This window comes from Lolium perenne, chromosome 2 (assembly GCF_019359855.2).
Source record: "Lolium perenne isolate Kyuss_39 chromosome 2, Kyuss_2.0, whole genome shotgun sequence".
Taxonomy (NCBI): Eukaryota; Viridiplantae; Streptophyta; class Magnoliopsida; order Poales; family Poaceae; genus Lolium; species Lolium perenne.
In genome coordinates this window covers 91,970,266-92,042,354 of record NC_067245.2, presented here as the reverse complement: position 1 = coordinate 92,042,354, position 72,089 = coordinate 91,970,266, and the positions used below count along the sequence as shown (strand labels likewise).

Genomic DNA, 72,089 nt, shown 5'->3' with positions numbered 1-72,089 from the left:
TGATTGGATCATGGTGGAAATGATTGAATTACGAGTTTTAGCAAACATCTAAGAGAGTCATGAAATTGTTCTACAACTCACATTTCTTGGAGTATCATAATGATGATATAGTATCCGAGAGATGTATCCAAACCTTGTTGGATTAATGATGAGATAAAATATTATGATGCCATTATATTTTTGTGGATTATGCTTTAGTGACTACCGCTTTTACACTAAATAGAGCATCATCATGATCCATAGAAATGACACCATACGAGTTATGGCATGGGTATAAACCCTAATAGTCCTTTCTTTAAATTTTGGTCTAAAAGATTACAACCAAAATCGGATGAATGTCTTTGTTGGTTATCCCAGAGATTTAATTGGGAATTTTTCCCACGAGACAAAGACAAAAGTGTTTGTCAATGTTTCTTATTTCCAAGAAATTATTTCTAGTGAAGTATTTGAGTGGGAGGACAATATAATTTGATAAGGTTTATGAACCTGAGCATAATGATCAGAATAGCGCAGCATCGGAATTGGTTTTGGAAGCAGCCACGACGATCATGGCTCCCATGACTACAAAGTGTTTTAGCCATGGAGATCAAAACACATATTGAACCTTGTAGGTATGGTTTACTTTGTGATCAAATAAATGATTTGTGGACAAAGCATTGATTTTGAACAATGATAAACCAACTACAAACAAAGAAGTTATGATGGGCCCTGACTCCGTTAAAATGGCTATACGCCATGAAATCCAAGATAGATGAATACTTTTTGAAAGTAAATAGATCTATAAAATTGATGGACTTGGATGAAATATCCTTGAAGAAGCTCGACTTGTTGAAAAGTTGTTTACAACAAAGTTCAAAGAGTTGACTACGATAAGATTATATCTTCCGTAGCGATGCTTATTGTCTATGTGGATTGTTCTAGAAATCGCTACATATTTCTTTATGAGATTTGCTAGTAGGATGGCAAAATACACTAGATAGGAATACGAACTTCAATTGGATGAAGTGAGTATCACGGAGTTGGAATCTTCACCAGATGAAATAGTCAAAGAGTTTTTGATTTCATCAGAGACGATGAAGAGGCTTGCATTTGCAAGAAATTAAGTGGGAGCGCTGAGACATATTTATAATACTTTATGTAGATGACATATAGTTGGTTATAAATGATGTAATTATATACTTGATTAAAAGATTTCATTGAGAATTAACTTCAATGAAAGGATATGGACTGAAAGAAATTTAGTGTCAAGATCTATGAAGATAGATTAAAACACATAAATAAGTTTAAGTCAAAGTACATAGGATGGATATTGAAGTAGTTCAATATAGAAATATTAAGAAAATGTTCTTGTCATGTGAAGGTTTAACAAGACTTGAGTGTATCTAACACTCAATGAGTAAAAACACATGAGTGATTATAGATCACGAATAATATGTACACAATCAGATGTCCTATGCTCTAAAAGTGTTATGAGCATGTACCAGAATGATTCATGTGATGATCATTGAAAAATAGTAAGAATATTCTTGAGTACTTAAGAAGAACCAAGTATATATATATATATATATAATTTTGTATGGAGAAATGACAAACAAATCGCTGTAAGGTGTTACACCGATATTGGTTTTGTCACATATAAAATATAATTTCAAATCTCAAATTTGACTAAGTGTTGTTTAAAAGGTTGCACAATGAGTTAGAAGTTGTCTATGTTAGATTTAGAAGAGTTCTAAATATTGTGACGGATTCTACAAACGAAAGGCAGAGTATGTCATTGTTTTGACAATGACTGAGGATGTTAAGTCAAGAAGTTCTTTGAGAACTTGGTGTAGTTCCGACAGAGTCAGAACTTTGAAGCTATATTGTGTGTGACAATATTAGTGACATATTTCAGACCGCGGAATTAAGGTTCCACCAGAAGACCAAACATAACTAATGCCGACTCATTTGGAAATGAGTGATGCGTTGAAACGCAAATGAATTACAAAATACATACTGTTCTGAGCATGTCAGATCTGTTGACTAAAACCTCTCCCGTGAGCAAAACATGATAAAGCACCGGAAGGCCAAGGTGTTATATCTTTACAAATGTAAACTAGATTATTGACTCTAGTGCAAGTGGGAGACTGTTGGAGATATGCCCAAGAGGCAATAATAAAATGGTTATTATAATATATCTTTGTGTTTATGATAATGTTTACATACCATGCTATAATTGTATTAAATGAAACATTGATACATGTGTGTTATGTGAACAACAAAGAGTCCCTAGTAAGCCTCTTGTATAACTAGCTTGTTGATTAATAGATGATCATGGTTTCGTGATCATGAACATTGGATGTTATTAATAACAAGGTTATGTCATTGTATGAATGATGTAATGGACACACCCAATTAAGCATAGCATAAGATCACGTCATTAAGTTATTTGCTATAAGCTTTCGATACATAGTTACCTAGTCCTTATGACCATGAGATCATGTAAATCACTTATACTGGAAAGGTACTTTGATTACATCAAACGCCACTGCGTAAATGGGTGGTTATAAAGGTGGGATTAAGTATCCGGAAAGTATGAGTTGAGGCATATGGATCAACAGTGGGATTTGTCCATCCCGATGACGGATAGATATACTCTAGGCCCTCTCGGTGGAATGTCGTCTAATGTCTTGCAAGCATATGAATAAGTTCATAAGAGACCACATACCACGGTACGAGTAAAGAGTACTTGTCAGGAGACGAGGTTGAACAAGGTATAGAGTGATACCGATGATCAAACCTCGGACAAGTAAAATATCGCGTGACAAAGGGAATTGGTATCGTATGTGAATGGTTCATTCGATCACTGAAGTCATCGTTGAATATGTGGGAGCCATTATGGATCTCCAGATGTCCGCATAGTTCGTGAACCGTAGGGTGACACACTTAAGGTTTGATGTTGAAATGGTAGAACTTGAATATGGAATGGAGTTCGAAGTTTTGTTCGAAGTCCCGGATGAGATCCTGGACATCACGAGGAGTTCCGGAATGGTCCGGAGAATAAGATTCATATATAGGAAGTCATATTCCAAGTTTGGAAATGATCCGGTGCATTTATGGCAGGTTCTAGAAGGTTCTAGAAAAGTCCGGAAGAAAGGCACTATGGAAGGTGGAGTCCCGGAGGGACTCCACAAGCTTGGCCGGCCAAACCCTAAGAGAGGAGTCCCAGGTGGGCTCCACCTGAGGTGGCCGGCCACCCCACCTAAGGAAAAGGTGGGAGTCCCACCTTGGGTAGGACTCCCTCCTTGAGTAGGTTTCCCACCTTTGGGAAGTTTTGGTGTTGGGGTCTTATTCGAAGACTTGGACTACAACTCTTGGGGCTTCCACCTATATAATAAGGGGCATAGGAGAGGGGGCTGACCACCACAAGCCCATAGCTTGGCCGCACCCCTAGGTGGCCGGCCACCCCCTCTCCCAAACCCTAGCCGCCCCTCTCTCCTCCTCTTCTCCCGCACGCTTAGCGAAGCTCCGCCGGAGATCTCCACCGCCACCACCACCACGCCGTCGTGCTGCCGGATTCAAGGTGGAGCTACTACTTCCGCTGCCCGCTGGAACGGGGAGAAGGACGTCGTCTTCATCAACACCAAACGTGTGATCGAGTACGGAGGTGCTGCCCGATCGTGGCACCGTGATCAAGATCTTCTACGCGCTTTTGCAAGCGGCAAGTGATCGTCTACCGCAGCTATAAGAGCCTACTCTTATAGGCTTTGGAAATCTTCAAGGGTTAGTCTTGATCATCCCCTCGTTGCTCCCGTCTTCTAGATTGCATCTTGGCTTGGATTGCGTTCTCGCGGTAGGAAAATTTTTGTTTTCTATGCAACGAATCCCTACAACATCTTAAGGAAATAAATACCCAATGACCCAGTTGAAGCAAGGCGAGTTATTAGATGATCCAAAGCTTTTACGGTGGTCAAAGGGGAGCTGTACAAGCGAAGTATTTCGGGAGTGTTACAAAGGTGCGTCACACCCGAAGAAGGACGAATAATCCTGAAGGACTTACACGAGGGAATATGTGGTCATCACGCAAGCAGTTGAGCTATTGCGGCCAAGGTTTTCAGGGCTGGATTTTATTGGTTGACAGCAATCGAGGATGCAAAAGAGATAGTACGAACTTGCGACGCGTGCCAGAGATTCGCCACGAAGCCTCATTCTCTGGCAGCGGAGTTGATGCCAATACCATTGTCTTGGCCCTTTGCTCAATGGGGCCTCGACATGGTGGGAAAGTTACACAAGGCCTCGCCAGGAGGATACGAGTATATGCTCGTTGCTGTCGACAAATTCACCAAGTGGATAGAAGCAAAGACGATAAGTTCACCAGACGCAGCATCAACAATAAAGTTCGTAAAGAGCATTGTCTTTCAGTTTGGAGTACCTCATAGCATCGTCACGGACAATGGCAGTAACTTTACATCCAAGGAATTCAAGGCATACTGCGCAGAAGTAGGCATCAAATTGCACTTCGCGTCAGTTGGGCACCCGCAAACCAATGGTCAAGTCGAGAAAGCCAATGGCATCATCTACAATGGTATCAAGAAGCGCTTGTTAGGACCACTGGAAAAAGCTCGACATACATGGCCAGAAGAGTTGCCAAGTGTATTATGGAGTATTCGAACAACACCAAATACAGTGACACAGGAGATTCCGTTTTTTCTGGTCCATGGAGCTGGGGCAGTACTGCCGATAGAAATAGAGCATGACTCTCCAAGAGTCACGGACTATGATGAAGAAGCTTCCAGAAGAGCATTAGAGGACGATGTCGACGCACTTGACGAAGCTCGAGATGAAGTACTATCACGGGTCACCAAGTACCAGCAGGACTTGAAAAACTACCATAGTCGACGTTTGCGGCCAAGATCCTTTCAGGTCGGAGATTTAGTCCTACGACTCAATCAAAACAGTACTGAAAAACTCGAGTCGCCATGGCTTGGCCCGTACATCGTCACAGAAGTAATCGAAAGGAGGAGCGTACAGGATAAAGGACAAGAAGATGGGGGCTCCCGAGAAAAACCCCTGGAACGTGGCGCAACTAAGGCGATTTTACGCCTAGTCTCGAAATATAGTCCTCCTTGTAAAAATACAATGTACTGAAACACCCGCGAGTTTTCAGACGCACTCTTTTCCTTTCAGGGCACCGAGTGGGGCTGAAAGGTTTTTAATGAGGCGGGCTCGCGGTGCTGCAATATAGTAAAAGATATTCGTGATATATATACATCTTTTTTCGTCGACAGGTTCGGGGGCTCATAACCCGTGGCAACCAATATAGATACTCTCGCAAAATAGTAAATTCGTCGAAACAAAAAAGATAGCTTGAGCTTCGGCCAAAGGCTCGGGGGCTTCACAATATAGAGTATACTTTACAATATAGACAACTTCATTCATCATCAATATAAATGCGACACAGGAGAAATATCTGAATTCCCGCAATATAGTACAACTCAGTTGATACCTAATATGTTATCTATGGATAAACCTTTGTTATTTGCAGTAGTTGTCGTATGTTCAACATAACTCCCTCTTACAAAGAACTCAGAGTCCATCCGAAGAAGCTCGTCCATCATTTCTTCGGCGACAGGAGTTACAACATCGTTGATCTTATCGATGTTCCTTTTCCGCTTCGACTACTTGGCCATACATTTGGTGACAATCTTCGTCAAGTCTAACTTCCGGTAGCAGATCTGTATCATAATCATGACGAATCTTGCTCCAGTAGACAGTTGAGCTTGCACAAAATTATGGATACGAGGGGCATCCCGAAATTTTTACATTAGAGCAGGAAGAGTATCCGGTATTTCGTTCCGAGGAAACATGGTACTATACACTAAGGACAAGGTTTTTGTACAGAAATCAAGGAACTCGCGAACTTGACAAGCGCGGTCGTGAAATCTGACAATTTGTCGGGTGCGTTCTGGAGTGGCCTAGAACAGAGAACCATGGTCAAGTGAAAGGTTAACCAGAAGATTGGTCCTTGTGTCTACAATTTGATATTCGGCAGCAGTGTCTAGAAAGGAACCTATTTGGCGACAGCACAAGAATTTCAAAAGAGGAAACAGCGAAAAAACAGAAGAAGCTTTGGTTTGCAAAGCATACCTGACATATCCAAACTTGCTTCGTTCATCAGCTCGAGCATAAAATTCTCGCGGGTGGTAGCCTTTGCAGCTTCAGAAATGGCGGCTTCCTTGGCAGCTATGGCCTCTTGAGCCTGCTGCAGGGCAACTTTCTTCTTTTCGGATGATCTTCGAGACTGCTCCATTACCATAAGTGTTTGCTTCTTCGCATACTGAAGCTGTTGACGAAGTTCCTCCAAGTCCTGCGCTGAACCCTTACTCGAAGAATCTTCACCAAATTCACTATCAACAGGCGTTTTCTTCGAGCGAGAGGAAGCAGGAAAAACATCGGAGGGACGAGGAGTTGAAGTGTAATTATCAAAATTTAACTGAAAACAAAAGGTTCGACATCAATCATCAAGCAAAATAGAACTCCATTGATTTTCAGAGTATTTACAAGGCATTACAAAAGAAGGATGTCCTATCGAGCTACTGGGATAAGTGTCGCCAAAGCTACTTTGGCGACAGCATCAAAAGGAGAAAAGAAAAAGAATGACAGGGTACTCTACTTGACCTCCGGCTTGGATGAGCTGGGATCAGGAGTTGGCTTGCAGCCAAGAAAGGCAAGGATCGGCTTGGAGCTAGGTTTGGCAGCCTTAATCAAAGACTGCCACTTCTTCGTCTCCATCTCCTTTATCTCGCCAACCTTAGCCCAGTCGACGTCCTGTTGGCTGTCGGCAACCAGAGCAATGGTGCCCTCGACGCCAATCTTCAGGCCTTCTTGGCGAAGTTTAAGCCCCAGATCTTCTTGAGAGTTGAAGCACTTGGCGAGCGTTGTGAAAATCTTCGGCTCTTGTGTCTTTTGGAAGAAATACGGAAAAAGACGCGACAGACCTGCTCTGTCTTCAGCAAGGCCTTCACGTGCTTCCTCTGCATGAAACTCAAGAAGGGAAAGCTCGTCAAGCAGCTGATCGCCTTCAGGACATTCCAAGTCAAAATCTTGATGCGTTTTCCCTACAAAGAAGCAAAAGAAAGATTGTCAAAAATTGCGCAAGGATAAATTTGACAACCCGAAGAAGTAGCAAAAGTTTGAGGGCTTACTAACAAAACGTCGACTTTGCGATTGCAAGCGACTAAGGATTTCAGCTTCACGAACAGATTGCTCGGATATGTTGTCGCTCAAGGCAGTTTCCGCGTTATGAAGTCTTTGTCGAAGATCTTCGACAGCGGCGGCATCTGCTTTAGCCTTCTTAGCATCTGTTTCAGCCTTCTTACGAGCCTTCTCACTTTGCTCTAGTTTACGAGCAAGTGCATCAGCACGCTTGTTGGCTTCCACAAGGTTTTCTGACAAAATAAGTCGACAACAATTAAAATCATGACAAGAAAGGAAGGAAGAGGTCATTTGCCAGAAGAAGTAGTAGAATATTACCTTCGGCTTTTTTAGCATAGTCGCGGTACCTGACAAGTTGGGTACCGAGACGGATGAATTCCTTCATCAAAGGCTGACAAAGGAAAAAGAGAAGCAAGCATCAATAGGGTGAAAAGCTCGACAGCAAAAAGTAAAAAAGAAGCGAAAAACAAAAAAGAGTCGATAGCATCAAAAAATATTTTGTGCAAACGAGGAGAAGTGAGCAACTTGCGTCATCCAGAGGAGGAGTCGTGGAACCACCAATTTGTAGGGCAGGCTCCTTGGTTGGCTCGACCCTTGCCCTCTTTGGCGAAGGGGCACGGGGGATTGCAGGAGGAGTTGGGTGCTCGGTGTTTTGCTGAGGAGGCGAAGTTTCATCTCCATCAGGCTGAGCTTCAGAAACAACTAAAGTACGTGACGTACTCGTTTGAGCAGTCGCGTCAATAGGTTGACCTTCACCCTCGTCGCCGCTGCAATAAAATGGCGACAACGTAAGAATCAACATAGACAAAAACATTGAGAGCAAAACAACAACGAGGAGTAAGAACTTACGAGCTGACAAGGGCATCCTCGTAAGGATTGAAAGCTGCCTTCCTTTCAGAAGGACCAGCTTCTTCGGCTTTGGAGGTGCCGGAATCTCCCACCGTCATCCCTTTTCCTCTTGTTCCTTGGAGAAACAGCGGAAGGAAGGGAGCGTGTTGAGGCAGTGGCCTTAGACTCGGCTTCTTTTTCAGAGGAAGCCGCGGATTTTTTAGAACCCGCGACTTCACTCTCAGGGCGAGAAGTACCCTGGTTGTCATCGTCGACAATGGTACGTTCTTCGACTTCTCCACCTTCAGGAAGAGGAGGAAGAGAAGCCAGAACAGGGTGGTTCTGTGAAAAAGAAAGAGTGTCAACAAAAAAGTTATGCAAAAGACGCTAGCTGGAATAGTAGTCGACAAATACTAAAAACTCGAGAAGACAATATAGTAGTCAAGAGGAAAAATTACCTCGGGAAGGGGGTTGGCGCCACTATATGGCGTAACGCGGCAAGAGGATGGAATAGTATCCTTCTTGCTGAGCGACGAAATTCTTCGGATCAGTTTCTCCAAATCCTTCACAGGAAGGTCTTTGGAGAGCCTGTCGACGTCTTTTTCACCAACATACATCCAAAGGGGATTTTTGCGACCTTGCAGAGGCTGCACCCTAATCCTAAGGAAGTAAGCTGTGATCTGGATACCCGACAGCTCCTTGCCACGGGTGTTCTGGAGCTCATGAATGCGAGTCATCAGCGCCTCTGTCGCCAACTTCTCATCTTCAGTGGCTTCAGCATCCCAGGAACGGCGGCGAAGAATTTTAGCTCCTCCGTCGGAAGGAGCAATGTTGTGCTCTCCTGAGTCAAAGCTTTCTTCGTGCACATAGAGCCATCTCTTGCGCCACCCTTGGACGGAGTCGGGGAACTTGACGTCGAAGTATTCGACGTCAGAACGAACACAGATAACAACGCTGCCGATGTTATAGGCTGCATTGTGGGAGCCATTACGGCGGAGACAGAAAATGCATTTCCAAAGAGCCCAATTAGGTTGGACTCCAAGGAAGCATTCACACAGTGTGATAAAAATCGACACGTGAAGGATGGAATTGGGCGTCAGCTGATGCAGCTGAAGCCCATAGACAAAAAGGAGACCTCGAAGAAACTCGTGGATAGGGGGAGAAAGACCGCGAATAAGATGGTCAACGAAACTGACCCAATACTTGATTGGAGGCGAGGGATAGCTTTCCTCCTTGGGGAAGCGCAGCGCGTTCTCCTTCTTGGTGAACCCGAGCTTCTTCAGCAGGTTCATGTCCTGGTTGGAGATCTTGGATCTCTCCCACTCCAGATCTTCGGCGGCCATCTTAGATTCGGGAGTGCTATGCATGGTCAGACACGCGTGTGGTGGCATCAATGAGCGTGGAGGAGAAAGGCGCGAGCGTGGTGTAGCGCAAGAGGCAATGGGAGCAGTGGAGGATGTTGCAGAGGAAAAACAGAGGTGCGGCGCGAGCGAAAGTATTGACGGAGGAAGACGATGACCTTAAATAGAGGTGCGGTGAATCGACGCACCGTTGGATGAAGAGATTGCGGGATAGATGGTATACACGTGGACAAGGGGTAAAAAAGTAATTTCATCCAGACGAGAAAGAACAGGAGCTATAGTACGTGCGCCAGGAAAAGTGGAGGACGTGTGTCCCCCACTTGCACGACGTGTCAAATTGATGAGCAATTTGGGCCCGCAACGCAGAGAGAGCAGTTCTCGCGTTTTCCCGATACAGCGGTTGTGGCTATCGTCAGCAATGATGTCACCGTGGCAAGGGAAAAATTCCGCTAAGCAGCTTCATAAATAATGGCGACAGCAGAAGATTGGTGATTATTTCGAGAGCCTTTGGTTAAATACAAGTTTTTGATCAAATGCTCGGGGGCTACTTTGGAACAATGAAAAACTCGAGAATGACAAAATAGAAATGTTGAGAGCCTATGATCAAATACAAGCATTTGCTCATAGCCTCGGGGGCTACTCCCATCGGGAGCGCTGTTCGCGCACCCGATAAATATGAAAACTCCGAGAAAGAAGGAAAATATAGCAACGTAAGGCGTTGAGCCTACACCCAAGCACAAGTCCTTGGCTGTAGCCTCGGGGGCTACTCCCATCGGGAACGCTGTTCGCGTGCCCGATGAAATTATAAAAAAAAGAGAAAGAAGAAGAAAAAGTGAGCATATTTCGAGTTATATAAATAACTCTACATATACTCCCATCGGGAGAGCAATATAAGTCATCCGTTGACTCAATAAAATGTGCTATTCCAACAGCCAAAAAATCACTCGACAATATATTCTCAGAGCGCCAAAGCTGCGATCAATCTCTGAATGCCGCAAAACTTTGCGAAGGTAAGAACCCAGATCCGTTCTGAGTGGCGTGGCGCCGTCTCTGACGTCAGTTTGCTACTTTTTTCCGTATCAACAGATACGAAGGAAAATCCTAACGGACGCGTTAGGTACCCGATAAAATATGACTGGGACTCGACATAATGGTAAGACCTTAAGCGGCACCTGTCGAAGTTTACACCAGTATCCTGAGATCATGTCCAGGGACATGATCTTGAAGTAGGTTTTTGCGGATTGCCACTAGAGCAGTTAACTAGTACCTGATCCGTCAGATGAACTAGCCCCAACTACCATTATCCCTGTACAATATAATTTCGTACCCAAAGATATGTGGTAAAGTTCAGAGCTATTGGATAAATATAAAGTTGGAGATTTTCCCTGATGTCGAGGGTACTCCTCGCCAATGCCCTCCGATAGGGGCTTAGGGTTGATGGAATCCTGCAAGCTGACACGAGACATCGGTTCACAGACAAGTGGGGAGAGCAATTTACCCAGGTTCGGGGCCCTCGATGAGGTAAAACCCTTATGTCCTGCCTGTCTGTTCTTAATTATGATGATAATGGGTTACAATGGGGTGCCGAATAGTTCAGCTAATATCTCGTCGAGATGGCTATTGCTAGGGTGACCTAGCTCTAAGCTTTTGCTGGCTAAGATTGCTAAGATTGATCGTGATTCTCGGCAGCCCCTCTCCTGGCCTTTATATAGGAGGCCAGGTCTCAAGAGATCTAACCGAATACGACTAGGTTTACTGTAGTTTTAGATCCGATCTTTCCTTGTTCGGCTGCTTCCTTATCTTGCCCGTCAAGGAACCTTCTGGTGCACTGTCCTAGTGGCCTATCTCGCCTTCAGGTCTCTTCATGGGCCTCAAAATAGTCAATACAGGATAGGGCAATGTCGGTTATCCGAAGGGTAGTGCCCACGTCAGTAGCCCCCGAGTGTCTAGCCGAAGATAGTTCGGGTAGACACTAAAACTCGTCTCCTCTTGATGTTCTTCTCCTTCATTGTCCTTGTTCATCTTGAATCTGCTTCACCTTCTTCTATCGGGTGCGCGTCAGCGCTCCCGATGGGAGTAGCCCCCGAGTCTAGGTACGGATGCTTGCAATCCGTGCGTAGACTCAAGTTGCACTACTCGAATATTTCGTTCTGCCGAAGTTTTTTCTGCAAATCTTCATAGGTCTTCCGATATATTTTCTTTATGCAAGGGATAATGAGTAACGTGCCCAACTTTTGTTGGTTAACTGCCGATGGCAAAACAATGTTACCCTACACAGAATCAAGTCCTCGGGCATGATCCTGGAGTGCAAAAAACTTTTATCGGGTGCGCGTCGCGCGCTCCCGATGGGAGTAGCCCTCAATTCTAGGTACGAGTGTTTGTAACCGAGTGCAGACTCGAGCTGTTCAAACAATATTTCTTCAATCCCCTTTTTCCTTCGACTGCTCATTCTGTCGGGTGCGCATCACGCACTTCCAATGGGAGTAGCCCCCGAGTCTGGGCGCGGGTGTATGCAGCCGGGTGCAGACTTAAGTCGAGCAATTATCTCTTCCTCCAAATTTTTTTTCCTTCGAGTCTTCATTTTATCGGGTCGCGTCAGCGCTCCCGATGGGAGTAGCCCCTGAGTCTAGGTACGGATGCTTGCAATTCGTGCGTAGACTCAAGTCCTTCATCCGATAACTTTCCATTTTTCCTTCGAATGCTTCTAGGTTTTTTTATGACGTCACTGTTGACGTGTAACTGCTGTGGGCTGATTGACAGGACTTGACCTGATGGGCCTACCCTAGCTCTGCGCGGGCAGTTTTTAGGGCTTGACCAGTGCACGCGTGGTGATCGAGGTGTCTCCTCGATTTTCGCACAACGTGGGAATAATGGGCCGCCGGTTCCGCCCCTTCTTCAAGCGCCACGTGCTTACACAGCTCTTAACTTCTCCTCAAAATCTCCAAAGGGCGAAAAATCCCTAATCTTCTCCACGGTTTCCGTAGCATCTCTTCATTCTTCCCCTTCATCCTTCCTTTGCCGTTACTGCGCCGCCACCACTGCTTTTCCAATCTCCATCAGATCTCACAATGGTGAAGAAGAAGAATCCTGTCGCCGCCGCCAGTTCCACCAGCGGAGGCGCCGCCGCCAAGTCCTCCTCTTCTCTTCCGAAGGGGAGCGCTCCTCCCCCAGCTCCGGCGCCACCAGCGCCGTCGAGTTCAATAGTCAAGCCCGGAGATTGGGTGGCATCAACCGTCACCAAACGTGACGAGAAGAGATCCCGAAGCCTGGGATTGATATATTCTGACGAGGGAAACGTGATCCTTCCAGGTGCGATTTCTCGGCCTGATCCCCCTGCTGGCTTTACTGTGATGTTCTTATCTTTCCTATACCGAGGCCTTTCGCTTCCCACTCATGGATTCCTCCTCCATCTCTTGCGAACGTATGAAATTCAACTATGGCAACTTACCCCCAACTCAATCCTCCACGTTGCTGTGTTCATCACCCTTTGCGAGGCGTTTCTGGGTATCGAACCTCATTTTGGGCTGTGGAAAAAGATCTTCTATGTGAAGAGATACAATAGCAGTAATGGATACTTTGTCACCGGAGGAGTGGGGTTTGTAGCTCGTTCGGAGGTCAATTACTTCAATTTCCCAATGAAAGAGTCCGCGCAAGGGTGGAGGCTGAAATGGTTTTACATTAAGGACTCCATGTCACCCGAATCTCGGCTTCCTTGCTTTGCCGATGCCTCCAAAGCCAAGCCCAAGAATTCCTGGAAGAATATTCTCTCACCCGACGAAAGAGCTACAGCCGAAGAACTATTTGCCAAATTCCTTCGAATCAAAGAGGCTGACGGCCAAACTATGATCGGCACAGAGGTGGTAGCGGTATTCTTGAAACGCCGAGTGCAACCAGTCATGGCCAGAGTTCACCCGATGTGGTTGTACTCAGGTCCAAAGGATGAAACCAGGATTAATGCTGCCGATCTGTCGGGAAAGGAGTTGCTTGGCGAAGTCCGTCGCCTTACTTCCCTTAGCCAGGAAGATTCGATTCCGCTGATTTCTTCCTATGCTCCCCTTGACGCTGACCATCCACCATCAAAGGTATTTTTTTTTCTTCACGTTCCTACTATGCTGCTTCTACTTAGCCGACATAATTACCATTTTTCTTACTTGTTATTTTCTTCGACAGATCCCCATAGTTTCTGGAAATATGCATGATTCACCGGATGATACTTCTGAGGGGAGAGGCTCCTCAATCCCCGTAGATTTTCACACTGTCGAGCATACAGGCCTAGAGGACGAATATAATGGTCCGATAGATTTTGAAGTTGCCCACACCAACCTTCCTTCCTCAGCCAATGATGCTCATGACGCAGATGGATCAGTGCGTAATGACGACGCTGATCATGATGCCTCTGTTGATGCAGTTGCGGAGGAGGCCAGGTCTTCACCTGCGAAGAGATCGACCGGCGGCTTTGCCGATGAAGATGATCTCTTCGACATGTAAGCAGTTTCTTTTCTGAAGTTATACTTTGCCCTTTTCTTTTTCATACTCCTTTTATAATCATTGTCGACCATTCACCTTTGCAGCGATGAAGGCTTTATCGAGCCTCCGTCTAAAAAAGCCAAATCTGATGCTGCCTCGCCGGTCGTGGTGGCTTCCGAAGCTTCGGCTCCTAAGGCTGCCCCTGTGGCTCAAGCATCGACTGCTTCTTCCCTTTCCAAGGCGAAAGACGTTTCTCCAACTACTTCCACCGTGACTCCTCCTTCTGTAAGTCCTTTTCTGATTGTGATGCAAATTTCTTGGAACGTGCTCTGTTTAACAGTTTTTGGTGAACCATCCTTCTTTCTTAAGGACCTGCGAGGCATTATTTCTTCTTTGGAGGCCTTCGCCTCCCAATTCACTTCTCTAGAAGCTGACAAGGCTCGGCTACAAGAGGAAGTCAAATCTTCCTCCTCGAAGTTGGATGGCGCAGTCAAGATAGCTGCTGAGGCTCGCCAAGAGGTTGACTCTCTGAAGGAGGAACTGGGCAAACTGAAAGAGAAGCTGAAGGAGGAGGAAGCATCCAGGCTGGTGGCTGAAGCTCGGGCAGCCGAAAAGGATGAAGTCCTTCATCAGTCTTCTTTGGCCTTACTTGGTAATTTTTTATACACCTCTGTCGATTGATGCACTTATAAATTCGATCCTTTTGCCAATGTATTTTTTCCTTTCTTTCCCCTGCAGAGGCGGCGAACATCCCTGCTGATGCCCTGGACAGAGTTCCAAACAATTCTCCGGCAAACGCTATGTTGATGATTCTTGCCTCTCACCAGCTTACGCGGGAGCTTCTTGTAAAGGGGAAGGGTGCCCTGGCGTGGATGCACTCGATGATTTTTCCCAAGATCAAGCAGGACAAGACCCTGGGGCAGCTGATCGATGCCTTCGCGGTTGACACCAAGGAGGTTATCGAGGTATTCAAGCGTATATCGCGCACTTATGGTGCTGTCCTTGTCTTCCAGCTTATGATGGGTTACGGCTTTAAGGGTGATATTGAAGAGATGACTAAGGAGCTGCCGAAAGAGCAAGACGGGCAGCTTGTTGACTTAAGCGCCTTTAAAGCGTCTGCCCTTACTTGTGCTCGCCAGCTCCTTGAACTGGTTTCATCAAGGAAGTCGTCGGCTGGACCCAGTTTATCGACTCAGACCCAGGCCCCTTGATTTTTGTATCAAACTTATGCTTGATCTGATGTGAAACATTGTTCTACCGCAAAACTTATGCTTGTAATAAACTCCGTGCTAGCAATGTTGTTATCACACTTTTGTTATGATATTTCTTCTTGCACTTATCCCGATGGGAGTTACTTCGGATGTTCAGCTGTACCATATCCATCATCTTTTTATAACGGTGTTTCCTGCAGGTCTTCCCAGTGCCCTCATTTGTTGACGACTCTTCGGGTGCTCTTCCTGAAAGTGACCGGATCCAGCGTATGAAGGATCGGATTACGCAGATGGAAAAGGACCTGCGCAGCACTTATGTCTTAGCTGCTATTGTCAATAAGAAGAACGAGATTGCAGCCGACGTGGAATGGTACACTCTTACTGAGCTGCATAAAGCTACCGAGAGTTTGAACTGTAAGTTCCCTGATTCCTTTGCCTTTTTTATCAACAACGCCTTGTCTGACTCTTTATTGATTCTTTTGCCAGTCATAGCTTTGAACCGTGCGGAAGAGAACAAGCGGATACACGAGCAAGTGCATGCTTTAATCCAGCTTTCCTCATCCGAAGAGATTTTCTAGCGGGAACACTCGAAGGCTTCGGCTGTTGCGAAATTTCAGGATCGGGTCCAACAAGTCCACCAGTTCTTTGACAAGTGCTACAAAGCTATGAGGGTGGTTTGGAAGACGATGTTTCCTTTGAATGCAATTCCCCCTACGCTTTTGACTTTGATGTCCGAGTTTGGAAATGCCAAGAAGATTCGGGACTTAGTGCGAGCTCAAGTGTTTGCAGGGGCCAAGTGTACGCTTGCCCTTGTGCTTGCTCGTTATCCCTCAGCATGTTTGCTATCTATTGCCAACGCAACTGGCGATTTTGAGGAACTATACCCGAAGGTATTATTGCCTGCCAATATAATTGTCGACAGGCTTGAGGAGGAGTCCAAGGTACCTGAAGAAAGGGAAATTCCACAAGGGTGATATCAGGGTGTAAAGTTGTTTTTGTAAAATGAATTGCATTGGCTAGTCCATCCAAGTGTTAGGATTGTTAAGCCGAAACTTTTTATTTGGTAAATACATGAATATGTACTTTTACCGTGCCGTTGGCAAATTTTTGAAGGAGCAAATCTTAATTGCCCGTTAGATGTATGTATACTAGTTGGTCAGCAAATCATTATGAGTGATCAGCTCGTGTTGCAGGTTTTGCTAAACCTGTTGTATGCGCAACTTTGCTTTCAACCGATTATAAGTTTCGACAGTCACTCCCGAATATTTCGGGTGCAATGATTCTGCCGATGAGCCCGTTGTTCTTTGATATTTCCGTAAGTAAAATATCGAACGTGGGTTGCATTTATATTTTCCAAAATCTTGCTTTGTACGGCACTCGTAGAGGCATCTGAAGCATAGGGAAGGATTAATGTCCTTGTTTTTCTTTGCAGCACTCGTAGAGGCTTTTCCCTTGGGGCACGATCTTCTGCCGCGTGTTACGTTATACCATTGCTTATAAGCACGGTTCACGGTGGCGTGGTCACAGATGCTTTAGATTACTGCAATGCTCAACAAGGAATCGAAACTTAAGTTCTCATTAATACGAAACTAGAGGGCGAAAAAGGGAGGCCCTGTGTAAAGTAAAGGGAAAAATTTAAATGCTAAGGAAGTGCTTAATCAAGGAAGGGGTTCTTCTCATCTTCGACAGCATCTTCTAACTTCTTTGCCATGCTAGTGGTTGCTGCAGCGTTGTTGATTTCACCAGGGGTCTGGGCAGTGATTGCCAGCGTCTTGCTGTTTCCTGTACCTTCTATGCCATCCTCTGCCAAAGCTTTTGCAGGAGCTTCTGCTGCCGAGGCTTCAAGGGCAAGATTGGCTGGCTTCTTCTTGGTTTCCCTGTCATGTTTTTCCTCCTTGATTTCTCGTATTGTCAGCTTGGGCGGAGGGTCGACAATTTCTCGTTGTGGCCCAAACTTTGCAGCAATCCTTTGAAAGTCACGATCACAATTGTCCGAACGTGAGAAACTTCCATAGACTGTGATGTTCGTCCCGTTGTTCCCAGGCATTTTTAGCTTGAGGTATGCATAGTGCGGCACAGCCATGAACTTGGCATAAGCTGGTCTCCCGAGTATGGCGTGATACTGTGATTCCCAGTTCACTACCTCAAACTCGATTTTCTCCTTCCTGAAATTGTCGGTTTTGCCGAAGACGACGTTCAGGTGCGCTTTGCCAAGAGAGTACGCTGGTGAAGTAGGGAGGATCCCATGGAAGCGGGTGTCTGATTCTTCTAGCATTCTCATGGTGATCCCCATACTTTGGATCGTGTCAAGTAATATCAGGTTGAGTCCACTTCCTCCGTCCATGAAGACTTTGCTCATCTTGAACCCTCCTATCTGTGCTTCGACCACTAGGGCAGCGTGTCCTGGCTTTGGTATAGTCATCGGGTGATCCGCTCGGCTGAACGTGATGTTCTGAGACGACCACTCGACATACTCAGGGATGTTCGCCATGATGCTTTCTGCCAGGTTGATTTCTCGGGTGAGCTTCTTCATTTCTCTCCTTGAAACGCCTGTCCTGTGGATCATACTCATCTGCCCACGTGGTGGTGAAAATGCCTCGTTGGGTTGATGAGGTTGAGCTTGCTGGACCTGATGTTGCGGTGGGGGTGGTGGTGGTGGTGGTGGTGGTGGTAGCTGTTGCTGGCCTACCTGCTGGATGAGTTTATGCATATCGATGAACTGCCGACAGTCCCTGAGCAGGTGGCTAGACTTTACTTTACCATCTTTGGAATCGGTATATGAATGCAGGTAGCAGGGGGCGTTGATCTGCTCAGTGTAGGGTAGTTAGGGGGTTCTCTGTTGTCGTGGTTTATAGTTGCCACGGTTCCCAGAGTTGTTCCGATTACCGTCCTGTCGATCATCTCGCCTGTCATCGTACCGATCATCCTGCCGATCAGAGTAGCCTGCAGCCACCAAGTTGTTGTCATCGTAGCTGCGGTTCTTCCTTCTCTTGTTGCGATCCCTTCGACCTCCCGAATCATGCTTCGGCTGGTCGTCTTCTTCGTCGTCGCTGCGCTGTCGTGGCTTTCGAACGTTGTCCTCGCCATCGGCCCAGCTGTTGGCGATTTCCATTAACTTGGTTATGGTTTTCGGCTTTTTGCGTCCAAGTTCTTCTATATAGCTTTCCCATCGAATGCCATCACTGAAGGCGTCGATTTCTCTGTCGACAGATACGTCTTCCGCAGCGTTCAGGAGCTTGGTGAATCTCCCTATGTATGCACGCATTGATTCTTTCTGCTTTTGCTGACAATGCCGTAACTCTTCAATCCCGACGGGCCTTTTGTAGGTTGCTTGGAAGTTGGCGACGAAGGCTTCCACTAGGTCGTCCCATGACTTGATGGAACCCTTCGGCAGACCTCTTAGCCAGGCTCGCGCTGAGTCCTTCAGGTAAAGCTGCAGGCACTGCATTGCTGCTATCTGGTTCCCTTTTTGCAGAATCACTGTCTGCAGATAGTCCTCTATCCAGGATCTCGGCTCCTGCTGCCCATCGTATTTGGTGGCGTCGGTAGGGGTGGGTTTGAACTTCTTAGGTGGCATCGCCTCCCGAATTTTGTAGCTTAAACAATCGGCTCCCCTAAGCTCCCCGTCGTTCTCCTGGGTCTCATCCGAAGAATCGCTGTCGAATTCCTCTCTGGCGGCGCGTCGTCGCCTTGCTTTGTCGATCCTACTCTGAGTAATTTCATCCGAGCGTCTCTTGCGTGGTGCTTTGAGCCGCTGGCCTGCAACGTGGTCTTTTCCTTTCGTGGAACTAGATTATCTCCTAGTATCGCGAGACTTTCTAAGGCACCACGGTGAGCCTGAGCCATGGATCCTTTGGGACGCTGGTTAATGAGGTATGCTGCAAGGTTGGCTGTTGCTCCCGCTACGGTTTTTGGCCATTGCATGCCCGCGGTGTCCGTAGTCATAAAGGACTTGGTCAAGTTTGACGTTATCTCCCTTGCATCATCTTCCGAAAGCCTGGACATTCTTGATCGATGTTTGCCTCCTCCATGGGTACTTCGAGAGGCACTTCCCTACGAGCCCCTTCATTGCTCGCTGGATCGGTCTGCCGCAGATAGGCGTCTCTCGAGGGTGGCTTGCTCCTTAGATAGGCGCTCCCGATTTTTCTCCAATATGGAGCGGTAAGCATTGAGAGTGCCAACCGTGGTTCCCGCCGGAAGTGGCGTGTTGTTAAGCACGGCTGCCTTGGCTGCTGCCCACTCCTCCTCTGCGATGGTGTGGTCGCTGTTGTTGTTGCTGGCGCTGTTCTCAAAACTGGCTCGCCTGCTAGAACGGGGGGTGCGATCTCCATCTCCCCTGTTAGCAACATAAACTTGGAGGGGCGCCACTCTTCAGGTGTTTCCTTGGGTGATGCTGTCGATGCTGTCTTCTCCCGACGAATAGTGGGCATTGCAGATGAACGGCGTGTCGCTCGACCCTAGCCCGTGCCTGGTGTCGCAGTTCATGCAGTAGTACGAGGTTAGCTCCGAGGACGCGGGGTCATCGGATCCGACCGACATGGAGGATGCCGAACGGGGAGTCGAAGGCGCGGACGGACTCGACGGGCTTGTCAGGCCAGCCGAAAGGTCGAGTGACGACGACGCGCTTGGACTCGTCGACCTGGAGATGGGAGACTCCAGCAGCCGAAGAATTCCTTCTGAGTTGATGTTGTAGTGGACGCTCCCGAAGGCCATCTCCATGTTGCCTTGTAGACCGGAGAAAGTCGAGCGAGACGAATCGCTATGTGGGGTGAACTCGTAGGAGCCGAAACGAATCGGGCTTCCCAGACGAGGCGATGACGGTGTTGATGAAGCTGCCGATGACATGACGGGTTCAGCCGATGTCCGATGTTGTGCCGACAGGTTTCCCACAGACGGCGCCAATTGTCGAGGGTACTCCTCGCCAATGCCCTCCGATAGGGGCTTAGGGTTGATGGAATCCTGCAAGCTGACACGAGACATCGGTTCACAGACAAGCGGGGAGAGCAATTTACCCAGGTTCGGGGCCCTCGATGAGGTAAAACCCTTACGTCATGCCTATCTGTTCTTGATTATGATGATAATGGGTTACAATGGGGTGCCGAATAGTTCGGCTAAGATCTCATCGAGATGGCTATTGCTAGGGTGACCTAGCTCTAAGCTTTTGCTGGCTAAGATTGCTAAGATTGATCGTGATTCTCGGCAGCCCCTCTCCTGGCCTTTATATAGGAGGCCAGGTCTCAAGAGATCTAACCGAATACGACTAGGTTTACAGTAGTTTTAGATCCGATCTTTCCTTGTTCGGCTGCTTCCTTATCTTTCCCGTCAAGGAACCTTCTGGTGCACCGTCCTAGTGGCCCATCTCGCCTTCAGGTCTCTTCATGGGCCTCCAATTAGTCAATACAGGATAGGGCAATGTCGGTTATCCGAAGGGTAGTGCCCACGTCACCTGACTCTGCGATTCAAGCAAAATCTCGGGGGCTACTGACATAGGCATCCCCAATGGGCCTGCCGAAGATGGTACCGGAGTTTACTGAAGGCCAACGACCCGAAGGATAAGAAGAATCGGAAGCCCAAGTTGTTAATTAAGGAAAGCTAGAGTTATATTAGGAGATAGCACTTGTAATATTGCGGGATGAGTTGGAAACCCTCCCGGACTATGTAAACTTGTGTATTACGAATCCCTCGGCTTCACCTCCTATATAAGGGGGAGCCGAGGGACAGAGAAAGCATCGATTCATTGTCTCACAAACCCTAGTTTTCATATCGTCGAGCACTTTTCGGCTGAAACCTTCGAGATCTACTTGCCCTCTACTTCCGACTAAAACCCTAGTCTACAACATGTAGGCATTGATAAGTTAATCCCTTGTCACCTAGTAGCTCGATCTAAAGGAGGGGAAGAATTTACCTTGCATGATTCATAGTACTGATGTGGTTCGTAAATGGCCTCGCTCTCCTTGTACATCAACATTTTTCCGCAAGGTATTGCTGGAATTTTTGTGCATTTGGTCTTTGGCCATGGCCCATTATCAAATTCTGAAACTCACATGGACCATTCCAAAAATCAGTGGCAGCACTAGTGGGGGCTAAAGCTTAGTCCCACATTGCTAGTTGGGAGAGAGTTTGAGTGATATATAAGGTGGGATGTTCTAGTCCTAGTAAGTGAGTGAGAAGAGAGAGATCCCTCGCACACTCCTCCTCCTCCGCCCGCCTCGCCTCGTCACGACACGTCGCGACGCGCCGCGGGTTGTGGGAATCTCGCCGAGCCGAGCTTATCTGTGTGTAATCAATTTTGAGTCATTAATGGATGCGTTACTCAGCCGTTTTGCCTTCCGGTTTTTCTGGATCGAGGCTGTGCCGACTCGGACGTGAGCTGCGCCCCACAACCTTCCCGAACCGCACTACATAAGACCCTGCACAACCCTAGACGCATACGCGACTACCTGTTTCCAGTTCATTGCGCCGCTTCCTTCGTCTTCCGCATCCCGTCCGTCGGCGTGCACCGACTGCCGGGACAGTAGGCCTCCGGAACCCTGCCTCTCGTGAACCTGTACTGGTGAGGGGCAATCAGGTTTTTGGGGAGCGCTCTGGCGCGACTACTAGCATCACGATGTCATCATCGGACGACGAGTTCCTCCACACCGACAACTTCTTCCCGGACCTCAGCGACTTTTTTGGCAACCTCAACATGGGCGATAACGACGCTGCTGCGAAGTATGTGATCTTGTCGTTTCTCTTTCAGTTTCTGTTAGAGTTTCTTCTTCTAGTTTCTGTGGTAGATGAGATCGGTTTGTCTTGTTTAGATGTGATCTGTTCATCCACCTTACTAGTCTGCACGATTAGTTTATTTGTTATTTTCATAGTCATGATTTATCAATTACTTGTACGGATTATTTCATATGGATATTTGCTTACATATTCAACATTCCAAAAACCTGATTTTAGGCAAATGAATTCAAGAAGCGTTGCTGCCGCTACTCGACCCCACCTCTTTGATGGTATGCATTACAAGAGGTGGCGCACAAAGGCAGTTTTATGGTTTACAAACCTAGGCTGTTTTAGCGCCGCAGATGCTAGACCTGAGGGGCCTCTTTCTGCAGAGGAGCAGAAAATGTTTGAGAAGGTCGACGCCATGTTTAAGGCGGCCTAGCTTGTTCAGCATTCTTGGGGACAACATTGTTGACCCGTACATGGCTTTCGACCATGGTAAAGATGCGTGGGATGCGCTCAAGGCCAAATTTTGGGTCTCGGACGCTGGCACTGAATTGTATATCATGGAGCAATACTATGACTACAGGATGACTAATGAGCGCTCCGTGGTTGAGCAGGCTCATGAGATTCAGTCCCTTGCCAAAGAAATCGAGCTATTTAAGTGTACCTTACCGGACAAATTTGTGGCCGGTGGCATTATTGCCAAGCTTCCTCCCTCGTGGAGGAACTTTGCTACTTCTCTGAAACTGAAGAGACAAGAGTTTTCCGTTTCAGATATCATTGGCTCGCTTCATGTGGAAGAGAAGGCGAGAGCAAAGGACACACTCTCTCGTAGTTTTGAGGGAGGTTCTAGTGCCAATGAGGTACAGAAGAAGAACTTCCAATCTCACAAGTCTAAGAATAAGAACAATGGAAAGGCAAGTTTGATGAGAAGAACAAAGCCTCCAACTCAACCAACTTCAAGAGGAAGACTCCTTATAAGAAGAAAGGGAACTGCCATGTTTGTGGCGCTCCTGAACATTGGGCTCCTGATTGCCCAGAACGCCATGATCGGCGTGGGAACAGCGGCAAGTCCGCAAATGTTGTTATTGGTGTTGATACTGAGATGAAGGACGTTCGGTATGGTATTTCTCATACTGTCCTTTTAGTATGTAATTCTCCTGATTGGTGGATAGACACCGAAGCCAATACACATGTATGTTCTGACGTCTCTATGTTTTCTTCTTATCAGGTCGCAAGGACTTCCTCCGTGCTGATGGGAAATGACTCACGTGCTTCTGTTCGTGGTGTTGGTACGGTGGATCCGAAGTTTACTTCGGGAAAGACCAACCAGCTGAAGAATGTGCAGCACGTTCCCTCCATTAATAAGAATCTCGTTAGCGGATCGCTTTTATGTCGAGATGGTTTTAAGTTGGTTTTTGAGTCCAATAAAGTTGTAATTTCCAAGTGTGGAAAATTTGTTGGAAAGGTTTATATGTGCGGAGTCTTGTTCCACTTATCTTTGTCAGACTTATGTACTCAAATTATTAATCATGTTTGCAATGATAGTGAATCCGATATTTGGCATTCACGACTTTGTCATATTAATTTTGGGTGCATGACGCGGCTAGCTAATATGAATATAATTCCGAAATTTGCTATTGTCAAGAAATCCAAGTGCCAAGTATGTGTGCAAGCTAAGCAACCACGTAAGTCTCACAAGATTGCGGAGGCAAGAGACTTGGCAGCGCTGGAGCTTATACATTCGGTTTTTTTGTAAATGAATGGTGAATTGAAAAAAAGGAGGGAAAAGATACTTCATGACTTTAATTTATGACTCTACTCGATATTGTTATGTGTACCTCCTGAAATCTAAAGATGAAGCTCTTAATCACTTCAAAATCTTTAAAGTTGAAGAAGAAAACCAATTTGATCAAAAGATCAAGCGGCTAAGGTCTGGTCGTGGTAGAGAGTATTTTTCCAACGAGTTTGATTCTTTTTGTGTGGAACATGGTATTATCCATGAGAGGACGCCTCCCTACTCACCTCAGTCAAATGGGTTGACCGAAAGAGAAAACCGTACTCTAACTGATTTGGTTAACGCCATGTTAGATACATTGGGTCTATCCAAGGCATGGTGGGGGGAGGGCGATATTGACTGCATGTTATGTCCAAAACCTTGTCCCCACAAAGAACAAAACCATTACCCCTTTTGAGGAATGGGAAAGGAAAAGGTTGAAACTCTCTTACCTACGAACTTGGGGCTGTATAGCGAAAGTAAATGTGTCGATACCCAAGAAGCGCAAGCTTGGACGAAAAACCGTGGATTGTGTTCTTCTGGGATATGCATTTCATAGCATTGGCTACCGATTTTTGATAGTAAAATCTGAGGTATCCGACATGCATGTTGGTACAATTATGGAGTCGAATGATGCGAATTTCTTTGAGGACATCTTTCCTATGAAAGAAACGTCTAGCTCATCAATTCAAGAGATGCCCAGTTCATCTAATCAGGAATTATTTCCTGAACCTACCATGGCTATAGAACACTTTGATAATCCTGTGGAGGATGACAATGAAGCTCCCAAAAGGAGCAAGAGACAGAGGACTGCAAAGTCCTTTGGACATGATTTCATTGTGTACCTCGTGGATGACATTCCCACTTCTATTTCAGAAGCCTATGCATCTCTGGATGCTGACTACTGGAAGGAAGCTGTCCGTAGCGAGATGGATTCCATCTTAGCTAATGGAACTTGGGAAATTACTGATCGTCCTTATGGGTGCAAACCTGTAGGATGTAAATGGGTGTTCAAGAAAAAGCTTAGGCCTGATGGTACTATTGAAAAGTACAAGGCACGTCTTGTGGCGAAGGGTTATACCCAGAAAGAAGGTGAAGATTTCTTTGATACATACTCACCTGTTGCCAGATTGACCACCATTCGAGTGCTACTCTCCTTGGCTGCCTCACATGGTCTTCTCGTTCATCAAATGGATGTCAAGACTGCTTTCCTAAATGGAGAGCTTGAAGAAGAAATTTATATGGAGCAACCTGATGGATTTGTAGCAGATGGTCAAGAAGGAAAAGTGTGTAAATTACTGAAGTCTTTGTATGGGCTTAAGCAAGCACCTAAGCAGTGACATGAGAAGTTTGAAAGAACTTTAACCGCTGAAGGCTTTGTTGTAAACGAAGTTGACAAGTGTGTATACTATCGCCATAGTGGGGGCGAGAGAGTTATTCTTTGTCTATATGTCGATGACATATTGATATTTGGGACCAACCTTACTGTGATTAAGGAGGTCAAGGAGTTCCTATCTCGTTGTTTTGAGATGAAGGACTTGGGAGTAGCTGATGTGATCTTAAACATCAAGCTGCTGAAGGATGACGATGATGAGATTACATTGCTTCAGTCCCACTATGTGGAAAAGATCCTGAGTCGCTTCGGGTATAGCGACTGCAAATCTTCTCCAATGCCTTATGATCCTAGTGTGATAATTCGTAAGAATAAAAGAATTGCTAGAGATCAATTGCGGTATTCGCAGATTATTGGCTCGCTTATGTATTTAGCCAGCGCCACGAGGCCTGACATCTCCTTTGCTGTAAGTAAACTCAGCCGTTTTGTGTCTAGACCTGGAGATGTTCATTGTCATGCTCTTGAGAGAGTTTTGCGCTATTTGAAAGGCACTGCGAGTTATGACATTCACTATACTGGGTATCCAAGGGTACTTGAGGGTTATAGTGATGCAAATTGGATATCTGATGCTGATGAGACTAAGGCCACGAGTGGTTATTTGTTTACACTTGGAGGTGACGCTGTTTCCTGGAAGTCTTGCAAGCAGACCGGCCATCATTACGAGGTCAACTATGGAAGCAGAACTCACAACATTAGACACAACCACTGTTCAAACAGAGTGGCTTCGTGAGCTCTTGATGGACTTACCTGTGGTTGAGAAACCAATACCCGCTATTCCTATGAACTGTGATAATCAAACTGTGATCGTCAAAGTAAACAGTTCTAAGGATAATATGAAGTCATCAAGGCATGTGAAGAGGAGACTGAAAATTGTCAGGAAAATGAGAAACTCCGGAGTTATAGCGTTGGATTATATCCATACGTCTAGAAACCTGGCAGACCCCTTCACAGAGGGTGTCACGAAATGTGATAGAAAATGCATCGAGGGAGATGGGTATGAGACCCACACTATGAGCTGCCCACGGTGGTAACCCACTCTATATGTGATCGGAGATCCCGTGAATTAGAGCTGGGAGACAAGCTGTTGGTCAGCTGGGAGGAGAGTACATATTCCTATAGCAATTTTACCACTCCGTAAGATTCAATACTCTCCTAATCTGCATGGCAGGTTGATAATAATCTTAATGTGTTCTAAGTGGCTTTTTTTAGCAGAGATGTTGTCATGCAGGACATCTTTTGAAGAACACACCTATATGAGTCTGATTGTTAAACGTCGCAATCTATGAGAGTTGGGTGCTCTCTAGTAAACTCATGAAAGGCCCTGGAGTATGACGTATAAGCTCCAAACCGCGAGGAAGTCTCGCGGCAGCCTAGTATCGGTCTAGGCTTTGTATGAAGCTAGTGCGCAGAAAACTTGTAGTTCAAGGCATAGTCCACTATCCAAGTTGCAATCTAGTGTAATATGAAGCTTTAAGTGTAAGTTCAACTTAACAGTCTCCACGACATACCGGTATATAAAACAATGTTCTGGAAACTTATTGATGAGATGTGCCAATGAGAGTTTGTGGGGGATTGCTGGAATTTTTGGGCATTTGGCCTTTGGCCCATGTCCCATTATCAAATTCTGAAACTCACATGGCCCATTCCAAAAATCAGTGGCAGCACTAGTGGGGGCTAAAGTTTAGTCCCACATTGCTAGTTGGGAGAGAGTTCGAGTGGTATATAAGGTGGGCTGTTCTAGTCCTAGTAAGTGAGTGAGAAGAGAGAGAGCCCTCGCGCACTCCTCATCCGCCGCCCGCCTCGCCTCGTCACGACACGTTGATGTCTACGCACGCTTCTATTCCTGTAGACAGTGTTGGGCCTCCAAGAGCAGAGGTTTGTAGAACAGCAGCAAGTTTCCCTTAAGTGAATCACCCAAGGTTTATCGAACTCAGGGAGGTAGAGGTCAAAGATATCCTTCTCAAGCAACCCTGCAATTACGATACAAGAAGTCTCTTGTGTCCCCAACACACCTAATACACTTGTCAGATGTATAGGTGCACTAGTTCGGCGAAGAGATAGTGAAATACAAGTAATATAGATGATTGTAAGTAGTAATTGCAATCTGAAATAAAGTTGGCAGCAAGCAAACATGTAATAGAACTTGTTGGAAACGGTGTTTCAATGCTTAGAAACAAGGCCTAGGGATCATACTTTCACTAGTGGACACTCTCAACATTGATCACATAACTGAATAAATAAATGCTACTTTCTACACTCTCTTGTTGGATAACAAACACCATTCATTGTGTAGGGCTATAAAAGCACACCTCAAGCCTGAGTAAACAAGCTCCACAACATCCGGAGTTCATATTTAAGTAACCTCTAGAGTGCATAATAGACCATTGCAATTTAGACCGAGTACTAACATAGCATACACACTATCAACAATAGCTATGAAAGGGGGAATAGACCACATCAATACTATCATAGTAATAGTTAACTTCATAATCTATAAGAGATTACAATCATAACCTACGCCAAGTACTACATGATGCACACACTGTCAACATTACATCATGGAGGAGGAATATACTATTTTAATAACATCACTAGAGTAGCACATAGATTAATAGTGATACAAAGCTCATGATCACATAAAGATCACACCATGGGAGAGAGAGATGAACCACATAGCTACCGGTAGAGCCCTCATCCTCGGGGGAGAACTACTCTCTCCTCATCATGGGAGTCAGCGATGGCGATGAAGATGGCGGTGGTGTCGATGGAGATGACTCCGGGGGCACTTACCCGTCCCGGCGGCGTGCCGGAACAGAGACTTCTGTCCCCGAAACGGAGTTTCGCGATGGCGGCGGCGTCCCTGGAGTCTTTCTGGAGTTTCGTCAATCGGTGTCGTGTTTTTAGGTCACGAAGGCTTAAATAGGCGAAGAGGCGGAGTCGGAAGGGCACCAGGGCGCCCTCCCCACCTGGTGGCGCGGCCATGCCTGGGCCCGCGCCCAGGTGTGGTGTGGGGCCCCCTGGCCCATCTTCGTCTCCCCTTCGGACTTCTGGAACCTTCCTGGTGAAATAAGATGTTTGGTCTTTATTTCGTCGAATTCCGAGAATATTGCCCGAACAGCCTTTCTGGAACCAAAAACAACAGAAAATAGGAACTGGCACCGTGGCATCTTGTTAATAGGTTAGTTCCGGAAAATGCATGAAATCATTATAAAGTGTGAGCTAAACATGTAGGTATTATCATAAAACTAGCATGGAACATCAAAAATTATAGATACGTTGGAGACGTATCACACGTCACGACGCGCCGTGGGTTGCGGGAATCTCGCCGAGCCGAGCTTATCTTTTTGCTGTTTGGAAAATTAATTGTGTAATCAATTTTGAGTCATTACGGACGCGTTACTCAGCCGTTTTGCCTTGCGGTTTTATTGGATCGTGACTGTGCCGACTCGGACGTGAGCTGCGTCCCACGACCTTCCCGAACCGCACTACATAAGACCCTGCGCAACCCTAGACGCATACACGACTACCTGTTTCCAGTTCATTGCGCCGCCGCCTTCGTCTTCCTCATCCCGTTCGTCGGCGTGCACCGACTACCGTGACAGTAGGCCTCCGGAACCCTTCCTCTCGTGAACCTGTAAGGGTGAGAGACAATCAGGTTTTTGGGGAGCGCTCCGCCGCGACTACTGGCATCACGACGTCGTCATCGGACGACGAGTTCCTCCACACCGACAACTTCTTCCCGGACCTCAGCGACTTCTTCGGCAACCTCAACATGGGAGATAACGACGTTGTTGCGAAGTATGTGATCTTGTCGTTTCTCTTTCGGTTTCTGTTAGAGTTTCTTCTTCTAGTTTCTGTGGTAGATGCGATCGGTTTGTCTTGTTTAGATGTGATCTGTTCATCCACCTTACTAGTCTGCACGATTAGTTTATTTGTTATTTTCATAGTCATGATTTATCAATTACTTGTACGGATTGTTTCATATGGATATTTGCTTATATATTCAACAGGTATGCATCTTCCAGATCAGCCACGAGTGTCACCACAACCTTCTTCTCCTTCACATCCACAGCGCCGAGCTTCGCTCCCACTCTGCCCTCCAAATCTGCATCCGTCGCCGCCTTAGACTTGTCCATTGCCGGATATGCGCCTCTTTCTTAAGAAAGTTAAATGGGAGGGAGGAGAGGGAGGGATCGAGCAGAGGGAGCAAGGGTTTCTTCCAGTGTTTTTTGCTAGAAAGGGGGATTAGCGAGGAAAGAGAAAGGGATGGGCCAAAGAGGGATTTTTATAGGTGTGTCCACTTGTGGGATATGGACCGTGTCTTTTGTTTCCGCATGAGACGCGTGCCCTCCTCTCTCCTTCCCTTTCTCCTCGCGGGTGCGGTGACACGGCGATGGTGACGGCAGCGTACAAATAAGGAAGGGATACGGACCGCGCGCGTACAAACGGACCGAGCAGGGCCTGGTTCTGAGTGGGTTGGAACTACCGAGAAGAGGCTACAATTAACATTCTACCCCTAATCGTGATCTAATCACAGCCGTCATTGTGTTTCCACACAAGACAACGTTTAAGGTTGGAAGTCTATGAAAGCACAAGCCTTAATATACCCCCTTTATAAAAGAAAAATATGTATACTGGCGTCCTTCCTCGTGAAGATGGAGTTCAGCTATGTTTCTGCATGAAAGCGAGCATGAACTTGGGTTGCGCCCCATTCACAAGGACGCCTTCCATGGATATGCAATAAGATCTTTAGAGCAGGATATACAGAAATTCCTCGTCCCAAAAGTGGAGCACCAGATTAACAGTGACATCTGTAAGTTAAATTAGGTGACTTCTAAGTTCGAACTAACGATTCCAACGGATAAGTTTTAGAGCATCATTTCCCTTTGAGTTTGCCCGAAGACGAAGTTTCGTCAGTTGTTCTTCCCATATCCGCAGGAACCTTAAGCCAACAATTCAAGAATAAGTTACTCAGACTAAGAACGGAAGAATATATGCTGCCTTTTACAGGCAGCAGAACCACATTATGAGTACATTTACAGGAAAACGATGCGGGAGAATGATACAACCGCGAAAGAGAGAGAGAAAAAAATCCATAAACAAAAGAACGGAGGGATCGCCAGTCAGCTTAAACATTCGGTTTCACTTTCCAGCAAACTCTGTGAGGTCTCGTAGCTAGCATGGGAATCAATATCCAGAGTACGTACACTCCTCATGGCGTGCTAGCATCTCTCATCTCTGCGCAAGGCAAGAATATTACTGCCTTCTACACCGCGACATGCATGCCGAATGAACCTATAAAATGTCACACGCAAACACACGCATCACGTACACCACCACCACTGTATCGCGACCACGACAGCTAGCACAGCCATGCCGCGGAACTACCGTCTTCCGATGTACAACCGGCAGAGCCCGGCGATCCGGTGCCTCAAGTTCCTGTGCGCGGTGCTGCTCACGCTCGTCCTCGTCGCCGGCGTCATCCTCTTCGTGCTCTGGCTCAGCCTCCGCCCGCACCGCCCCAAGTTCTCCCTCGCCGACTTCTCCATCCCCAACCTCAACCGCCAGGCGGGCGCCGTCAACCTTCCGGTGAAGTTCACCGTCAACGAGCACAACCCCAACCAGAAGATCGGCATCCACTTCGACAAGGTCGACGGCTCCGTCTACTACGGGGACGAGCTCATCGCGTCGGGCCCCGCCGTGAGCCCGTTCTACCAGCAGCCCAAGAGCGACACGCCGTTGCAGGGGGAGCTCTCCGCGTCCGGGCCGACGCCCACAGACCCGGCGTGGCCGCGGTTCGCCGCCGAGGTTGGGGCCGGGAGCGTCGGGCTGCGTCTGGTGCTAACCTCCACGGTGCAGTTCCAGGTGAAGTTGTGGGACACGAGGGAGCACCACATGAAGGTGGACTGCGAGTTCAGGGTCGGCGGGGACGGCAGCCTCCTGCAGGAGTACAAGAATACGCCCTGCAAGCTCTACTTCTAGTGGACCATTCAAGCATCCTCTCCTATTTTTTTTCCCCTCTCATTTATTTCTCTTGGTTCTTGGATGAATTGCTTTTAGTCTATTTTTATATTTGGGTTCAGATTGTTATTGGTGATTCTTTTTCTATCCCCGATGTTCACATATATGTATTGGAGACTACATTTCATAAACTCTGACCGATTGTTGTATGCAAGTGTGAAGCATGTGAGAATTGAAAGGGTGCTGAAATTTGTTCCCGGAATTTCTTGTAAAAATTGGAGAATCATTAATAGTAGTAGTATCCAATACTACCTCCATCCCAAGACTTAATGCTTATATATTTAAAAAAAAGTTAAACTATGTCAAGTTTAACCAATTTTTTATCAAAAATTATTAACATGCAAAATACAATATTGATATCATTAGATAGATGATGAAATATATTTGCATATGCTATCTACAAAATATCATATTTATTGATAGATTTTTCTAAAAATTTGGACAAACTTTACTTGGTTTAATTTTTTTTTAAAAATATAAGTTTTAAGCCTTGAGATGGAGGTAGTAGTAAATATTATGGAATATGTTAGGAGCCAATTGCTCAACTCACTCAAAACACCCACGGGGTACACAAATTCACTACTCCCTCCGTCCTAGAGTGTAAGTCACAATCCTCTAATATCTTGGCCCAAGACGTAACGTGATTGGGGCAAAAATTGTGATCAATTAGGCCGGACTGTGATGTTTCGTAACTGCAACAGCCAATAAAAACAGCTCCATAATTATTGCATGCATGGTGGAGTGAGTCTCCCAAATGGCTGCATGTGGAGGAGAGAAAGGTGCGGGCTGCATGCATGCGTTAATTAACTCCAATTAATGCAAAATTGTGCCTTTATTTGCCTCATATGCCGAACAACCTGAAAATGGGAATGTGACTTACACTCTAGGATGGAGGGAGTAGTTACAGAGAAACAAGTATGAAAGGGATGGAAAATTAGAGCCGAGGTGGGAGAAGAAACCGCCATCATTCTGACAATTCCATGTTCGATGCCAAAAACTCTTTTTACAACTGCCGGTTCTTGGATGACTTGCTTATAACCTATTTTTATATTTGGGTTCGGGATTCTTTTTGTATCCCTGATGTTTATATGTATGTACTATTGACTTTGGGGTCCGGGTTCCGTTGAACCCAGGTCCAAGACACGTAATTTCGGTATTGGGGACTCCACATTTTACAAACTCACGACCTATCATTGTATGCAAAGTGTGAAGCATGTGAGAATGGAAAAGGTGCTGGATTTTTTCCAAAGTTTTTTGTAAAAAATTGCCAATCATTAATAGTAAGTACCATTGAATATACTCCGTAGTAAAGATGATAGAATATAGTTCATAAAATTTTCAGGCCAGCTACTTGGACAGTTGGACTGCAAGCAAGCTCCAGATTCAGTGCAAAGCATATAATCCATTCGTCTAAAAATATGTCTCATTTTTATCTAGATACATTTTAGTTAGAGATACATCCGTATCTAGATAAAGTTGAGATACCTATTTTTAGACAGTGGGAGTATTTTTTTTTTTAAACATAGTATTGCTTACATGCTTTCACCGATGTTGTACCTCTAGTTTCTTGCAATTTTGCCCAAGCATCTAAGTGTAGAAACACGTACTTTACCTTCTTTCAGCACTTTATTTCTCGGTGATGTAATCCAGCTGTCCCTCTTGCTTAGCAAACAAAAGGTTAAATCAACAATCACAGGTTCAACGACATGAAAATGATCAGTACCAATTGTCTGAATGAAGCACAAGCCAAATATCAATACAGCATCTCCTGTAAGAACACCAATGCTTACGTGTTGACACTAACGGATCACAAGATAAGATGCTAAAAGATATATAGCCACACGTACATGCAATAGTTGTTTCTTGCCAGGTACGCGCTGCTAATTCTGCCAAACTGAACAAATTTACAGCAAAACTGCGGTGGTCATTTCCACATGCAGATCCCACAAGCCCAAACGGATTACAAGGCAGCTAACACCTATTTAGTTCTCCTCCAGTCTCCTCAACACAGATTCTGCAAACATGCGCTGCCTGAAAATTGAGAAGCTTGTGAGAAATCATGTAAACTTAAAAATGGTTAACCGGCTAGGATGACCAAATCAACTCCTGTATTTGCATGAGAGGCAGAAAGATTTCACGCACTTCTCCTCAGTGTGTTTTGGGCTAGGGCGGTTGTGCTTCAGATAGCCATCCCACGGAACCTTCTTAAGACCAGCTCGAGCAGCTATCATGTCCCTTACTCTGTACAAAGCATTGCATTAAGTATACGAAGTTATACTTTCTGATCCTTGGTGTGTTGTAGAAACTGGAATATTATCCAAACTTATGCTACCTTTCAGTAAATTCTATCGATGTCTCTCCTTCCCTAAGATACTGAGGTTCCAAGAACCAGACATCACAAACAACAGCCCACGATGTCATAAGACGGCCCAAGTGACTTGTAAAAGATTGCCTGGTAAACATATCAAGTGGAGTAATACGTGAAAAAAAAACAAAGGTATAAGTGTGAAGAAAGCAAATTCATATAGTAATTTTGTTTCCTTACTTCTTACTATTCCAGAAAGCATCAACAAATATTTTATTATATTTGATTGCTATTGGACATACAGCAGAGCCAAGCTCAAAAGCACCCTGAAAAATACAAAGAAACAATTCAATCTCATGCTTAGCATGCGTCAAGAACCAAAAATGTCTAAGTATATGTCATGCAACACATGACTGATTTCCCTCATCTGCTTTAACCATATTGTGTACAGAGTGAAAAGAAAAGATTCATTTTCTTTTTTCTGAACAGTGATAAGCCTTAATAATTTGCTTTATATGCAGAGAACTCTGGTATAATCTAATATACAGCTAAAAAATGATGGTATATTGATACCATATGTATGATCAGTGCAGTATCTGCAAAGAATGGAATTCCAGATTCTGTCTGGATTAAATTTTCTGTATTTAAGACTACTCAAAGCCATTTATATGGCCACTGAAAAAAAATTTGGGTCTACAACTATACCTTCTTGAACATCACACTGTACTGATTATTGACACAAGTTCCTTCTGGGAAAATCAAGAGCGGATTGTTGTCTGGATGTTGCACATGGTCACGTAACCTGATAAGAAAAGATCACTGTAAAAAGATTTTCTAACACAGAGAGTTGCAAAGCAAATATCTTACTTTCTTCCAACTACTTCACGGTCCTTGAGATCATTACGGTTAAACCAGATACAGCCCACACTTTCCAATATAGTCTTCTGAATAAATCCTACAAATTAGAGGAGAAATATTGAATAAATAAACATTCAAGATTGAAACAAAATTAAAACTAGAACATATGTTTCTGAACAACAGGAACTGACCAACCCATCCAGGATGCTTTTGCATGATAACAGCAAATGCTGTCATCTGCTCCAGAATAATGAAATCTATCATCGATGTATGGTTTGCAACAAATACCTGTTGAATTACAATATTGTTGCAAGGGTATCAATCATATTCAGAATTTTATAGTAATATAAAGAAAGCAATGGTACTTATATACAAGAACAATGTGGACCTACAGATATAGTTCTAAAAATAATTCTGTGGACACATTCAGACTGTAAACCATCTAAAGTAAAAATTCAAGATAATAATATGTCATAGAGCACGCATGTTCAATAATCAGAAGAATGCGATGGAGATGACATCTTGTGGCTTTGTGATAACTTTCCATGTGAAATTTCATGGGAACAAGCCTTTAGTTTAACAGCTATTATGTACCTCAAAAGTGCGGGTGGTTACACTTCTCTGTAGTGTTTGTACACAAGCACAAGCATACTAGTAGCTCAGACATGAGTAAATGAACAAGACAAAAGGTAACCTGATAAGGTCGTGAGCTTGGGCGTGGTCCATGGTACTTAATAACTCCAGTCCAAGAAGCAACAAAAACACTGCACATCATTTCAACCAGCTTCCTCTGCACAAAGTTCAAAATAAAACTCATAACCCAAGAAATTTTTAACAAACATCACACTAAAAGAATTGGCCAAAAAAATAGAACTATCAGGGAACTTGAAAACTGAGTAAGTTATGAAAATTACATAGCACCATAAAAGTTTTTTTTTTTCGAGAAAACGCAAAAAGCTTTTGCGTTTCCTTTCATTGAAAAGGAGAGGGAAATAGGTTTGTTGTACAGCCCTCCTAAGAGGTAGAATCGGAAGCACCATAAAAGTTGCTAAAGAGATATTAGTTACTACAAGAAGATACAGTGGCTATAGGAGTAACAGTGTCAGGCAGGACCAAACAATTGAATCTAAATCCTAGTTAACTCAAAAAGCTTTTAAAGATGATCTCACAAGTTAGCTTTAACTTTACTAGGCTTCTAACATATAACCATAATAAGCTAACATACAGCAAAAACATAAGACACATCCATATTGATTAACTGTAGGAGCTTAACCCTTATAAGACATCGAGATAAGGATTAACTGATGGTGTGCTAATTATTGTTATGCTTATGTAATATGTATTCACTAGGGAAAGGGAACAGTCTCAGTCGCTAGAATTCAGCAACGAAACCCATATCTGGATAATAAAACTTGTAATAGTTTGGCAGTTTGCTGTTATTTCATTGTTCCATTAAGACTTGAGGTGAACAGGTTTACTGGTATACCACATGCTCGAACAAACCCTAAGAACCATGGACATGAATGCTCATCCATACATACACAAAGCCATGTAATCACCATCGTTAACCAAGAGTTCAGTTCAGGCTGTCCCAGAACCGTCAGGGGTAATATAAACAAAATATGCACACATCCATATACAGAGATGACCCAGATACATCACAAAATAGCTCACCTCTATTTTACGTTTTATCTTACTTTTCCCTTTCATTAGGAAATGCACGGGGAAAAAGGCAGCAAAGAAGGCCAGCCATCCTAATAGAAGTGTTAAGGCCCTGGTACATAATTGAGTTATCAGATGACTGAGATTCGATGTTTACAAAGAAATCAATGAAAGCAGGAGATGCAGTGGATGGACTAATTGTTAGTAGTACACTACTAGCATATATACAGAAGTATAGAGAAGACCAATGTTTCTCTGCCCAATTGTACATAAAATCAAATTATTATTTGAAGTAAATATCTTTTATTGAAGTATTTTAGAAGTATTGGAGAAGAAAATTTTATAGCCTCAAAGGTAACAAAAAAACGTTATAGGCATCAAATGGATAGATGTGATTTGCACATAAAACATGGCAATGATTTGGACCAACGGGTTTGTCAGACACAAAAAACACTTGTAGTAGGATTCAAAATGTGTAAGGCCTAGTGGTGTAGTGCAGATTATATGATCCACACCGCAAAAATAAAATGCAAACTCTGAAACATCAATATTAATAAGAACTATAACAAGTCAACCCAAAAGGAGGACGTCACATCTTTTTAGTACAAAGTGGATTTTTGGGGTGGGCTACTGATTTGCATATTACTGACAAGCCATTATGGGAATTGTTAAACACAGTTCCAGTTAAGCGCGTCATGGGAACACTATTTCCATGACCATCTACAATTCTACAAGTGATGTCATATTGGGCAAAGCCCTCAAGGGATCCCAAATCTATGTTGACAACAAATCAACAGCGCAGAATAACCGAAGTGCTCATATTAAAAGAGGAAAATAAAACGGAACATTTCAGATAAGAATTAGCAATATCCCAAAGCTCAATGTGAAGTTCAGACCATAAGACTCAAGTACCTCAGCGGAAACAGTAGTCCGTATCTTATGACTACTCCCAAGCACCATAATGGGAACAAATAAATGTTCCAGTTCCATGGCTCTGGAGAATTTGACTTAAAGCAACGTGTGAATGAATCCTGCATAAGTGCAAACACAGGCAATGTCATAATAAGACACTTGAACAGATAAAAAATAATCATAAGGATGATGATTTAAGTTAAGCCCATAGACCAACTAAAGACGCATACGCAAAGTGATCCATGTGACATGACATAAAGATGTTAGAGCTTTAACTTTCAGAAACAAGGAAAGGGCTAGGTAGAGGAATTGGTGATCAGGCGCCACAGAGAGGTACCATGGTTAGAGCTGGAGAGACCAAGAGAGAGGGAGGTAAAAAGGGCTGGGCAAGTAAAAGGATAATTTCCTTGTAATCTTTACTGATCTCAAACCATGGGTCACTCCCTCATAACATAAAAGGTGGCCTTACAACAATAGGATTCTTTTATCTGAATAGAAACTGGACCATTACAGTAATATATAGCTCCGTCATCAACAGGAACTACTTCCTAATTTGAAAACCTGCCCAGACGCTAAACAGCTTTGGATTTCTCTTACACAGCTTCAGTTCCTGGAGTTAGGCCACTGATGTGGCGGCATATGTTTGGCCTCACATAAAAGAAGATACAGCGAAATTAAGCCATAAAGACAAAAAAATGCGCCGCACATTCAAATTATGTGCACCTCAGAAAACAGGTAATCGCATTTCAAGGCTACACAAAATATGCCCAAGTTCATTTCCATGAGGGACAGGGACCAAATTACTTAGACAAATGCTCAATGTTGTATTTTACAATTAAACAATCCATAAGTTAGCCCTCAAGGTCAAGAGGCCTTAAATTAAGAGAGGAATCTACACTTACAGAACTTCCCACCAAATTGAGAAGGCAAAATAGGCTAGTTTTCTCCTGATGCTGAACCTTGCAGATCATAATAAGCCTAGAAACGACTACCGACCTCGTACCTTCTCACATGAATACCATGTACTAACCCGAAAGATGCATACAACAGAGGAGGTAAAAGGAAAAAACACATAGACCACTCACATCGACGATGGCACCAGCCGCCTCGGTGAGCACGGGCGAGATGTCCAGCAGATCGCGCCTGCAGAAGGGAAGCAAACGCCTCAAAAATCTAGCTCGAATCGAGAATTGAGCCACACTAGGGTTACGAGATCGAGAAGCAAGCAAGAGGACAGGGGCGGGATATATTACAGGGTGAGAGTCCTGGGGGGTTCCTGCGGGGGCGAGTCCGAGGGGAGGTAATCGTCGAGGTTGGGCGCGTACAGCGACGACGCCATGTCCTCCCAGCGGCCGACGCCGGCGAGATGACGGCGACGGCGACGGCGACACCGCCGAGGAAGGATTCGTGGTGGGGCGAGAGGGAGGAGGCAGCAGGTGAGATTGGGTGTAATGGGGCCCGAACCGAGTGAATGTGATACCTCCTCGCGAACATGGCCCGTACCACAAGTTAATTGGGCCGGATCATTTGGCCCATTAGCCTCTGTAGTCCATCTCTGCCACTTACGATCAATTAATTCCAGGTTACTCGGCGCACTTGCATCCTCGCCGCCACCGCACGTCCCTGCCGCCATCCCCTCCCGGCGCCACCGCCTCCTCCTCCTCCTCCTCCTCCCGCCGCCCTCCGTCTCCGATGGCCGAAGCACCGGAGCAGCCGATGCCGGACCCTCCCACTCCGCCCCATGAGACAAAGCAACGGCCCAAGAAAAACAAGAGGGGCCGCTCGAAGAAACCCAAGCGAGCCGCCGCCGCCGCCGACGCTCCCTCCTCAACCAGCGCCACCGTGGTTGAGGACCCCTTCCTCGTCCTTGCCGGCGGCAGGGAAGGAGGTAACGACCTCAACTTCTCGTACTGTTATTTCCACCTTGGGGTTGGGTTCACTGACTTGGCTTGGGGTTCGGCGCAGGGTTCCTGGAGCTGGAGGAAATCGACGGGGCCGACTACGGGATCTTCGGGACCATCGTGGAGGACGTGGGAGCAGGTGCGAGGAAGGTGGGGAGTGACCAGAAGAGGAAGACCAAGAGGGGGAAACGGAAGCGAGGGGATAATGCCAAGCGCTTGGATGCCGATGTTGGTGGCGATGACGATGGTGATTGTGCAGACGATTTGGTAGCTCAGAGCAAGGAGGAGGAGGTTGAGACGGCTGAGGAGAAGGGAAAGAGGAAGAAGAGGAACAGGAAGAAGAGGAAGGTGAACGATAAGGAGACGAATTCAGAGAGCAAGGAGGATGGCGCCGATGACAGTGTGGAGGAAGGTAAGAAGGATGTTACTGGTGACAATGCCGAGGAGGGTAAGAAGGGAGAGAAAAAGGGGAAGAAGAAGAGGAACAGGAAGAAGAGGAAGGTGAATGACGAGGATAAGGATTCGGAGAGCAAGGAGGATGTTGCCGATGACATCATGGAAGGTGCTTAGTTTTTCGTTTTCAGCTACTGTCTTCGGATCACTTGCTCATTTATTTGTAGATTCTAAAATTTGGTATTCCTTTTTTTGGGATTGCTTTACTTGCTTTTCCGAAATTTGGTAGATTAGCAGTCAGGTTTACTTGAGAATAGCTATTGATACTGTATTTGTAGATATGCTCATATTACTTGAGAATAGCTAACAATACTGTTCTGTGCCTCCCAGATCCGCAAGATGTCGATGAAAATATGGAACAAGATAACAACGGTGAGCTGAAATTGGGCGAGGATGAACTTTATGCGTGGCTGGAGTTAAGATTGCATCCCCTTCTTATCAAGGCAATGCACAGGCTTGGGTTTAAAGAACCAACGCCCATACAAAAGGCTTGCATTCCTGCAGGGGCTCATCAAGGCAAGGTTTGTTATATGTTAACCGGTCGGGAACTGGCCATTAGCTTATTCTGCATGAAAATGCTGAATTTATTTTGTTTTATTGTCCTGATGTTATTTGTTGTTAACTTCTCTTAGCTTCATAACCTATTCATCAGGTGAAAATATTGTATTTTTTCTTATGCTCGTTGCGTTTTTAAGTTACCTAATGCCCTAATGGAGTTATGGATATACTTACTTTTTATTTTTCAAACTAGTATTGCTACTTTGGACCCTCTTAGTAGTTTACTTACCATTAATTGAAGACTTTCTTGATGCTCCATGGCAAGTCTTTGGTCTTTTAACTTTGCCCATGTTTATCCACTGCTACAGGATGTTATTGGTGCAGCAGAGACTGGTTCTGGAAAGACACTTGCCTTTGGTCTTCCTATTTTGCAGCGCCTTCTCGAAGAACGAGAGAAGGCTGAAAGAGTACATGTAGAAGATGGAAAATTGACTGAGGAAAGTTCTTCGGGAGGCCCACTCCGCGCACTTATTTTGACACCCACAAGAGAACTTGCCAAACAGGTATAAGAATGATCGATCACAGTGTGATATACATTTGGCATGGAACTTTAATTCTTGATAATGCTGTAGCTATTAATCTACGCTGTCCATCCTATTCCCCTTGGTGCGTTCTGGTTATTTGAGTTCAACTTTTACCCTAGCTTATTCAGTTAGAGTTCTGAACATCATTGCTCTTGAAATTTCTTCTTTCAAGTTGTTACCTCTATTTGAATATAAGGTAGTGTGTCATGCATGTTATGATTCTTATTTGCAGGTCTGCGATCATCTAAAAGATGCAGCAAAGTTCTTAGGAATTCACGTTGTTCCTATTGTTGGTGGTTTATCCATGGATAAGCAAGAACGACTTTTAAAAAAGAAGCCTGAAATTGTCGTTGGAACTCCAGGAAGATTATGGGAGCTAATGTCCTCAGGCAATCAGCACCTAGTTGAGGTTTGTATGTGAACGTCTGAAAGTATATGTCAAGTAGTCATTTTGCATTTTGGCAACTCAGTGTATGATTGATATACAACATTCATACCCCTAGGAAAACATGTGGTATAATCATTAATCATAAGTATATCCGAACCTTGTAACAAAATGGCCAACTTTGTGAATAAACTTTTGTTACTGCATTGTGGTCTGAAGATTTTCATAACTGCAAACTGCAGGGAAATGACACACTTAATCACCTTTTTTTTTTCTGTTGTGCAAACTGCATACTGGAAGCAAGTCTGGCATCTTCAGTTTGGAAGAATCCTGGTTTTACCCTCATAATAGAAATACCTCTAGTTCTAGGTGATGGAAGCCAGGGAACTAAGCCTGGTGATCTCTAGTTAACGTAACTTGTATCTACTACTATAACTATAGTTATCACTGCTATTCTTTCTTCTAGATGATTGCACCTAATAGTAAACTGAACTTTTCTCTACTTCAAATGACAGAATGAAGTACAGAAGTGTGGCTGGTTTCTGGTTGAACCTAACTTGCATCTAAGATAGTTATTAATGCTATTCTTACCTCTAGATGATTGAACCCAAAAGTAAACTGAACTTTTCTATATTTCAAATGACAGATTGAAGTATATAAATGTGGCTTGTTCTATTTATTGCAATTGTCTTGTCGTTATTTATTGTTGAAGACATGGTGCTAACTGTCACAATGCTTCCATTTATTTATCACTCAGCTGCATTCACTGTCATTCTTCGTGTTGGATGAGGCTGATAGAATGATAGAGCGGGGTCATTTCAAAGAAGTGCAATCTATCATTGAGATGCTTCCTCTATCTAATAGTTCTGATGAGCCAACTGTAAAAGCCACGTCAAGCTGTGAAACTGTGCTAAATTTGCAAGTAAAAAAGAGGCAAACCTTTGTCTTCTCAGCCACACTTGCACTGTCAGCTAATTTTCGCAAGAAGTTAAAGCGTGGCCTTTCTACTTCAAAGGCATCAACGGCTGATGATTTGAGCTCCATCGAAGCACTTTCGAAGCAGGCTGGTATGAAACCTAATGCAGAAATAATTGATTTAACAAATGCTTCGATCTTGCCTGCGAAACTTGAAGAATCATTCATCGAGTATGCCTTTTTTCCTTGTACTTTCATTGTAATAGCCGTTTATCTTTGGCTTGTAATTTTTTATGCAAACACTGTAGTAGTTTGACACTGAAAACTTACTTTTTGCTTGTTTTGCAGGTGTAGCGATGATGATAAGGATGCCAACCTGTACTATATATTAAGTGTTCATGGGCAAGGCCGCACAATAATATTTTGCACATCGATTGCTGCATTGCGTCACATTTCTTCTTTATTGCGCATACTCGGAATCAATGTCTTGACAAATCACGCTCAAATGCAACAAAGGGCTCGCATGAAGGTAACTCTTCCATAAACTGTACGCTGTACCTATACGTAACTTTTTCTTAGCTCTTGGAATCGTGTTCCACTTTACATATTATCTACTCCCTCTGTTCCATGTCGCTAATTTATTAAAACTTTGTAGTAAATCAGCGGCAACTATGGAACAGAGGGAGTATTATACACTTAATGACTTAAATGGTTATGGTTGGAATCATTGTAACCAGTTGACACATATATAAGTTTCTTTTTATTGCGGGATGTTGCTAACATATAGTAATGTACTAATGTTTTCCTAAAATTACCGCTTAATAACTGGTTCTGGGATCAGCAGGTTCTTTACTTTTGTTTTCCAATTGTTTTGTGATGTATGACCTTCACTGTAGTTTTTTTTTCTCTTCTTGCTTATTTTAATTGGAACCCTATCTCTGCCTTGTCATAGTCAAGTAAAGCTAACAACTTCTAAGCTTAGTAATGTTTAGCTTTGCCTTTTGTAAGATAAAACATTGAGACTTTCTTGTGTTCATTCAGGCTGTCGATCGTTTCCGTGAAAGTGAGAATTCCATTTTGGCCGCGACTGATGGTTTTGCAAGGGGCATGGACTTTGATAATGTCCGAACTGTTATCCATTATCAACTGCCACATTCCAGTGATGTAGGTGCACTGTTTATTTCTTTAACCTACACTTATCTTACATTGAGACCAAAATCAATAACTAGATTTTTGCAATCCTGTTTGCCCCTCTTAGGTTTATATCCACAGGAGTGGAAGGACAGCGCGTAAATCATTGGCAGGTTGCAGTATTGCGTTGATCTCTCCTGATGACAAAGCCAAGTTTTACTCTCTCTGCAAGTCATTTTCAAAGGTGATTTCCGTTCATATGTATTCATATGTTGCATGTTACCCACATACACAGCCTATTAAATCTCTCATGACCAGTGCATTTTCACCCTTCTCAACCACCCAAGATGGTGCAATTTAATTATGGTTCTTTCTCAGATTAAGCTGACTAACTATTGCTTGAAAATCACAGGAGAACCTCCAGCAGTTTCCTGTTGATCAGGCGTACATGCCTCAAGTAATGAATAGGCTCTCCCTTGCTCGGCAGATCGACAAGATATCGCGTAAAAATTCACAGGTAAGTGGTTTGTTAGATTTTCTTTGATCATTTTTAACATGTATGGATTAAGCACTGACCTCTGATTAGTTTTAGTTATAGTTGTCCACGCTCTGACTGCGGTCTGCTTTTCAGGAAAATGCTAACAAATCCTGGCTTCAGAGGAATGCTGAATCCATGGGACTTATATTGGATGCTAGTGACAGCGAGGAAGAACGTGTACAAGGCCACAAGCAACGAAAGGCAACATCTGCAAAGCTCCAGAAACTTCAACAGGTTTGAATGATTTAATAATATTATATTAGGGTTAATAGCATTAGTATTTTATTGGTAAGCTAAGCTATTATTAGGTGGTCATGTCTTGACAATGTTCCTCTATCTATCTGGCCCATAATTCAGCACATTTTCATTTGTGTAGGATTTGAACGAACTCTTGCAACACCCCTTGCAACCGAAGACTTTCTCACGGCGCTATTTGGCTGGGGTTAGTTTTCTGTCATGCAGTAAATATTATGGATCACTTCTGGCACCTTAGCCTGACAAGATTTTGTGTTCACTGACATCAACCCTTCAATTCATCCAGGCTGGTATTTCACCATTGCTCCAGAAGCAACTAGAAGATTTGGCCAAAAGGAATGTAAATGGTAATACTAGTAATAACGAGAATAAAGGGTCTCAATTTGTTATTGGCCAGGATCGTGTGGAACCCTTGCAAGCTCTTCAAGATTCCGGGCAAGAGGTGAGCTTTTCAATCGACATTTATGTCACTCATAACCAGAACCAAGTTTCTAATTTGTGTGTAGTTCATATATCAGTTGCTTTTGTTTGTATATTCTTCTGCCCCTTCTCTTATCTATTACTGATTTTATGCTGTCAGATTTGTGTGAATATGGACAAGCAAAGAGAGAAGAGAAGACTTGCTGAAAATTGGAGGCGGAAGAAACATGAAGAGAAGAAGAGTAATTTTCTTTCATCATTATTTTCTAATTCGCTCCGCTTGCACTCATGCATCACCAGTGGTCATGGCGCTGCAATTATTCATTTCTGAATATTTAAAAGAAATGCAAGAAGCCTGCATTCTACTTTTATCTCGTGCACATGCCATTCATAATAATGCTGATGAACATTGGATTTTTTCTGGCTCTGTCCGAGAGTTCATATTTGAAAAATACCCCTAGCTATAATTAAAAATGGTACTACAAACTTTGTTTAGACAGCCCATCGACGTCTTAATTTCTTCCTTGCATTTTCAGGTACACGAGAACAAAAGAGAAATGACAGGAGACAAGCAAAAGAGAGGGACTGAATAGTCGATGAATAACTGAAGGAGGAGCCATTTATCTTGGCTATGTTTGTTTTGACGATGTTTATCTCTGGGTCCAGGAGGGTAAATTTGCCAGGCAACTTATGTTGTCAGGGACACTTGAGGTCCATGATTGCTTCCAAGAACACCTTCACTGATGTTTTTGACGTGATATTTCACTGAAGGCACTAAATTTATGAGTTGGTGTAAACAAGATTGAGTCGATCAGGCGATGGATATCATCATCAGCAGTTAAGCTAGAACCGAGCCTCAGCAAAGAATGATGAAACATAAGCAATTTGCTTGGCTGTGTTGTAACAGTTAACCCATCTCTGTAACCTGTGATATACGTTTATTAGAGTTTATCTTTAAATGTTTTTTTTTGTGTGAGAGCTCTCAGATGTTTTCAAACCAAAATTTCTGGTGGAAATTTCAGGGACTTGACTGAACCGCTGTAGCAAATCTTGACTGTTGATGAGAAAAACAAATCCTAGCTGTTGTCCGACGCTTCGGCTTTCCTTTGTGGTGGTGGGGGCGCTGATAGTGTCAGGTGTGTTTTGTTAAGAGGTTCTCCTATGTTTTCTTTGAAACTGAGGTTCTCCTATGTTGTTTTCTCGTGCTTCCGATGTTTTTCACGGCAATATGAATATGACAGTGTGAAGCAGCGGTTCAACATGTTGCCTTGCCTGGATTTTGTATGTGTGGACAATAGTGTCTTTAAGGATATTAGGTTCCATTTTATTTTTGCAAAAATTCTGCCGCACTATAAATAATCATCTGTCAGCACTAAAATTAATAAAAAATATAGATGAGAATTCCGATAGATCTTTGTACCACCTAGGGATAGACACTAGCGCGAGCTGAAGGCGTGCTGCCATCCTCCTCTTTCAACGGAGCTAGGTAAAACTTACCATCTTCTCGTTTCAATGGATTCTACTACAACAAACTCCCATGGGGAAGGGCTCTCAGACGCACCACAGAGCCCGTAGCAGCTACTTTTAAGGTTTACAAGCTTTACGCGGCGTTCGACTCACGCTAGTGTATATAGTCGTCGCTAGGCGGTCCAATGATCTTTTTATAATTTTTAATTTTGAAGCTTTTTGTACTGCTAATTATTAATAGATCGATGGAATTTCGAAAAAAAAACTATCCGCTGTCACATTATTGCCTTTTTTTTTTCTTTTCTCGAGGGTACGCCGTAACAGCGCTCGGATCGGTCCACGTATTTTTAGACCAACCGGCCTCATCCCACTTTGTGCCTTCATATCTAAAACTACAAGAAAATAGCCCAAGCTAGCCAAAGATAAAAGCCCAAGCTAAACTAAAAGGAAAAAAAAAAGATCAAATTCCAGCCCACTAGGACTAGGAGTCAGCATATAACGTTTCCTCGCCGTCTTCCTAATCCGTATGTGAGAAGAACCGCGACCTGAACTGGATTCCTAATCCGACTCTCACCACACCACATGCACAGGCCTCAGCGGCTCAGCCTATATTAACAGCCACAAGCCTTTCTTGATCTCTGTCACGCTTCCGTTTCCTTGATTCTTGTGGTCAGTCCAGACACGAGAATCCAGAGAGAACGCGCGCTCTTCCGCATAGCCGTCGACGCGATGGCATCGGCGCAGGACGCCGGCAACGATCAGTCTGTCGCGGAGTCTGGCTTCACCACTTTCTTCCGAAACCTCGGAGAGGCCATTGACGGGATCGCGGCGGACGAGACCGACGAAGACGTCCTAGACGCCCTGGGCGAGCTCAGAGAGGCCCTCGGTAAGGTGGTAGCAGCGCCCTTGGCGACAGCCGAAGATGTCCTGCACCAGGACAAGATGGCCATGAGCGACTTGGCACTCGAGATCGACGAGGCCATCGACATGATCGCTGCGGCGGCCGCTGCCGGCGAAGTTGACTGGGAGGTGGAGTGCGCGCGCAAGGCCAGAGAGACCATCGTTGACTTCACCCGCACCCGCCAGCTCAATGAGGTTGTCAAGGAGATGGCAGCGATGGGCATGGACAAGGGAACTTTCTTGCCGACCGGCGAGGTTGAAGAAGAGGCCGTGAATGAGGAGGTTTTCTTGGACGATCAGGTTCAGCAAGAGATTTACGAGGAGGCCTTCTTGGAAGAGCTGGACTACCACGAGATGGTCTTTGCCATGGACGAGGCTTTGGATGAGTTGCGCGAGGAAGCGGCCGGGTGCAAGCTCTCGGAGACCATGGACGCGATGTATGGATCGATTGGATATGGAGTAGTATATGTCAAAATCCTAGCTAGAGGATGATCCGATGATACTCATTTAGCTCTGTGCTATGTGGTTGGAACCTCCAGCTTCCCGCGCACCATGATTGCTCCTCTTTATTTTTTCTTTGCGAATTCATTCGCACACGGCGAGGGTACCCGTTTCTCCGCCCCGCCCAAAAGTAAATGACCAAGCCAGCCCACACCCACACCCAAGCCGCGCCGCCGGTCCATTCGTTCGCACACAGACACAGGCAGCACAACATCCAATCCACCCAACCCCCAAGCCAAGCCGCCGGTCCAGTCCCAAACCCTAACGCACTCCTTCCCCTTCCTCGAACCCCTCTTCTCCCCGCCCCCCGCCGCCGCTCACCGGAGCTCCCACCCACCCGCGCATCCGCCACCCGGAGCAACTACTTCGCTCAAGGGCAGGAGGGGGACGACCCCGCGTCCGCCGCCTCTCTGCACCGCCGGCCAGATCCAGATCCTCCTCCTCGTGCCGCTCCCGGCGTCTTCAACGCCCGCCCGCCCGCACCAACCACCTCCTCCTCCTGCTGCTCACGGCCTCCAAACAGACCAAAAGACGCCCGCTTCCCCGATCCACATGCCAACACCCACCGCATCCCCTGCTCATCACGGAAGGACGACGCGACGCAGACCTCACCTGCTGCAATGCCGGTGAGCGCCGCCCTCCCTCCCTTCACCTCACCACCCTTGAGCACTCGCTCATGCATCATTTCATTTTCACTCTGCGTCTGACAGCCCATAACCCGAGGTACCTCTGCAGGATGCTGCTGGTTTTGGTTTTCTTCTTCTAAACATTGTGATGCCAAAAATCCCTAGCTACCTTGGGATGGATGACGGGTCCAGCCACGAGGCGGCGGCAAAGATGCCAAGGATATGCGCCTCTGCTGATTCAGCAACAGCGGCGGCTTCCCAATGACAAAGAACGACCACCACTCCTAGTAAGATGACCGCACCTGCCTTCTCTGATGCTACTGGATGTGTCATGTTCCGCTGCTGCCCTGTTGCTTGCTTGCACCTGGATTTGACTAGCACACATTCTCTTCTAATCATTCTCTTCTTTTCTTTGTCATCGCAGAATTTCTTGTCCTCAATATGGAGCCTGCTTTATATATAGCTGATGAGTCATGGGCAGCCCAGGTTCAGGACGGCTTCCTCCACTCGGACGCCAGGGACAATAACAACTGCAATGGATAGGTGCGTCTGTCTCGCTGCCTTTTAATAATATAATCTCTCTGCTCTGTTTTGGCTGCCTATGCAATGCATTCGTTGCTGATCACCAACGTTGTGAATTTAGCTTGTGCCGGTGACTGCTTATTTCTGTTTATGGTTCTCTGTGATGATGAAATGCTGCATTTTTTTTTATGTGTAGGGCGGGCAAACACCTTACGTACCTTAGTATGGTGTTATAAGCCAAGGCGGCACTGATGGCGACCATGGACGAGCAATGGCTTCCTCCGCTCAGAAGACAACAAGGACCACGACTCGTGGTAAGGTGCCTCCCACTGCCTGCCTGCCTCCCTTCTCTGATGTATCTGTGCTGCCCGTTGCTCGCCTGCAGCTGGATTTGGCGGCGCAATCAGTCTCTAGTGCTAATGGTGCTGGGCTAAGCTCATAAGCCCGTCAAATAATTAACATCCTATTTTGTGGTGCCAAAACTCGTGCTATTTTCTACTAGCTCTAGGTTGCTAGTGGTGTGATGTCTCCTGTCCAGGACATCATAAATTGATTCTTCTTGTCTTGTTCTTCAGTACTTGTCCCACTCGCGCCTCCCCAATGTACTTGGCTTCCTTTTCAAGTTAGCTATTTCAGTTCGAAACTAATTGTTTGCTCCACGTTACGGCAGCGCTTGTAGAATGTACATGCAAATGAATCTAATTCACGTCTCAAGGATGGCATCCAGCAACTGAAGAACTGCTGGTGAAGTGTCCTAATTTTGGAATGCTGCCGACCTGCTAGAGGATGACATGTGGGACCGACCTGCCAACAGCCTCCTCATCGTTTCAAAGGGGGCAAGAGATCAAAAGAAAAAGGCAAATAGCCAAAAATTAGGGGTAAAAAATAACTCCAAGAAAGGAAACTTTTATTGTTCGTAGAGGATGACATGCGGGACCCATGAGCCAGCAGCTTACTTAACGTTTCAAAGGCGGCATGAGATCGAAAGAAAAAGGCAAGTGACAAAATATCAGGAGCCCAAGATAATCCAAGAAAAGAAACTTTATTTACATAGAGGATGACATGCGGGTCCCATTTTGCAGCAGCGGTCCCAACGTTTCAAATGCGGCTTGAGATCAAAAGAAAAAGAAAGTAGCCAGAAATTAGGGGGTCAAAAAAAAATCCAAGAAAATAAAGTTGATGGACATAGAGGATGACATGCGGGTCCCATGAGCTAGCAGCTTACTCAACGTTTCCAAGGCGGCAGGGGATCAAAAGAAAAAGGAAATAGCCAAAAATCAGAGGGTGAAAAAAAACAAAGAAAATGAACATTTATAGTACATAGAGGATGACATGCGGGTCCCATGAGCCAGCAGGTTCCTCAACGTTTCAAACGTGGCATGAGATCGAAAGAAAAAGGCAAGTGACCAAATATCAGGAGCCAAAAATAATTCAAGAAAAGAAACTTGATTGTACATAGAAGATGACATGCGGGTCCCAATTAGCAGCAGCGGTATCACCGTTTGAGAGGCTGCACGGGATCGAAAGAAAAAGGCAAGTGACCAAATATCAGGAGCCAAAAATAATCCAAGAAAAGAAATTTTATTGTACGTAGAGGATGACATGCGGTCCCATTTTGCAGCAGCGGTCTCAACGGTTCCAAGGCGGCACAGAACCAAAAGAAAAATGAAGTAGCCAGAAATCAGGTGGTGAAAAAAATCCAAGAAGAAAGATTTCAATTGGGCTGCATCTGGACATCTGGGCCTTCGAACTATCCTGCTTGGCCTTTTAACTCGTACAATTTCAGCCCACTCCAAAACAGGAAAGTTCCGAATTTTCTAAAAAAATAGGAAAGTCCTATGCTTCGCAAAGTCAAAAAAACAAGGAGATTCAACATATAAGTTTGTTTATGTAAAAATAAAGATTTAATTATCCGTTTGAAATAGCTCAGAGCGCAATACATTGTTTATTGTCTGCAAAATAATCAAGATATCATATGTTTCTTGTACGGGGAGGCTGACATCGGGGACCCATGAGCCAACAACGTCATCAACGTTTTAAAGGCGGCAGGGGATGGAAAGAAAAAATAAACCATAAATCTGTTGGTAAAAAATCCAAGAAAAGAAATATTTTCGTTCTGAGAGGATGACATGCGGGACCCATGAGGCAAGAAAGATCCTCGGCGTTTATTGTTCATAGAGGTTGACATGTGGGACCCGTGAGCGAGCCGTCCTCAACGTTTTAAAGGCTGCACGTGATCGAAAGAAAAAATAAGCCAAAAATCGTTTGGTCAACAAAATCCAAGAAAATAAACATTTACCGTTCGAGAGGATGACATGCGGGACCCATGAGGCAGCAAAGATCCTCAACGATTCCAAGGCGGCAGGAAATATCCGTAAATTAATTAGGGGTTCAAAATAAATCCATCAAAGAAAACTTTTATTGTTCATAGAGGATGACATGTGGGACCGACCTGCCAATAGCGTCCTCATCGTTTCGTAGGGGGCAGGAGATCAAAAGAAAAAGGCAAATAGCCGTAAATTAGGGGTAAAAAATAACTCCAAGAAAGGAAACTTTTATTGTTCGTAGAGGATGACATGCGGGACCCATGAGCCAGCAGCTTACTCAACGTTTCAAAGGCGGCATGAGATCGAAAGAAAAAAGCAAGTGACAAAATATCAGGAGCCAAAGATAATCCAAGAAAAGAAACTTTATTGTACGTAGAGGATGACATGCGGGTCCCATTTAGCAGCAGCGGTCTCAACGTTTCAAATGCGGCTTGAGATCAAAAGAAAAAGAAAGTTGATTGTACATAGAGGATGACATGCGGGTCCCATGAGTCACAGCTTACCCAACGTTTCCAAGGCGGCAGTGGGATCAAAAGAAAAAGGAAATAGCCAAAAATCAGAGGGTGAAAAAATAAAGAAAATAAACTTTTATAGCACATAGAGGATGACATGCGGGTCCCATGAGCCGCGGTTCCTCAACGTTTCAAACGTGGCATGAGATCGAAAGAAAAAGGCAAGTGACTAAATATGAGGAGCCAAAAATAATTCAAGAAAAGAAAGTTTTATAGTACATAGAGGATGACATGCGTGTCCCATTTAGCAAAGAAGTGGTATCACCGTTTGAGAGGCGGCGGGGATCAAAAGAAAAAAGAAATTGACAAAAATCAGAGGGTGAAAAAAAACCAAGAAAATGAACTTTTATAGTACATAGTGGATGACATGCGGGTCCCATGAGCTGCGGGTTTCTCAACGTTTCAAACGTGGCATGAGATCGAAAGAAAAAGGCAAGTGAAAAAATATCGAGCCAAAAATAATTCAAGAAAAGAAAGTTTTATAGTACATAGAGGATGACATGCGGGTCCCATTTAGCAAGAGCGGTATCACCGTTTGAGAGGCGGCAGGGATCGAAAGAAAAGGCAAGTGAACGAATATGAGGTGCCAAAAATAATCCAAGAAAAGAAAGTTTTATAGTACATAGAGGATGACATGCGGGTCCCATTTAGCGCAGCGGTATCACCGTTTGAGAGGCGGCAGGGGATCAAAAGAAAAAGAAATTGCCAAACATCGAGGGTGAAAAAAAACCAAGAAAATGAACTTTTATAGTACATAGAGGATGACATGCGGGTCCCATGAGCTGCAGGTTCCTCAATGTTTCAAACGTGGCATGAGATCGAAAGAAAAAGGCAAGTGAAAAAATATCAGGAGCCAAAAAAAATTCAAGAAAAGAAAGTTTTATAGTACATATTGGATTACATGCGGGTCCAATATATCAACAGCGGTATCACCGTTTGAGAGGCGGCAGGGGATCGAAAGAAAAAGGCAAGTGAAAAAATATGAGGAGCCAAAAATAATTCAAGAAAAGAAAGTTTTATAGTACATAGAGGATGACATGCGGGTCCCATTTAGCAGCAGCGGTATCACCGTTTGAGAGGCGGCAGGGGATCGAAAGAAAAAGGTAAGTGACCAAATATGAGGTGCCAAAAATAATTCAAGAAAAGAAAGTTTTATAGTACATAGAGGATGACATGCGGGTCCCAGTTAGCAGCAGCGGTATCACCGTTTGAGAGGTGGCAGGGGATCGAAAGAAAAAGGCAAGTGACCAAATTTGAGGTGCCAAAAAAACTCCAAGAAAAGAAAGTTGATTGCACATAGAGGATGACATGCGGGTCCCATTTAGCAGCAGCGGTCTCAACGTTTCCAAGGCGGCAAGGGATCAAAAGAAAAAGGAAGTAGCCGTAAATCAGGGGGTCAAAAAAATCCAAGAATAGAAAGAATTTTGGTTCATAGAGGATGACATGCGGGACCCATGATCCTGCATCGTAAACGGCTCGATCGGAGAACGTTGAACGAGATGGCGCGATCTAGAAAAAAAACAATGCCAGAGAGGCTGCCATCTGGGCCCTACATCCCTCGGCGGTGCGGATTTGCGTTGACTCGGCCGGCGAACCCAAGATTTCGAGATGCACCACGTCCCGGGCCACCATACGCGACGTTTTGGCCGCTTTCGTCGGGCTAGGTGGCCTAAAAAACGAGAAAAAAAAAGTTTTGACATGCACCACGGAGGGACCAAAAATCGTCGGCCATGGTACACCAGCAACCACGGCGCGACTTCAACTTCGTCGGCCATGGCAACTTTTCTTGTAGTGGGTGTTTGTCAAGTACTTGATGAACTTTGAGTGGAGCTTTTGTAGCCACTACGTGATGATTAGTGATTCCAATAGGAGAGTAATTCAGAGTAGCACAAGTGAAGAGAAGTTATCTAATTGTCCAATTACGTGATCATTGTTGAGAGTGTCCACTAGTGAAAGTATGATCCCTAGGCCTTGTTTCTAAGCATTGAAACACCGTTTCCAACAAGTTCTACTACATGTTCATTTGCTGCCATTTTTATTTCAGATTGCAATTACTACTTATAATCATCCATATTACTTGTATTTCACTATCTCTTCGCCGAACTAGTGCACATATACATCTGACAAGTGTATTAGGTGTGTTGGGGACACAAGAGACTTCTTGTATCTTAATTGCAGGGTTGGTTCAGAGGGATATCTCTGACCTCTACCTCCCCGAGTTCGATAAACCTTGGGTGATCCACTTAAGGGAAACTTGCTGCTGTTCTACAAACCTCTGCTCTTGGAGGCCCAACACTGTCTACAGGAATAGAAGCGTGCGTAGACATCAGTCTTTTCAGACGATGCAGCGTCGGCCAAGGCGGCCTTAGCAGCCTTGTTGCCAGTAGGACGGCCTGCCGACGTTGCCAACGGCGTGTCCAGATCAATGGTGTCCTTCCCCTTGGACAACGACAGACGCGTCAGCTGCCATTTGTGGTTCGTTTTGAGCTTGCTATAGCAATGCGTCAGCCTGAAAGTCTTGTGACCGTCCGAGTTCCTCCGGGACAAATCCATGGCCTTGTCAAACTAACCAAAGGAAGCGGAATCATTTCATCGAACACAATGTATGCGCTACAGATTATGTAAGAAAGAGTCGTACCAGTTGGGCGACGTCGGCGCCGCTGTCGCCTCTGGTCACTAAGTCGTGATGGTACCCATGGAAGGAGTTCACCGACGCCTGGATGATGACCCATCGCGTCGACATTGCCTTTTGGCTCCTCTTCATTGTCACTTTGTTGTAGTCACTGTTGATGAGCTTGCGCTCATCGAACTCGGCCTTGATCCTCGTCCAATACTTCCTGTATTTTTGGTTGGCACCGATGATGGAGTCATGGCTCACCGTCGCCCACGACTCGCACAGACATAGATCCTCCAAAACCGTCCACTTGGGGTCTCGTGTGCCCGATGCCTTCTTCTTCGTCTTCTTCCTAGTCCTCATGCCATCCGCGTCTACCTCCACGAGATCATCGTCACCGGCACCCTCCTCGTCCTCTTCCTCGCTGCCCTCTTCATCCTCTTGCTCGTCATTGTCGTCGTCCTCCACCCCCTCCTCTTCCTCCTGCTCCTCGTCCTCACCCCGTCCTCCTCCTCCTCCTCCTCCTCAGCACCGGCGCCATCAAATTCGAGCGGCCCCATGGGGCCAGTGAACGGGCGCCGTCCGGACCGGGTCCTGGCTCGCGCTGAGGCGCTTGCTCGTACGCCGGTGAGTAGAAGAGGTTGTTGGGGTTGAAGCCGCCATGCGGCAGCGCATCCTGTTAGTGGGGCGACAAGTTAGGCATCACGCACCCGGGAGTGGCGGAGGGGCCGTCGTTGTTGAAGGTGGATGTCGACGGAGAGATCACTCCCGGAACGTACACCGGCAAGGACGTACTCCATGGGCTCGCATTGGTGGCGTCGATACACCCGACCATTATGTGCTGGTGCTGGCGCGCCGCCAGAGCCTTCTTTTCCTGCTCCGCTGCGCTCCATCCTTTCCGCTCCGCCGTCGCCATCTTCCGGCGCAGACAATCTTGCTGCCATTGATCATCGGTCCATCCTTCCGGCTTTTTCTTCAGAGCCGGCGCCTTCCGTGGCTTCGTGAACGACGCTTTCGCCCCTTTCGTCTCATTGCTCGGCGGCTTCTTGGCCGCTTTCTTGGCCATCTTTTTGGGGGCTGTCGGCGACGCCATGGAATGGGGAGAGGGTAGCGGCGGCGGGTGGACGGCGGGAGGGAGAAACAAATCGGCGGGATAGGAGAAATGAATCGGCGGCGGGATATGTGTTGGAAGGCCAGAAATGCGAGGCGTGATAGGCGCGATGTGGCGGGAGGGGCGGGATTTGGCGGGAGTGGGTTGGGCCCGCGTCGCTTCGCCTCGCTTTTCGTTGTGTCCGGCGTGCCCGGTGCAGGGGATGGGGACGGGCTCGGGGTGCCGGACCCCGTATCAGGTCGCGCCGGAAAAAAATCGGCTTTAGGAAACGCACCTGAAATCGTTTTTTTGTCCAGCGTGTCCCAAATCGGTTTGGGATGGTTTGGGAGAAGTGAATGGAGATGCTGGCGACCAGGAGGAGTCATGGCGTTGTAGTATCGATGGGACTTTGTTCTCGTTTAACCAATGGCCTAAAATAGAACCTAGTGGGCCGAACAGTTAACCTCCAAGCCCAAATGGTTTTTTAGGTTCAGTCCAAATAGCCAAAAGGTTAACCCTCACCTTAGCACGTACAACTCCTCACGCCCAGCGCCGCGCCGCGCCGCCGCCTCACGAGCGCCGCCTACCCTCCGCCTTCGCCACCGGCAACCTGTCCGCCGTCATCTACCCTCCGCCTACAACTTGTAGGGAAGGAGAAGACGCCCTTCCGGCTCCCCTCCTCCCGGCGCCACCGTCCTCAGTCTCTGATGGCTGAAGCACCGGAGCAGCCGATGTCGGACCCTCCCACTCCGCCCCAGGAGACGAAGCAAAGGCCCAAGAAAAACAAGAGAGGCCGCTCCAAGAAACCCAAGCGAGCCGCCGCCGCCCCCGCCGCTGCGTCTGCCACCCCCTCCTCCGGTGCCACAATGGTCGACGACCCCTTCCTCGTCCTTGCCGGCGGCAGGGAAGGAGGTAACGACCTCAACTTCTCGTACTGTTATTTCCACCTTGGGGTTGGGTTCACTGACTTGGCTTGGGGTTCGGCGCAGGGTTCCTGGAGCTGGAGGAAATCGACGGGGCCGACTACGGGATCTTCGGGACCATCGTGGAGGACGTGGGAGCAGGTGAGAGGAAGGTGGGCAATGACCAGAAGAGGAAGACCAAGAGGGGGAAACGGAAGCGAGGGGATGGTGCCAAGCGCTTGGATGCCGATGTTGGTGGCGATTGTGCAGACGGTTTGGTAGCTGAGAGCAAGGAGGAGGAGGGTGAGACGGCTGAGGAGAAGGGAAAGAGGAAGAAGAGGAACATGAAGAAGAGGAAGGTGAACGATAAGGAGAAGGATTCAGAGAGCAAGGAGGATGCTACAGATGACAATGTGGAGGAGGGTAAGAAGGATGTTACCGATGATAATGCCGAGGAGGGTAAGAAGGGCGAGAAGAAGGGAAAGAAGAAAAGGAACAGGAAGAAGAGGAAGGTGAATGACGAGGATAAGGATTCGGACAGCAAGGATGATGTTACCGATGACACCATGGAATGTGCTTAGTTTGTCCAGCGTGTCCCAAATCGGTTTGGGATGGTTTGGGAGAAGTGAATGGAGATGCTGGCGACCAGGAGGAGTCATGGCGTTGTAGTATCGATGGGACTTTGTTCTCGTTTAACCAATGGCCTAAAATAGAACCTAGTGGGCCGAACAGTTAACCTCCAAGCCCAAATGGTTTTTTAGGTTCAGTCCAAATAGCCAAAAGGTTAACCCTCACCTTAGCACGTACAACTCCTCACGCCCAGCGCCGCGCCGCGCCGCCGCCTCACGAGCGCCGCCTACCCTCCGCCTTCGCCACCGGCAACCTGTCCGCCGTCATCTACCCTCTGCCTACAACTTGTAGGGAAGGAGAAGACGCCCTTCCGGCTCCCCTCCTCCCGGTGCCACCGTCCTCAGTCTCTGATGGCTGAAGCACCGGAGCAACCGATGTCGGACCCTCCCACTCCGCCCCAGGAGACGAAGCAAAGGCCCAAGAAAAACAAGAGAGGCCGCTCCAAGAAACCCAAGCGAGCCGCCGCCGCCCCCGCCGCTGCGTCTGCCACCCCCTCCTCCGGCGCCACCATGGTCGACGACCCCTTCCTCGTCCTTGCCGGCGGCAGGGAAGGAGGTAACGACCTCAACTTCTCGTACTGTTATTTCCACCTTGGGGTTGGGTTCACTGACTTGGCTTGGGGTTCGGCGCAGGGTTCCTGGAGCTGGAGGAAATCGACGGGGCCGACTACGGGATCTTCGGGACCATCGTGGAGGACGTGGGAGCAGGTGAGAGGAAGGTGGGCAATGACCAGAAGAGGAAGACCAAGAGGGGGAAACGGAAGCGAGGGGATGGTGAAAGGACACGGATGTCGCCTAGAGGGGGGTGAATAGGCGGTTTAAAACTTTTACGAGATGGGCTTAACAAATGCGGAATAAAACTAGCGTTTACTTTGTCAAGCCCAAAGCCTATATACTATGGTTCACCTATGTGCACCAACAACTTATTCTAAGCAAAGGTTCACCTATGTGGACCAACAACTTAAGCTAAGCAATACAAGCAAGTATGTGATAGCAAGATATATATAACTTCAAGCACGATGGCTATCACAAGGTAAAGTGCATAAGTAAAGAGCTCGGGTATAGAGATAACCGAGGCACGCGGGAGACGATAATTTATCCCGGAGTTCACACTCTTGCGAGTGCTAATCTCCGGTGGAGAGGTGCGGTTGCTTAGTGCTCCCGAACGCCACAAGAGGCTCACCTTGAGGTGTGGTTGCTCGATGCACACCAACGCCACAAAGGCCTCACCCCAAGATGCGGTACTCACACCACACACCGAACGCCACGAAGGCGCCTCACCTAAATCTCCGGTGACCCTCGCCACAAAGGCCTAGGTCACGGTTCCACTAAGGGATTTCCTTCGAGGCGGAAACCGGGCCTTACACAAAGATTGGGGCACACATCCACAACTTAATTGGAGGCTCCCAATAAATCGCCACAAAGGCCTAGAATCCGTCTAGGGTTCCAAGAACCCAAGAGTAACAACCTTCTTGCTTTCACCACCACGAATCACCGTGGAGAACTCAAACCGATGCACCAAATGCAATGGCAAGAACACCACAAAGATGCTCAAGTCCTTCTCTCTCAAATTCCAACAAAGCTACAAAAGCTATTGGGGGAATAAGAGAGGAAGAACAAATGAATTCACAAAGAACACCAAGATCAAGATCTAGAGAGTTCCACTCACAAAGAGATGGATTTGATTGGTAGAAATGTAGATCTAGATCTCCTCTCTCTTTTCCCTCAAGAATATGCAAGAATTATGGGAGGAATCAAGAACTAGGGCAAGCTTTGAAGTACAACAATGGAGGGGAGAGAGAGAAAGTGAACCAACCAGCCCAAGGAGGAAGAAGGGGGTCTTATATACCCCCTCCCAACGAAATATGACCGTTTGGGACCTCCCAGGCCGGAAAATCCGCCCCCGGGCCGGATTATCCGCCCCCGAAATCGCCCCTGGCTCGGGCCGGATATTTGGCCGGATATTGTCCCAGTTTTGGTCATTCGGGCCGGATTATCCGCCCCCCAGAAAACTGCAGAAACACCAAAACTAAAACGGGCATAACTTTAGCATCCGAACTCCAATTTTGATGATCTTGGGCTTGTTCTGAAGCTAGGAACAAGCTCTACAAAATCATGCAGGAAACCATCATAGTCCAACAAGGGAGGATAGAAACAAATGATGAAAGGTTTGACCTATCTAAAAAAGACATACCGGTAAAACCTCCAATCTCGAAAATGCAACAAGTTGCCCATGCAAAAACCATTCTCAATGAACTAGAGCCTGTCATGAGAATAAGCACAAGCTCTAAAACATCACATGGATAAGATCCAAATAAAACCAAGAAAGATGATGAACCAAACTCGAAAACGCAACAAGTGATCTATGCGAAATCCGTTTTCGATGAACTAGAGCTTGTCATGAGAATAAGCACAAGCTCTAAAACATCACATGGATAAGGTCCAAATAACAACCAAGAAAGATGATGCAAGGATGCAAAGGTTTGAGCTCTCTCCGAACGATACGATCGAGTTACTCACTCGAGAGCCCTCTTGATAGTACGGCAACTAAACTATAAACCGGTCTCCAACTACACTATGAGACCGGTGAGAAACAAACCATATCAAGAGCAAACCTTATACTTGCGCATTCCACTTGAGCTCGATGACGACGATCTTGACCTCAACAAGATGGAATGCCTTTCCTGCTTGTGCTTGCTTGACGAAGTCTTGTGGATTGCTCCCCCATAATCCACCATGGGAGAGCTTCTTCTTCGGCGCATCTTCACATAACCATGACCACCATGTGGATTGCTCCCCCATAATCCACCATGGGAGAGCTTCTTCTTCGGCGCATCTTCACATATCCATGATCACCATATGGATGGCAAGACTCAAGCAAAGGATCTCTTCGAGATGGCTCATCTTGAACTTGCACTTTATTTCTTCATTCTTCATCATGTTGATGTCTTGAAGTAACTTGAGGGCTCACTTCATCTTCATCTTCAAGACATACTTGACACTTGATATCCTTCATCAATTTCTTCTTATTGCAACCTTGAAGCCAACATATGGTTCAAGAATTGCCTATGGACAACTCCTACAAATATAACTCAATGCAAACATTAGTCCATAGGGATTGTCATTAATTACCAAAACCACACATGGGGGATCCATGCACTTTCAATCTCCCCCATTTTGGTAATTGATGACAATCTCTTTGAGAGGGTTTATATAAGGAATTGAAGTAACAAATAAGTTGAATATATAGAGCAAACTCCCCCATAATATATGCATGTGTGAATGATCTTGACTTTCATTGCATATATTGGCATTCAAAGCCTAGTGGAGTTTCCTCTAAATATTCAACTATGCAAAGCAACAAGATGCAATGCAATAAAGGCACATGCTTAAGCACAAAGCAAAGACATAACCAAATTCCCTTAAACCCTCCAAACTTCTCCCCCATTGGCACCAATTTCCGAAATGGGTGAAAAAATTAGAAGGCCAATATAGTGAGATTTCCTCCATAGCGTGTGCATTTCTCATAATTTGAGTGGAATCAAATGCACATATCCAATGACGAATATTCGAAAGGAATCACACTATAGATAGGATCAAAGATTGCAAAAAGATAACAAAGTCAAGAAGCTTCAACAAATGAAGCAAGCAACCAAATGAACCACAAGGAAGATACCAAAAGAAAGATAGATATTATGATAAGATCAAGAAGATTGCTCTAAATAATATGAGGAAGCTCCCCAAGGTTTGTACACAAAACTAGACAATTTGCATTGGAGTATAAAGTGCACAAACATGGAATCATCACTCCCTTAATATCATTCAAAAACAAAAGATACCAAGTGAATCAAACTCTAATGATCACCACAAGATAGTGTTCTAAATCAAATGAGGAAGCTCCCCAAGGTACATGCATAAAATAAAATGTTGCATTTGAATACAATATGCATAACATGGAATCCTCACTCCCTCATTTAAAACACAAACATTTGTGATAGATCATAGATAGAAAAGTAAGCTAAACACTTGCAACAAACAAATAGTTGAGCAACAAGTAAGAGGCACCATAATAAAAAGGCTCAACCAAGAGTATATGTGAAAGGCATGATAAAGCATATTATAAGACTATTACAAGGATGAGCAAAAAGCATCATCATAGTCTTCAATGAATTATATTGCTTAGCATGACCAATCAACACGCAATAAATAAATAAGATATCAAAAGGAGATGTATAATCTCTTATGTGTATAAGTTTCTCTAAGTGGGCAATATCACAAAGATATTTATCCACAAAGAAACATGCACACACAAAATAGATACGCAAGAAAAATAGTATGATATCCAAAACGAAGTCATGCAATATACCAATAAGAATTTTTGCTTAATAGCATGGCCAAAGGCTCAATTTTATCTCATTGTACATTTATGAACTTCAACCACATACAACTAAAATACATCACAAATATCAACAAGGGATAGAAGATAGTTGGGATGTATTTGAGAAAGGCAACAAGTATCACAAACGGGGATACCAAAAGAAGTAACTAAATTTGCACTTTCATCTATATTGCACATGTGAGATCCTTGAGGAATTGATATGCAATAAAATTGCTAGATAGGCATCGTTGGGATGGATGAATCATGAGCATGATTTAAAATACTTCCCAACAAATGCACTCATCTCAAATTACTCACATTCACAATAAAGAGGTTTCATTAAGACTTTTGCAAGAAGCACAACATTTGCAAATCAAGAGATTCATGCCAAGATGCAACCATAAGGTTGGATACAAGAAAAGTGTGCATGAGAAGATACTTGTTACCACGATAGCATTGGTGTGGATGTAGTAGATATGTGTTCGTTGACCATCCTAGCTTGCCTCAAGTTACCATTGAGTCACCACTTCTTTCCATATTGTGAGACAAGCATCCAATGCATATCTATTGTACCTAACACAAAGGTAAGTACAAAATGGTCCCCAAACTAATTGGGTCCGAAGTAGTTAGACACACTACAACATATAGGACAAACTCCACAATTCTATGTGCATATAGATATGAAATTGAATTTCATGCACATCTTAGCCAAATTAGGATTTGATGGAGTTTACCCTATATATTGGATCAATGAAAGTGACACATGCCATAAGATATACATATATTAAATATGCATGCACAATAATTTCAAGAACCAAAGGAAGATACAATTTGGACAAAACACAAAATAAATCAAGAGACAATGGTTGCCCAAGTTATATCAAAGAATCAATATCATCACAAGATTGACTCCAAAGACTTATCTCATTATAAGAAGCTAATTAAGCCTAAGCACAGAGGAATGAGATAACCAATTCCCAAGAGAGCAAGGTTCCAACAAATAAACCAAACCCTCAACACTTTTTATGATGGCACAAAGTACCAAAAAGAAAATTTATGTCTCCCAAAACCAATTTTTTTGATAAAGATCAAGAGATGTTAAGCATTCTAATAATATAGAAGAGCTCCCCCAAGTTTGGTGCATTATCTAGGATTTTTTATATGAATACAAAATGCACAAAACTAGGATCATCACGCTACCTATATCTTCTAACAATGTTAAGAAAGTTTGAATAGAAAACTTAGATCCATAAGATGCAAGGAAGACACATGGGGTCAAAGCACAACAAATTCATGGCAATAAATAAGACAATTTAAACACAAGAGCCAATGTAAATATGATCAATAAATTTCTACCTCATAATAGATTGCCAATTGTCCTAGGACACAAGGTATTAGGAAATATTTCCCGGTGGTAGTTTGTAAGTATATGTAAGATCATATATACACCAAATAAAGCATATGGTAAAAGATAAGAGTTAACCATCATGCAAAGAGAGTTTCTTGATAGCTTCAATTAGTCATACCATCATGCAAAGCAATTAATAGTATTCATACCAACATGCAAAGCAATTAATAGTATTCATACCAACATGCAAAGCAATTAATAGTATGACTTGAAGCATATGGTTTTCCAAAAATGTATTGAGAGACACATTGTGAAAAACCATGCTAAGGACCACTTTCACAAATAAGATCCACAAAGATATTAGCAATGAAGCCATTTAAGCAAATTGGAACTTGTTTGAGAAAACATGTCACATATGAGAGATAATTTACAATATCAATTCTATGTGACACAACCTCAAATGTTCACATTTCCTAGGCTTGTAATATGCACAAAGCTTATTACTCCCCCATAATGTGATAAGGAATTTATTTTCACAAGAGGCAAATAAGATCCAACTAGAGATATTAATGAACATTAGAATTTGAATTTCTCATGAAGATGACATACCACATAGAGACTAGATAATCTTACAATATCAATTCTAAGTGATATTCCTCATGTACACACATTGTTAGGATTGTGAAATTCCTAAAGGCATATCACTCCCCCAAAATGTTATAGTCCATTAATCTCTCATAAGAGCCATATAAGATACAACAAGATGCAAAGAGGCTCCAACACAAGCACACATACATGGTGTGCAACCTAACATACATAGACTTGATTTCTCAAGAAAAACAAGTAGGATGCACAACATATACAAATACATGTTAGGAACAAAACTAACACATGCAAAGGGGCGAGTAACTTTCAATATAAATGAGTTGAGCACATGTTACCGCAAGGAGGAACATTGGGTGTATGATAGAAGTAAGATAACCAAAAGACTTGGCTTGAGATAGTATAAATGATGAAGATCCCTTAATTCTTCATGATGTAGTCAAGTCTCCAATGCCCTCCAACAAGCACCTATTGATCAAGTTTTGGATTGTTGGTCCCCAACTAAGTTGGGTCCTAAGAGGTTAGTCACAATAGGCTTGGCAACCCAAATGGTTCTTTTCTTGACACCACTTTGAGCACCAACATATTTGGCAAACACATTGCCACCCTCATTCTTACGAAGAGAATAAACATCATCAATGGAGATAGAGTTGGATGAGGTACCAATAGTGCAAAAAGAGGAGATGTGGCCCTTCTCACGGCATATGTAGCAAGTTCTTTTCCTCTCCTTCTTCTCACTAGATTTCTCCACAATGGGAGTATTGGCTTGATTCTTCTTGGGAAGTGGAATTTCTTCAACTTGAGGTTGAATATGAGTTTGAGCTTGAGGCCGATTCCCTTTTTGCTTCTTCTTCAAAGGGCAAGATCTAACATGGTGCCCTTCAATTTTGCACTTGAAGCAAACAATCTTGGCCGGGTCTTTGACTTGTACTTGGCCCTTCTTGTTGTTGTTGTTGTTGTTGTTGTTGTTGGACTTGTTCTTGTTGTTGGATTTGAATCCAAGTCCACTCTTGTCATTGGGGGATTGTTGCACACTTAACATCGTGTCAAGTTTGCATTTCCCTTCATGACTCTTTACCAAGTCATTCTTCAAAGAAGTGACTTGAGCCTTGAGCTCTTTGATTTCCTCTACATGGTTAGTAACAACACAAGTACTAGAGGAAGTAGAACCTTCATTGTTAGAGCAATAAGGCAAGGAAGATAATTCATCACAAGATTTAGCAATATTATGAGTGGATGAATTACTAGGACTAGCACATGGCAATATAACATTTTGAGTAGTAGTGCTAGTACCCACATGAGGCTCACAAGGTGTTGCCTTAGATATGATAGCCTCATGAGCTAACTTTAGCCTATCATGAGAGGCTAGAAGATCCTCATGGGAGCTAGCAAGCTTTCCATGATTTTCTTCCAATTTCCCATAATTGCTAGTTAGCAAATCAAGTTGAGCCCTTAGCTCAACATTCTCCTTCAAGATAGATGCTTCACAAGAAGTAGAGTTAGTAGCACAAGCATCATCACAAGACATATCAAGAAGAGAGGGTAACATAGCATGCTCTTTTAAATATGAAGCTTGTAGGTTCTCATATGACTTGGTGAGGATAGAGTGTTCGCTCTCCAAGGCCTTGTGGGCCTTGTCTAGATCATCTAGATCCTTAACAAGTTTATCATGACCAACACCAACTTTGGACTTTTCATTTTTAAGCAATTTTAATTTAGCTTTAGCATGGTCTCTTTCTTTAGTGAGTTTAGCAAATATTTCATTTTGAGACACCTCAAGGGTTTCAAGTTGCTCCTCTAGAGAGGCTACGGTATCTTGTTCTTCTTCAAGATCATTCTTTAAGGATGCTACATCATTGGCATACTCTCGTTCAAGAGCACCTTTTTTATCAATGGTGTTCTCATGCATCCAAATAAGTTTTTGGCTCTCAATAGCGGTAGTCAAGATTTCAAAGAAGTGAGTGCTAGCAATTTTATTTTTGCAAATAACCTTGAATACGCTCTCACCCTTATCACGTAGAGAGACAACCCAATCCTCTTCTTCATATTCATCCTCATCCTTATCACCACGAGACATATTAGGTTCCATGGTAGGAGGTACCGTGGAACCCTTGGCCATAAGGCATATATGAGGACCGTGAGATAAAGATGAGGAGTTACTTGAGGCTCCTTTCAAGATCTTGTCTTGACTAATAGAATCCTTGGTTTCCTCTACATTGTTAGACACACAACAACTAGAGGAAATAGAATCATTTTTATCATGGCCACAAGACAAATCAAGCATATCATTATGAGATTTATTCAAGCAACTTACACATGATATGCAAGGACTATCAACACAAGCATGTAAATCATTTCTAGTGCTAGATGTGTTTAAGTCCAAAGATGAAGCATTGCAATGAGATAGAGATGAAGAATCATCAATAATAAGCTCAATATCAACATTGCAATTTTCATCACCACTCACCATATCATTACCTTGTGTCTTACCACACTTTGGTGAAGTGGATGAAGATGAGAACTCATCACGGCCGGAAGTGGAAGCAATACAATCATCCTCAATAATATTGGACACATCATATTTATCTTGAATCTTTGTCCATAACTCATGAGCGCTCCAAAAAGGCAAGTATGGAAAAAGACCTACATCTCTCAAAGCATTCATAAGAACATAAGAAGCTTGAGAATTGAGATATAAATTTTTCTCATCCTCTAATGATAGATTTTGTGAATCCATAGGAGGAGAAAAACCTATATCTACAATTTTCTCCATATGAGGGTCAATGTCCCGAAAATGACTAAGCATGCAAATTTTCCAAACATCATAATTTGTACCATCTAATATAAGAGTGTTATCGTGCACTAATCCTCTAGCCGACATCTTTACTCTCAAGGCGGTGAAGCCTAAGAATGAGAGACCTTGCTCTGATACCAATTGAAAGGACACGGATGTCGCCTAGAGGGGGGGGGGGGGGGTGAATAGGTGGTTTAAAACTTTTACGAGATGGGCTTAACAAATGCGGAATAAAACTAGCGTTTACTTTGTCAAGCCCAAAGCCTATATACTATGGTTCACCTATGTGCACCAACAACTTATTCTAAGCAAAGGTTCACCTATGTGGACCAACAACTTAAGCTAAGCAATACAAGCAAGTATGTGATAGCAAGATATATATAACTTCAAGCACGATGGCTATCACAAGGTAAAGTGCATAAGTAAAGAGCTCGGGTATAGAGATAACCGAGGCACGCGGGAGACGATAATTTATCCCGGAGTTCACACTCTTGCGAGTGCTAATCTCCGGTGGAGAGGTGCGGTTGCTTAGTGCTCCCGAACGCCACAAGAGGCTCACCTTGAGGTGTGGTTGCTCGATGCACACCAACGCCACAAAGGCCTCACCCCAAGATGCGGTACTCACACCACACACCGAACGCCACGAAGGCGCCTCACCTAAATCTCCGGTGACCCTCGCCACAAAGGCCTAGGTCACGGTTCCACTAAGGGATTTCCTTCGAGGCGGAAACCGGGCCTTACACAAAGATTGGGGCACACATCCACAACTTAATTGGAGGCTCCCAACAAATCGCCACAAAGGCCTAGAATCCGTCTAGGGTTCCAAGAACCCAAGAGTAACAACCTTCTTGCTTTCACCACCACGAATCACCGTGGAGAACTCAAACCGATGCACCAAATGCAATGGAAAGAACACCACAAAGATGCTCAAGTCCTTCTCTCTCAAATTCCAACAAAGCTACAAAAGCTATTGGGGGAATAAGAGAGGAAGAACAAATGAATTCACAAAGAACACCAAGATCAAGATCTAGAGAGTTCCAGTCACAAAGAGATGGATTTGATTGGTAGAAATGTAGATCTAGATCTCCTCTCTCTTTTCCCTCAAGAATATGCAAGAATCATGGGAGGAATCAAGAACTAGGGCAAGCTTTGAAGTACAACAATGGAGGGGAGAGAGAGAAAGTGAACCAACCAGCCCAAGGAGCAAGAAGGGGGTCTTATATACCCCCTCCCAACGAAATATGACCGTTTGGGACCTCCCAGGCCGGAAAATCCGCCCCCGGGCCAGATTATCCGCCCCCCGAAATTGCCCCTGGCTCGGGCCGGATATTTGGCCGGATATTGTCCCAGTTTTGGTCATTCGGGCCGGATTATCCGCCCCCCCAGAAAACTGCAGAAACACCAAAACTAAAACGGGCATAACTTTAGCATCCGGACTCCGATTTTGATGATCTTGGGCTTGTTTTGAAGCTAGGAACAAGCTCTACAAGATCATGCAGGAAACCATCATAGTCCAACAAGGGAGGATAGAAACAAATGATGAAAGGTTTGACCTATCTAAAAAAGACATACCGGTAAAACCTCCAATCTCGAAAATGCAATAAGTTGCCCATGCAAAAACCATTCTCAATGAACTAGAGCTTGTCATGAGAATAAGCACAAGCTCTAAAACATCACATGGATAAGATCCAAATAAAACCAAGAAAGATGATGAACCAAACTCGAAAACGCAACAAGTGATCTATGCGGAATCCGTTTTCGATGAACTAGAGCTTGTCATGAGAATAAGCACAAGCTCTAAAACATCACATGGATAAGGTCAAAATAACAACCAAGAAAGATGATGCAAGGATGCAAAGGTTTGAGCTCTCTCCGAATGATACAATCGAGTTACTCACTCGAGAGCCCTCTTGATAGTACGGCAACTAAACTATAAACCGGTCTCCAACTACACTATGAGACCGGTGAGAAACAAACCATATCAAGAGCAAACCTTATACTTGCGCATTCCACTTGAGCTCGATGACGACGATCTTGACCTCAACAAGATGGAACGCCTTTCCTATTTGTGCTTGCTTGACGAAGTCTTGTGGATTGCTCCCCCATAATCCACCATGGGAGAGCTTCTTCTTCGGCGCATCTTCACATAACCATGACCACCATGTGGATTGCTCCCCCATAATCCACCATGGGAGAGCTTCTTCTTCGGCGCATCTTCACATATCCATGATCACCATATGGATGGCAAGACTCAAGCAAAGGATCTCTTCGAGATGGCTCATCTTGAACTTGCACTTTATTTCTTCATTCTTCATCATGTTGATGTCTTGAAGTAACTTGAGGGCTCACTTCATCTTCATCTTCAAGACATACTTGACACTTGATATCCTTCATCAATTTCTTCTTATTGCAACCTTGAAGCCAACATATGGTTCAAGAATTGCCTATGGACAACTCCTACAAATATAACTCAATGCAAACATTAGTCCATAGGGATTGTCATTAATTACCAAAACCACACATGGGGGATCCATGCACTTTCAATCTCCCCCATTTTGGTAATTGATGACAATCTCTTTGAGAGGGTTTATATAAGGAATTGAAGTAACAAATAAGTTGAATATATAGAGCAAACTCCCCCATAATATATGCATGTGTGAATGATCTTGACTTTCATTGCATATATTGGCATTCAAAGCCTAGTGGAGTTTCCTCTAAATATTCAACTATGCAAAGCAACAAGATGCAATGCAATAAAGGCACATGCTTAAGCACAAAGCAAAGACATAACCAAATTCCCTTAAACCCTCCAAACTTCTCCCCCATTGGCACCAATTTCCGAAATGGGTGAAAAAATTAGAAGGCCAATATAGTGAGATTTCCTCCATAGCGTGTGCATTTCTCATAATTTGAGTGGAATCAAATGCACATATCCAATGACGAATATTCGAAAGGAATCACACTATAGATAGGATCAAAGATTGCAAAAAGATAACAAAGTCAAGAAGCTTCAACAAATGAAGCAAGCAACCAAATGAACCACAAGGAAGATACCAAAAGAAAGATAGATATTATGATAAGATCAAGAAGATTGCTCTAAATAATATGAGGAAGCTCCCCAAGGTTTGTACACAAAACTAGACAATTTGCATTGGAGTATAAAGTGCACAAACATGGAATCATCACTCCCTTAATATCATTCAAAAACAAAAGATACCAAGTGAATCAAATTCTAATGATCACCACAAGATAGTGTTCTAAATCAAATGAGGAAGCTCCCCAAGGTACATGCATAAAATAAAATGTTGCATTTGAATACAATATGCATAACATGGAATCCTCACTCCCTCATTTTAAACACAAACATTTGTGATAGATCATAGATAGAAAAGTAAGCTAAACACTTGCAACAAACAAATAGTTGAGCAACAAGTAAGAGGCACCATAATAAAAAGGCTCAACCAAGAGGATATGTGAAAGGCATGATAAAGCATATTATAAGACTATTACAAGGATGAGCAAAAAGCATCATCATAGTCTTCAATGAATTATATTGCTTAGCATGACCAATCAACACGCAATAAATAAATAAGATATCAAAAGGAGATGTATAATCTCTTATGTGTATAAGTTTCTCTAAGTGGGCAATATCACAAAGATATTTATCCACAAAGAAACATGCACACACAAAATAGATACGCAAGAAAAATAGTATGATATCCAAAACGAAGTCATGCAATATACCAATAAGAATTTTTGCTTAATAGCATGGCCAAAGGCTCAATTTTATCTCATTGTACATTCATGAACTTCAACCACAAACAACTAAAATACATCACAAATATCAACAAGGGATAGAAGATAGTTGGGATGTATTTGAGAAAGGCAACAAGTATCACAAACGGGGATACCAAAAGAAGTAACTAAATTTGCACTTTCATCTATATTGCACATATGAGATCCTTGAGGAATTGATATGCAATAAAATTGCTAGATAGGCATCGTTGGGATGGATGAATCATGAGCATGATTTAAAATACTTCCCAACAAATGCACTCATCTCAAATTACTCACATTCACAATAAAGAGGTTTCATTAAGACTTTTGCAAGAAGCACAACATTTGCAAATCAAGAGATTCATGCCAAGATGCAACCATAAGGTTGGATACAAGAAAAGTGTGCATGAGAAGATACTTGTTACCACGATAGCATTGGTGTGGATGTAGTAGATATGTGTTCATTGACCATCCTAGCTTGCCTCAAGTTACCATTGAGTCACCACTTCTTTCCATATTGTGAGACAAGCATCCAATGCATATCTATTGTACCTAACACAAAGGTAAGTACAAAATGGTCCCCAAACTAATTGGGTCCGAAGTAGTTAGACACACTACAACATATAGGACAAACTCCACAATTCTATGTGCATATAGATATGAAATTGAATTTCATGCACATCTTAGCCAAATTAGGATTTGATGGAGTTTACCCTATATATTGGATCAATGAAAGTGACACATGCCATAAGATATACATATATTAAATATGCATGCACAATAATTTCAAGAACCAAAGGAAGATACAATTTGGACAAAACACAAAATAAATCAAGAGACAATGGTTGCCCAAGTTATATCAAAGAATCAATATCATCACAAGTTTGACTCCAAAGACTTATCTCATTATAAGAAGCTAATTAAGCCTAAGCACAGAGGAATGAGATAACCAACTCCCAAGAGAGCAAGGTTCCAACAAATAAACCAAACCCTCAACACTTTTTATGATGGCACAAAGTACCAAAAAGAAAATTTATGTCTCCCAAAACCAATTTTTTTGATAAAGATCAAGAGATGTCAAGCATTCTAATAATATAGAAGAGCTCCCCCAAGTTTGGTGCATTATCTAGGATTTTTTATATGAATACAAAATGCACAAAACTAGGATCATCACGCTACCTATATCTTCTAACAATGTTAAGAAAGTTTGAATAGACAACTTAGATCCATAAGATGCAAGGAAGACACATGGGAGTCAAAGCACAACAAATTCATGGCAATAAATAAGACAATTTAAACACAAGAGCCAATGTAAATATGATCAATAAATTTCTACCTCATAATAGATTGCCAATTGTCCTAGGACACAAGGTATTAGGAAATATTTCCCGGTGGTAGTTTGTAAGTATATGTAAGATCATATATACACCAAATAAAGCATATGGTAAAAGATAAGAGTTAACCATCATGCAAAGAGAGTTTCTTGATAGCTTCAATTAGTCATACCATCATGCAAAGCAATTAATAGTATTCATACCAACATGCAAAGCAATTAATAGTATTCATACCAACATGCAAAGCAATTAATAGTATGACTTGAAGCATATGGTTTTCCAAAAATGTATTGAGAGACACATTGTGAAAAACCATGCTAAGGACCACTTTCACAAATAAGATCCACAAAGATATTAGCAATGAAGCCATTTAAGCAAATTGGAACTTGTTTGAGAAAACATGTCACATATGAGAGATAATTTACAATATCAATTCTATGTGACACAACCTCAAATGTTCACATTTCCTAGGCTTATAATATGCACAAAGCTTATTACTCCCCCATAATGTGATAAGGAATTTATTTTCACAAGAGGCAAATAAGATCCAACTAGAGATATTAATGAACATTAGAATTTGAATTTCTCATGAAGATGACATACCACATAGAGACTAGATAATCTTGCAATATCAATTCTAAGTGATATTCCTCATGTACACACATTGTTAGGATTGTGAAATTCCTAAAGGCATATCACTCCCCCAAAATGTTATAGTCCATTAATCTCTCATAAGAGCCATATAAGATACAACAAGATGCAAAGAGGCTCCAACACAAGCACAAATACATGGTGTGCAACCTAACATACATAGACTTGATTTCTCAAGAAAAACAAGTAGGATGCACAACATATACAAACACATGTTAGGAACAAAACTAACACATGCAAAGGGGCGAGTAACTTTCAATATAAATGAGTTGAGCACATGTTACCGCAAGGAGGAACATTGGGTGTATGATAGAAGTAAGATAACCAAAATACTTGGCTTGAGATAGTATAAATGATGAAGATCCCTTAATTCTTCATGATGTAGTCAAGTCTCCAATGCCCTCCAACAAGCACCTATTGATCAAGTTTTGGATTGTTGGTCCCCAACTAAGTTGGGTCCTAAGAGGTTAGTCACAATAGGCTTGGCAACCCAAATGGTTCTTTTCTTGACACCACTTTGAGCACCAACATATTTGGCAAACACATTGCCACCCTCATCCTTACGAAGAGAATAAACATCATCAATGGAGATAGAGTTGGATGAGGTACCAATAGTGCAAAAAGAGGAGATGTGGCCCTTCTCACGGCATATGTAACAAGTTCTTTTCCTCTCCTTCTTCTCACTAGATTTCTCCACAATGGGAGTATTGGCTTGATTCTTCTTGGGAAGTGGAATTTCTTCAACTTGAGGTTGAATATGAGTTTGAGCTTGAGGCCGATTCCCTTTTTGCTTCTTCTTCAAAGGGCAAGATCTAACATGGTGCCCTTCAATTTTGCACTTGAAGCAAACAATCTTGGCCGGGTCTTTGACTTGTACTTGGCCCTTCTTGTTGTTGTTGTTGTTGTTGTTGGACTTGTTCTTGTTGTTGGATTTGAATCCAAGTCCACTCTTGTCATTGGGGGATTGTTGCACACTTAACATCGTGTCAAGTTTGCATTTCCCTTCATGACTCTTTACCAAGTCATTCTTCAAAGAAGTGACTTGAGCCTTGAGCTCTTTGATTTCCTCTACATGGTTAGTAACAACACAAGTACTAGAGGAAGTAGAACCTTCATTGTTAGAGCAATAAGGCAAGGAAGATAATTCATCACAAGATTTAGCAATATTATGAGTGGATGAATTACTAGGACTAGCACATGGCAATATAACATTTTGAGTAGTAGTGCTAGTACCCACATGAGGCTCACAAGGTGTTGCCTTAGATATGATAGCCTCATGAGCTAACTTTAGCCTATCATGAGAGGCTAGAAGATCCTCATGGGAGCTAGCAAGCTTT

General features: G+C 44.2%; 3 protein-coding genes across 3 annotated transcripts; 2 read left to right on the top strand and 1 right to left on the bottom strand.

The window, feature by feature from the left end:
• The first annotated feature begins 30,257 nt into the window (after positions 1-30,257).
• LOC127330126 (protein NDR1-like) lies at positions 30,258-31,152 on the top strand. The gene has a single exon (XM_051356451.2). The coding sequence runs from the start codon at positions 30,313-30,315 to the stop codon at positions 30,919-30,921; it is 609 nt and encodes a 202-aa protein (XP_051212411.1). The 5' UTR covers positions 30,258-30,312; the 3' UTR covers positions 30,922-31,152.
• A 1,515-nt stretch (positions 31,153-32,667) lies between these two features.
• LOC127333253 (glycerol-3-phosphate acyltransferase 9) lies at positions 32,668-38,165 on the bottom strand. The gene is made up of 12 exons (XM_051359619.2): positions 37,951-38,165; positions 37,783-37,840; positions 36,698-36,816; positions 35,798-35,897; positions 34,818-34,913; positions 34,315-34,411; positions 34,133-34,220; positions 33,971-34,067; positions 33,506-33,591; positions 33,293-33,412; positions 33,103-33,201; positions 32,668-32,991 (listed from the first exon to the last, which is right to left on the bottom strand). Exons 1-12 carry the CDS (start codon positions 38,034-38,036, stop codon positions 32,943-32,945), a joined length of 1,095 nt encoding a protein of 364 aa, XP_051215579.1. The 5' UTR covers positions 38,037-38,165; the 3' UTR covers positions 32,668-32,942.
• A 123-nt stretch (positions 38,166-38,288) lies between these two features.
• Positions 38,289-44,755, top strand: LOC127333250 (DEAD-box ATP-dependent RNA helicase 13). The gene is made up of 15 exons (XM_051359592.2): positions 38,289-38,585; positions 38,663-39,160; positions 39,382-39,572; positions 39,918-40,112; positions 40,366-40,542; positions 41,276-41,664; positions 41,782-41,962; positions 42,475-42,597; positions 42,692-42,808; positions 42,977-43,081; positions 43,196-43,336; positions 43,479-43,544; positions 43,644-43,799; positions 43,938-44,019; positions 44,314-44,755. The coding sequence occupies exons 1-15, from the start codon at positions 38,390-38,392 to the stop codon at positions 44,364-44,366; spliced, it is 2,670 nt and encodes an 889-aa protein (XP_051215552.1). The 5' UTR covers positions 38,289-38,389; the 3' UTR covers positions 44,367-44,755.
• Positions 44,756-72,089: the final 27,334 nt, after the last annotated feature.

Coding starts and splice junctions, on each gene's coding strand:
- LOC127333250 (XM_051359592.2), top strand. CDS start 38,390: ATGGCCGAAGCACCGGAGCAGCCGATGCCGGACCCTCCCACTCCGCCC. Junction 40,113..40,365: donor CAAGAGAACTTGCCAAACAG/GTATAAGAATGA, acceptor TCTTATTTGCAG/GTCTGCGATCATCTAAAAGA. Junction 43,337..43,478: donor AGCTCCAGAAACTTCAACAG/GTTTGAATGATT, acceptor TCATTTGTGTAG/GATTTGAACGAACTCTTGCA.
- LOC127330126 (XM_051356451.2), top strand. CDS start 30,313: ATGCCGCGGAACTACCGTCTTCCGATGTACAACCGGCAGAGCCCGGCG.
- LOC127333253 (XM_051359619.2), bottom strand. CDS start 38,036: ATGGCGTCGTCGCTGTACGCGCCCAACCTCGACGATTACCTCCCCTCG. Junction 34,221..34,314: donor AAAGCATCCTGGATGGGTTG/GTCAGTTCCTGT, acceptor TCTAATTTGTAG/GATTTATTCAGAAGACTATA. Junction 33,413..33,505: donor GCTTTCTGGAATAGTAAGAA/GTAAGGAAACAA, acceptor TATGTTTACCAG/GCAATCTTTTACAAGTCACT.